This window comes from Rutidosis leptorrhynchoides, chromosome 1, assembly GCF_046630445.1.
Source record: "Rutidosis leptorrhynchoides isolate AG116_Rl617_1_P2 chromosome 1, CSIRO_AGI_Rlap_v1, whole genome shotgun sequence".
Classification (NCBI taxonomy): Eukaryota; Viridiplantae; Streptophyta; class Magnoliopsida; order Asterales; family Asteraceae; genus Rutidosis; species Rutidosis leptorrhynchoides.
Window position 1 is genome coordinate 57,162,737 of NC_092333.1, and position 72,089 is coordinate 57,234,825.

Genomic DNA, 72,089 nt, shown 5'->3' on the forward strand with positions numbered 1-72,089 from the left:
CTATCTCAAGTCGCTAAATCCCTTAGACCATGCTCTGATACCACTTGTAACAACCCGACTTCATAAACCCAAAACACGTACCAAAAAAAAAAAAATTATGGCAGTGCATCTGGAAGGCGTCCAGAATCCTGGACGGCGTCCAGCTCAGAATGGTGGGATGGCGTCCAAAGTTTGGGACGGCGTCCAGATTAAACAACTGGGACGGTGTGACGCCCCGTACTAAATCATCATGTACGGACCATCATCAACAGGATCATTACAAGGTTAAGTGCTATATGCGTTTTCAAAACAGAGTTTGCATTCATTAATAAAAGTGACGTCATAACATACGTCAATTGTTTTACAAATCAAAAGTATGCTTCGCTAAGTAGAAGCATTAAATAAGTGTACGTGACCATAATGGTCGTTACATAACATAAGTTCATAATTAAAAAGTTTGAATGCAAGATAAGTAGTCATGCGAATACAACTCTAGGCAGCGGGTTCTACAGCACAACAAGTATGATAGCGGAAGCGACTTCAAGCACCTGAGAAAATACATGCTTAAAAAGGTCAACACAAAGGTTGGTGAGCTATAGTTTAAGTATAACAGTAATGTAAGTAGGCCACGAGATTTCAGTGCTACAATTTCAAAAGTATGTAAAAGTATATGCTTAACCGTGGGCACCCGGTAACTAACTTAACATTTAATGTACCCCCTTAAAGTGCACTTGGCAAGTGCGTATAACCTCGAAGTATTAAACACTCGTTAAATGCTAGCGCTACTAGCCCGAGTGGGGATGTCAAACCCTATGGATCCATATCTAAGATTCGCGTTCATGGTTCAAAAACCAATGATTAAACGTTACCGAGCTAAAGGGAATGTTTCTGCCGTTATATAACCCACACATATATAAAGTTTAAGTACTCGTGCCTAGTATGTAAAACATAAAATCCGCATGCATTCTCAGTTCCCAAAATAAGTTAAAGTAAAAAGGGAATGCTATAACTCACAATGATAATGTAGTCGTAAAGTCGGTCCGGTAAAGGTGTGCAAGTAAATGGTCCGAAGTCCTCAACCTAAGTCAAATAGTACTAGGTCAGTAAATCGTCTTAATAGGTTTAAAAGTATGTAATTAAGGTCTTAAGGGTCATCATCATTCATCATCAATCAAAAGGCATAAAGTAAGTTTCGTTTATGAAAGTAGTTTAAAACAAGGTCTGACTTCAGTCAGTCACCACGGCCTCTATCCTTACTGAATTAAGGTGAGACCAGTGACCATGGCTCCGTCTATAAGTCCCTTAAGTGTGGTAAAATTTACAGAAGCAAACTCGTCTTGGTTTGACCGCGGCGACGATCTAAGTGCGAGTAGGTCAGAAATTTCTGCACAACGTTAAAGGACATAGTGACGATCGGAGGGCCATAAATCCCAAACCGTAACTCGGATTAAGACGAGTTCTATATGAAAAGTTATCTACTCGAAAAGTTCTATCTAAAAATCAAGGTTAGAACAGCCCAGGTCCACGGGTCTGTTCCAGAAATAGCTGGACAGAAACTTTTGGACAGAAACAGTGGGTTTTGGAGAGTTCCGGTTGTCTCGGTGCTTGATGTTCATCACGGTTCTCATCCTTGATGCGTATAGCTTCAAGTGTACAACTCGTTGATGTGTTAACATCATTTTGACCAAGGTTTGTCCATCATAACTCAAGTGCAAGTGTTGTAAGTGTTTTGATGAACCAAGGTTACATCAAGGCTTAGTTTCAACACTTACATGAACTTTAGAAGTAAAAACAAGTTATAAACTTAAATCAACAACTAGTAAAGTGTATGTAAGCTTTATAGCTTTTGTTTATGACAAATTTTGAAGACCATAAGCTAGATAACTTAGATCTTTCAAAGGTATTTGAAGTTGTAACTAGTAAGTTACACTTCCATGTTCTTGAAACTTATAAGTTAACTTTCAAGTTCAAGAGTATTATGAGATCAAGACTAACTAGTAGCACTTGACCAACAAACCAACAACCAAGTAATCTAAGTGCATAAAAGTAAAGAAACAAGTTAATTAAACAAGTAGCTAGTTCAAGTGTTGTTCATACTTTAAAGATTCAACCAAAGTTGATCTTTAAGTAAAGTAAACCTCAAGTTTATTTCCATGACTTGCAAGTATGATTTTAACAACAAAGAACTCATAATCTATGAAACAAATAAAGTAGAAAACTAATTAAACAAGAAAATGATTCATAGTTGCTCATACTTTTAAAGATTCAACCCAAGTTGATCTTTAAGTGAAGTAACTTCAAAGTTACTTCAAGAACTACAAGTAATGAGTTTATACAACTATGAACTTTAATCTTTTGAAACAAAATATGTAGAACATAACTAGATAGATTATGTTCTTGATGTTCTTGTTACAACAAGATAAAGATGAAGAATCAAAACTAGAAAGTTTGATCTTGTAACTTGGTAAAGAAAGACAAGTAAGTAAGTAAATAATAACATGTAAATAACTAAACAACAACAAGACAAGTAATCAAAGACAAGTAGCAAGTAACAAAAGAATGATGATGATGGATATAGAATTCGGTTTTACAAGGAAGAAAGGAAGAGCAAAATAAGTCCAAGTTACTTACAAAAGCTAGAGAGAAAAGAGAGAAAATGGAAGTAAGTTTGTGTGTGTGTTTTGAGAGAGTAATCTAGAGAATGAAGTAATGAAATTTGAAAAACAAAACACCCTTATGGGGCATCCAAAACCGACGGCTAGTGCAAGGGGAGGGAGGAGGAGAAAGTTTAATGGTCACTAGCTTGCAAAGTCTTACAAAAGTTGGGTAAAAGAGGTGTTTACATGGGGATCAAGTGTTAACAAGATTCTAAATGGATGTAACTAACTAGTTACACTTAAGTTTGATACATGCAAGTCTTAATGGGCTAATTAAGTCCAACAAATAAGTAGGGTGGGCTCTCATAAGTCCATGTACATGTATAAAGCCCAAGTTGTATGCAAGTAACAAGTAAGTCCACTAAATGCCCAAGTAATTAACTAATAGTCTTAGTTAATTAAAATGATTAATAAAATTAATCATGAATGTAAATAATACTTGAAAATATTATTCGTGCAAGTTCCGGGTGTCACAAAGACGTTTCGGGCATTTAAAGTTCAAGTACGGGCAATTAAGGCAACATGTAAATGTAATAACATACATTCGTTTAATCACACGTATTAATAATAATAATTATTAATAATTAACGTTGGAAAAACCAGGGTCGTTACATTACCCACCTGTTAAAGAAAATTTCGTCCCGAAATTTTAAGCTGAATCTGAAGGTGATGGAGGAGGTGGGAAAAGGTGAGGATACTTCTGTCTCATGCGGTCCTCTCGTTCCCAAGTAAACTCAGGTCCTCGTTTGGAATTCCATCGAACTCGGACGATCGGAATCCTATTGTGTTTCAACTCCTTGACTTCTTTTTCCATGATTTCAACGGGCTCTTCCACAAAGTGGAGTTTGTCATCGATAGTAAGTTCCTCCAATGGTATGATAAGTTCAGGTGGAGCAAGACACTTCTTCAAGTTTGATACATGGAAGGTAGGATGAACTGAGCTCAATTGTGCTGGAAGATCAAGACGATAAGCAACGGGTCCAACACGTTCCAAAATTTCAAATGGACCAATGTACCGCGGGTTTAACTTTCCGCGTTTCCCAAAACGAATCACACCCTTCCAAGGTGCAACCTTTAACATAACACGATCACCAACGTTGAATTCAAAGTCTTTACGTTTAAGATCAGCATAACTCTTTTGGCGATCACGGGCTACCTTGAGTCTGTTTTGAATCTGAGCAATCTTTTCCGAGGTTTCATGGACTATCTCGGGCCCGGTGAGTTGCACTTCACCTAGCTCGGCCCAATAAAGAGGAGAATGGCACTTGCGGCCATACAACGCTTCAAAAGGTGCAGCTTTAATGCTCGAGTGATAACTGTTGTTGTACGAGAATTCGGCGAGTGGCAAATGCCTTTCCCAAGCCTTTCCAAAATCAATAACACATGCACGTAGCATGTCCTCCAAGGTCTGAATTGTTCGTTCACTTTGCCCGTCAGTCTGAGGATGATATGCAGTGCTCATGTCGAGACGAGTTCCCATGGCTTCTTGTAGAGAACGCCAAAATCTAGAAGCAAAACGAGGGTCGCGATCGGAGATGATTGATATAGGTATACCGTGTCATGATACGACCTCTTTGATATAAAGTTGAGCAAGCCTCTCCATTGTATCGGTCTCTTTCATTGCTAAGAAGTGTGCAGATTTTGTAAGACAATCAACAATAACCCAAATGGTATCATATCCGCCCACCGTCTTTGGTAGCTTGGTGATAAAGTCCATAGTTATCATCTCCCACTTCCATTGTGGGATTTCCGGTTGTTGAAGTAACCCAGAAGGTTTTTGATGCTCGGCTTTAACTTTTGAGCAAGTCAAACACTTACTAACATAATATGCAACATCTTTCTTGAGATTGGGCCACCAATACTGTTCTTTAATATCATGATACATCTTGCCCGCTCCGGGATGAATCGAATATCTAGACTTATGAGCTTCATCAAGTATGAGACTCCGTAGATCTCCATAATGTGGTACCCAAATTCTTCCGGCATAACATCGGAGTCCGGATTCCCTAACTTCGAATTTGGAGACGAGGATGTTCAAATACTCATACCGCAAGTTCTTCTCTATGAGAGCCTGTTCTTGGGCTGCTCGGATTTGGTTCTGAAGATTGGAATGAATCGTGATGTTCAATGCTCGAACACGAAGAGGTGCCGATCTCTCCTTTCGGCTTAATGCGTCAGCAACAACGTTGGCTTTACCCGGATGGTAGCGAAGTTCACACTTGTAATCATTTAGTGTCTCAATCCATCTTCGTTGTCTCATATTCAAATGTTTCTGATCGAATATATGCTGGAGACTCTTGTGATCGGTGAAGATAGTGCATTTAGTCTCATACAGATAGTGCCTCCACAATTTGAGTGCGAAGACAACGGCTCCAAGTTCAAGATCGTGTGTGGTATAGTTTCGTTCGTGGATCTTAAGTTGACGAGAAGCATAGGCGATGACCTTCATGCGTTGCATCAGTACACAACCATAACCAGTTTTTGAGGCGTCGCAGTAAACAACAAAATCGTCATTACCCTCAGGAAGTGATAAGATAGGTGCGGTGGTTAACTTCTGTTTCAAGAATTGAAATGCCTTCTCTTGTTGGTCTCCCCAAACAAATTTCTTTCCTTTGTGAGTGAGTGCGGTTAACGGACGTGAAATCAGAGAGAAACCTTCGATAAACCTTTGGTAGTAACAGGCAAGACCCAAAAATTGGCGGATGTGAGTCGGAGTAGTGGGGGTCTCCCACTTGCTGATCGCTTCTATCTTGGCGGGATCAACTTTGATGCCCTGGTCACTCACAACATGACCCAAAAACTGAACTTCCTTCAACCAGAATTCACACTTAGAAAACTTCGCGTAGAGTTGCTCTCGTCTCAAGAGCTCAAGTACTAATCGGAGATGATGCTCGTGTTCTTCCTCGCTCTTAGAGTAGATGAGGATATCATCAATGAAGACTATAACAAACTTGTCCAAGTACGGCTTGCAAACACGGTTCATAAGGTCCATAAATACAGCAGGTGCATTGGTTAGACCGAATGGCATTACAAGAAACTCATAATGACCATAGCGGGTTCTAAATGCAGTTTTCATCACGTCGCTTTCTTTCACCCTCAACTGGTGATAGCTCGATCGCAAATCGATCTTTGAGTAAACACACGATCCTTGCAGTTGGTCAAAAAGATCATCAATCCGTGGAAGAGGATACCGATTCTTGATTGTTAATTTGTTAAGCTCACGGTAGTCGATACACATTCGGAAGGATCCATCCTTCTTCTTCACAAACAATACAGGTGCGCCCCACGGCGAAGAACTTGGTTGAATAAACCCTCGATCAAGTAACTCTTGTAGTTGGCTTTGCAATTCTTGCATCTCGGAAGGTGCAAGTCTATAGGGTGCGCGAGCTACAGGTGCAGCTCCTGGCACTAAGTCAATCTAAAACTCTACTGCCCTCGGTGGCGGTAATCCAGGCAGTTCTTCGGGAAAGACATCGGAAAACTCGTTCACAATACGCACATCTTCCACTTTCTTCTCCTCGGTTCCTACGGTTTTCACATGAGCTAGGACAGCAAGGCGTCCCTTCTTCATTATCTTTTACGCTTTCACACAACTAATGAGGTTCAGTTGTGAGGTACATCTCTCGCCATAAATGGTTAGTGGCTCGCCGTCTCCTTGGGGTATACGAAGAGCTTTGTCTCCACAAATAATCTCGGCTCTAATCTTAGTCAACCAATCCATACCAATAATAACATCAAAACTTCCCAACTTAATGGGAATCAAGTCTATCTCAAAGTCTACACCGGCTATGTTGATAATAGCCCCTCGGCCAATTTGGTCCACTTTTTCAAGTTTTCCGTTGGCTACCTCGACAAGCATACTTTCCTTTAAGGGAACTAACGACCAATCTAACTTATCACAAAAATGTCTACACACATAGCTCCTATCGGCACCAGTATCGAATAGGACAGAAGCTAAAAGATTGTTGATTTTGAATATACCTGTTACCAAGTCGGGGTTGTCGCGTGCATCTCTTGCATTAACATTGAAGGCTCTAGCACGTGGTGGTCCGCCATCCTTACGCTTGTTAGGACACTCGTTTCTGAGATGGCCCGTCTTTCCACATTCATAACACTTCTTAGGCCCATTGTTGTTGTGGTTTGGCTTCACATTCAAAGTGGTAACCTTGCAATCCTTGCCAACATGTCCAGATCGTTGGCACTTCTCACAGATAACATTGCAATACCCAGTGTGGTGTTTGTAACACCTATTGCATTGTGGTAAAGTTCCTTTGTAGTTCGGATTGGAGCGGTTGTTGTTGTTGGGGTTGGGGTTGTTATTTTGCCTAAACCCTTCATGTCGCTTCGCCGGGTTTTGATCATAGTTCCTACCCCTGTTGTTGTTGTTGTGGTTGTTGTCCCATTTCCTCTTTTCACCACTAACAGTTTCAAACTTAGCCTTCTCCGGCTCGTCAAGGATGATTTGATTCAAGAGTGTATGCGCCATGCGCATTGCTTCGGGAACACTTGGTGGCTTGGATGAGGTAACATTACCCTTGATGGACTTAGGAAGTCCCGAGAAGTATTTCTCCAAACGCTTAAATTCGGGGGTGACCATGGTTGGACACATAAGAGCCAATTCCAAAAACCTACGGTTGTAGCTGTTAAGGTCGTTCCCTACGGTTTTCAATTGCATAAATTCGATTTCCATCTTTTGAATCTCGGTTCTCGGACAGTATTCCTCGATCATAGCACATTTAAATTCTTCCCAAGGCGTAGCATACGCCTCATCAATTCCTTGCGCTTGGGCCATGGTATTCCACCATGTAAGCGCGCCATCAGAAAGTGTGCAAGATGCAAATTTCGTTTTGTTAGCCTCAGAACAATTGCTAACCCTGAATACCGATTCCAACTTTTCGAACCATCTGGTGAGACCGACGGGTCCCTCAGTGCCACTGAAGTAGTGTGGCTTGCAGCTTTGAAATTCCTTGTAAGTACACCCATCTCGGACGACAGGTGGATTGACAGGCGGTGGTGGTGGAGCTTGGGGTTGTCTTTCAGCTAGTGCAGCAGCGACTCGCTCGTTAATCATTTCCTCAATTTGTGCCGCGGTAGGGGTAGACCTCCCGTTGGCCATGATGTTCTATACAAACATTTTGACTTAAGTCAAAATCCATTATGCAAATAATAATAGTACATTATATAACAACCAACATGAAAACAGCACAACACATGTTGATTAAATAACGCAAGCAGATATAAGTACCACAAAACCATGAGATGATAACGTAAATAGAACACTTGCGCAAGAAGTAAGCAACACAAATTCCATTCATTAATGATAATAAGTTCATACATTACAATAAGTTCGTACATTACATAAGTGAAATATGAAATTACAAAAGAGATTACAATACAGAATCTAGTACAAAGTCCTACGGCGATGGTGGGTACAAGATGTCCAAAACATGAGCCAACTGATCCTCGAGCTCAGTAACTCGAGTCTGGAGAATCTCAATCTCCCGCCTCATTTCCTCATTAGAGGAAGATGGTGGGGCAGGTGGTGCTGGCGGTGCAGGTGGAGCCGGTGGTGCTGAAGTGGATGGTCCGGCTCTGGGTGGAGACGGTAATATCTGTGGGTCGGCGGGGTACGGCACCAGCCGTTTACGAGCAGTGATCCTACGACGCCGACCATAAGCGTCAGTGACAGTACGACCAGGAATTATGCCAGCGAAGCGATACCGCTTCTTCGGCGGGGTAGAAGGTGCCTAAATCGGTCGGTCAGCGGGATCCTCCTCATCACTGGAGTCGTCAGATGAGGTGTCGTCTGAAGAAGCATCGGTGGAAGAACCGTCGTCTGAATCATGCGGTGGTGGCCGGGTGGCTCAACATATCCGAAAGCGGCCAACATCTGTTGGTGTCGGCCTGGCGTAATCACGGCTAAGCGGCCGTCGGCAGTGCGTCGGCAAGGTGTGCGCCAGTGATTACGGAAGGGACCTTCCTCGAACTCCGCGGGGATCTCCATGCCACCAATGCGAGCCAGTTGCCTCGGGGGTCTGGAAGAAGACGCCGGGATAGGCACACTAGAGCTAGCTCCAGAACTAGAGGCGCCGGGGTCGCCAGTGGGTGTCGGGGCCGGAATGTCGGCAGCAGCAGCAGCAACAGGTGCAGCAGTGGGTGGAACAACGGGGCCTGAGCCACTCGGGGTGTCAGAAGGTGGAACGTCCGACATCTGAACAAGGAAAAATAAATTTTCCATGTCAGTATGTCATAAAGCAAGCAAATAATAGGCCAACAGTTTAAATCATGTATAACAACAAGTAGCATGGCAATATCAGTAATCGTACGAAACCAGCATGAAATCGAAAGCAAGTAATAGCATGCAGTAGTGAAATCACGTAGTAGCATACGGCATATAGCAGTAACAGTAAGCAGCAGCATGCAGTAAACACAGCGGAAACAAGTAAACTAGCAAGTTGTAGATTAGTCCTATTAGTGAATCCTACTCGGGTCGGTCTTAGACTCACTAATGCATCCTAATTCCCTACAACCAATGCTCTGATACCAAATGTGACGCCCCGTACTAAATCATCATGTACGGACCATCATCAACAGGATCATTACAAGGTTAAGTGCTATATGCGTTTTCAAAACAGAGTTTGCATTCATTAATAAAAGTGACGTCATAACATACGTCAATTGTTTTACAAATCAAATGTATGCTTCGCTAAGTAGAAGCATTAAATAAGTGTACGTGACCATAATGGTCGTTACATAACATAAGTTCATAAGTAAAAAGTTTGAATGCAAGATAAGTAGTCATGCGAATACAACTCTAGGCAGCGGGTTCTACAGCACAACAAGTATGATAGCGACTGAGAAAATACATGCTTAAAAAGGTCAACACAAAGGTTGGTGAGCTATAGTTTAAGTATAACAGTAATGTAAGTAGGCCACGAGATTTCAGTGCTACAACGAGCGTTTCAAAAGTATGTAAAAGTATATGCTTAACCGTGGGCACCCGGTAACTAACTTAACGTTTAATGTACCCCCTTAAAGTGCACTTGGCAAGTGCGTATAACCTCGAAGTATTAAACACTCGTTAAATGCTAGCGCTACTAGCCCGAGTGGGGATGTCAAACCCTATGGATCCATATCTAAGATTCGCGTTCATGGTTCAAAAACCAATGATTAAACGTTACCGAGCTAAAGGGAATGTTTCTGCCGTTATATAACCCACACATATATAAAGTTTAAGTACTCGTGCCTAGTATGTAAAACATAAAATCCGCATGCATTCTCAGTTCCCAAAATAAGTTAAAGTAAAAAGGGAATGCTATAACTCACAATGATAATGTAGTCGTAAAGTCGGTCCGGTAAAGGTGTGCAAGTAAATGGTCCGAAGTCCTCAACCTAAGTCAAATAGTACTAGGTCAGTAAATCGTCTTAATAGGTTTAAAAGTATGTAATTAAGGTCTTAAGGGTCATCATCATTCATCATCAATCAAAAGGCGTAAAGTAAGTTTCGTTTATGAAAGTAGTTTAAAACAAGGTCTGACTTCAGTCAGTCACCACGGCCTCTATCCTTACTGAATTAAGGTGAGACCAGTGACCATGGCTCCGTCTATAAGTCCCTTAAGTGTGGTAAAATTTACAGAAGCAAACTCGTCTTGGTTTGACCGCGGCGACGGTCTAAGTGCGAGTAGGTCAGAAATTTCTGCACAACGTTAAAGGACATAGTGACGATCGGAGGGCCATAAATCCCAAACCGTAACTCGGATTAAGACGAGTTCTATATGAAAAGTTATCTACTCGAAAAGTTCTATCTAAAAATCAAGGTTAGAACAGCCCAGGTCCACGGGTCTGTTCCAGAAATAGCTGGACAGAAACTTTTGGACAGAAACAGTGGGTTTTGGAGAGTTCCGGTTGTCTCGGTGCTTGATGTTCATCACGGTTCTCATCCTTGATGCGTATAGCTTCAAGTGTACAACTCGTTGATGTGTTAACATCATTTTGACCAAGGTTTGTCCATCATAACTCAAGTGCAAGTGTTGTAAGTGTTTTGATGAACCAAGGTTACATCAAGGCTTAGTTTCAACACTTACATGAACTTTAGAAGTAAAAACAAGTTATAAACTTAAATCAACAACTAGTAAAGTGTATGTAAGCTTTATAGCTTTTGTTTATGACAAATTTTGAAGACCATAAGCTAGATAACTTAGATCTTTCAAAGGTATTTGAAGTTGTAACTAGTAAGTTACACTTCCATGTTCTTGAAACTTATAAGTTAACTTTCAAGTTCAAGAGTATTATGAGATCAAGACTAACTAGTAGCACTTGACCAACAAACCAACAACCAAGTAATCTAAGTGCATAAAAGTAAAGAAACAAGTTAATTAAACAAGTAGCTAGTTCAAGTGTTGTTCATACTTTAAAGATTCAACCAAAGTTGATCTTTAAGTAAAGTAAACCTCAAGTTTATTTCCATGACTTGCAAGTATGATTTTAACAACAAAGAACTCATAATCTATGAAACAAATAAAGTAGAAAACTAATTAAACAAGAAAATGATTCATAGTTGCTCATACTTTTAAAGATTCAACCCAAGTTGATCTTTAAGTGAAGTAACTTCAAAGTTACTTCAAGAACTACAAGTAATGAGTTTATACAACTATGAACTTTAATCTTTTGAAACAAAATATGTAGAACATAACTAGATAGATTATGTTCTTGATGTTCTTGTTACAACAAGATAAAGATGAAGAATCAAAACTAGAAAGTTTGATCTTGTAACTTGGTAAAGAAAGACAAGTAAGTAAGTAAATAATAACATGTAAATAACTAAACAACAACAAGACAAGTAATCAAAGACAAGTAGCAAGTAACAAAAGAATGATGATGATGGATATAGAATTCGGTTTTACAAGGAAGAAAGGAAGAGCAAAATAAGTCCAAGTTACTTACAAAAGCTAGAGAGAAAAGAGAGAAAATGGAAGTAAGTTTGTGTGTGTGTTTTGAGAGAGTAATCTAGAGAATGAAGTAATGAAATTTGAAAAACAAAACACCCTTATGGGGCATCCAAAACCGACGGCTAGTGCAAGGGGAGGGAGGAGGAGAAAGTTTAATGGTCACTAGCTTGCAAAGTCTTACAAAAGTTGGGTAAAAGAGGTGTTTACATGGGGATCAAGTGTTAACAAGATTCTAAATGGATGTAACTAACTAGTTACACTTAAGTTTGATACATGCAAGTCTTAATGGGCTAATTAAGTCCAACAAATAAGTAGGGTGGGCTCTCATAAGTCCATGTACATGTATAAAGCCCAAGTTGTATGCAAGTAACAAGTAAGTCCACTAAATGCCCAAGTAATTAACTAATAGTCTTAGTTAATTAAAATGATTAATAAAATTAATCATGAATGTAAATAATACTTGAAAATATTATTCGTGCAAGTTCCGGGTGTCACAAAGACGTTTCGGGCATTTAAAGTTCAAGTACGGGCAATTAAGGCAACATGTAAATGTAATAACATACATTCGTTTAATCACACGTATTAATAATAATAATTATTAATAATTAACGTTGGAAAAACCAGGGTCGTTACAGACGGCGTCCAAGAAATTGGGACGGCGTCCCAATGGTCTTCCACTTACTAATCACGGGTCCAACTCACACGAGCGGAAAACCCGCTTCCCGACACTTTCAAACGAAAACCTTTTTACCACAAGTCAATATAAGTGAAACTAAGAGATTTTCATCATCAAGTCAAGTTTTACATCAACGGGTTCACATCGCCCATTTTACGAGTTTCGTTCTAAAATAAAAGTTTCGACCAAATATAAGTTTAAGTTCCAAACGACACTAGAGCATGGTGTTTGGGGTTAAACTACCCAATCTCGATCGAACTCCAAAAGCTAACACCCAAAAGCATCCCCTAACAAAACAAGCGGGAGATCACTAATCCAATTGAACGCTCTTACCCTTGTCAACGCCCGAGCTTATAAAAAAAAGTAAACAACGAGAGGGTAAGCAAAGCTTAGTGAATGCAATAAGTATACATACATATATATAACCCATCTATTTGCAATCACAATTACCGAATACTTTGTACGAACTTGAAACTCAAATTAGCATAACATCATACCCGAAATACTTAACAAGTCGCACATTATCACCAAACCGCATTAGCATATACTCAACACAATATATTTAAACAATATGCCAAACAATCAACAATCTCAATATGGTTAACCATAACGCTATGGTGCTACCGGCTCGTGGTTCACACTCGATGCTACCGGCTCGTGGTTCACATCTTAATTTATAGTGCTACCGGCTCGTGGTTCACACTCGATGCTACCGGCTCGTGGTTCACATCTTAGTTTATAGTGCTACCGGCTCGTGGTTCACACTCGATCACACACATGTTATGGCACTACCGGCTCGATGGTTCATACCATAACACCCACAAATAAATACGTCATATACACATACGTATAATTACTCCACTCACCTTAGAGTCTTCGTGAAAGATAACCGAACTTGCCACTTCAATGTAACGTACCTATTACATTTTAGTACATAATCAATTCACAACTCAAGTCGGTCAAGCAACTCACTCAAAAATCTAGAGTCTTTTGACCCAAAGTGCAATCCCGACCCATTTTGCACCCTTAACCCTAATAATGGGTTAACTTCACCAAAAAATCCTAATTCTAGCCATTAAGGTCTTAACACACATTTAATCACCAAGTTGACTCGTTTTCATACATGCAAGACAACCTAGGTCATCAAAGACCCATTTGACCCATTTCAAGATCAACACACCCATTTGGGTCACCCACAAACCAAATGATACCCACTAACATTAACTATTAGTGTACTAGTGATTTGCTAGGCCTTTAAGACCCATTTACCCTTTCAAAATTTCAAAACTCTAAGTTAGTTACCATTTGGGTCTTCATGACCCAAACTTACCCAAAACCCCCAAATCACTCATACATGGGTTTTATGTACAACATTAACCCAAACCCTAACCCTTAAACATATTTACTAGAGAAATCAATTTTAGGGCTTACCACCACAATCAAAACGAAGCTAACGAGGAGATGAACAACTTCAATGCTCGAGCTAGAACCCGAAACAAGCTTCTTCTTCTCCGATTTGAGCTTTCTCACACTTGAATCACACTCTCTCACTAGGATTTAAGTGGATGAAGTTTGGTGGTTAGGAATGGAGTAATGAGGCTCAACCAAACTGATCTAGGGCCTTTAATTCGTCCACCAAGTGAAATTACCAATTTACCCATCTAAAATATTTAAAAACCCAAATCTGGCTAGACAGCTCATCTGGACGGCGTCCAGATTTCTGGACGGCGTCCAGGCCTTCATAATGGGACGGCGTCCCAGATTTTTGGACGGCGTCCAGGCCTTCATAATGGGACGGCGTCCCAGATTTTTGGACGGCGTCCAAACCAAAAGAAAACAGGATCTTACAAAAAAATTGAAACTTTTGAGAGGGAAACAGATGAATAGGTTGGAAAAACAAATGGACGATTATGAAATGAAATGCACAATACATATAGGGCATATGACGTATAAAGTATCGTAACAATTAAAAAACTGAAATACCCTTATGTGATTAGCATGTGATACCAGCTAACGGCTCTATTTTAACAGACGTTTGGAAGAGAGACCAATGTAGTGACCCGAACTTTTCCATGATTATATATTATATGAGATTAATATTTACATGAATAAATGTTTTCAACATGTTAAGCAATCAAACTTGTTAAGACTTGAATAATTGAAACGGATTTTGTGTTAATGTTTGACCACCCAGTTTGTCCGATGATTCACGGACGTTATAACTTGTATATGACATGACACTATATATATGAACATATATGTATGTTTAACATGATGAAATGATAATTAAGTATCCCATTATGTATATTAACAATGAACTTTGTACATAAAACAAGACTACTAACTTTGAAATTCAAAACTATATCTATACGTAACGATTATCGTTGTAATAGCGTCTTAATATTTATATATCATATTAAGATATATTATTGCATCATGTTATCGTGATAACATAACAATTTAACATCTCATTAAGTATTATAACAATGGGATTAATTACATTTAACGAAATCGTTAACTTAAAGGTTTCGAAACAACACTTACATGTAACGACTAACGATGACTTAACGACTCAGTTAAAATGTTTATACATGTAGTGTATTAAGATGTATTGATACACTTTTGGAAGACTTCAAGACACATATCAAAACACTCATACTTATCAAAGATGGTTACAAATACATTCTCATTCATTTTCATCAATAATTCTACTCGTATGCACCCGTATTCGTACTCGTACAATACCCAGTTTTTAGATGTATATACTATTGGTATATACACTCAATAATTAGCTTCTTAGCAGCCCTCATTTAGTCAACAAACATGTGGAACCATTATTTGACAACTAGCATCAAATAATTAGCAAAATTACAAACTAAAACATCTTTATATCACCATCCCATTTCACGTTTTTGGAAACACACATAAACACCATTTCATTTCAATTTTCATACATCAAACTACTATCTCTAAAGTCTTCTCTCATTGTTCTAAGTGTTCTTCATCATCTTCATCAAAATCTAGCTCAATATATGTAGTGACCCGAAAAATTTCGACTAATTTTAAATCAAACTCTCGATACGATATTGTATTTTCAACACGATAAGCAAAGTCGGTTAGGTTGGATCTCAAAAATTTTGAACTATTTCATATATTCAATTGACCTTCGACCATTCCCGACGATTCACGAACAACTATTTGTAAATAGTTACATATATATTTATATATATATATATATATATATATATATATATATATATATATATATATAAATATTACTTGTAAATATATAATATTATATTTAGTTGTTTAAAAGAATATAATTAATATATTTATTTACTTAAACTTGTTAATTAAGATTTGATATATACATATAGAATGTGTATATTGAAAATGAATGATTTCGAGCCTAATTAGTAAACGTCAGTAACACTCGGTTGACGTTTCGTTAGTTTTAATATAGATATATTACATGTTTATGAATGACTAAAATAAAAGTTGAACTGTAAATCGATTACGAAGATGTTAGATTTGTTAAAAATATTTTTACCTTTTTAAGTTTAAATATTAGTACTCCGTACATATTATTTGGAACAACAAATAAATAATTAACGAACCTTTTTGATCAGGTTTCAAACAGGTAATGACCAGAATAAATAAATGTATCTAATTTAAAAATATGAGATTTTTTCGAATAATTTTATACATAACTGTTTAGCAATGGACACGATATGTGAATTAATAATAAGTTAAAACAATGGCGGCTATACTGTGTATCAATCATTTTACTGTGCATTTGTTTGATTTTTAGATTCATTATCTTATTATTATTATTTATTATTATTATTATTAATTAATATTATAATTATATGCTTATATTTATATGTATATGTATATGACATATACACACACACGAGTACATCTCCCTCCTCTGCAACTCACCTCTTCTCCGGCCACCTTGCTGCCACCAGGAAACACCACCGGCCACCATACACCACCTTTGGTTTCCCTTTCTTCTTCCTTTACCGCCACTATCTAACATCACCATCACCCCTTAATGTCGTTGAACCGAGAACCACTTCTCATTACACTCATCGACCACCATCACCATGGTCACGGTCACTACCACTGCAGATCAACCATCGAATCACCTTCTTCGATCCACAACCACCACCACTCCATCGTGAACCTACAGTTTCGGTTTCCTATCATGAACAAAACCCACCACTCAAACCACCATCATCGTGTTTCTGTTTTTCTTGATTAACTACCATCATCACCTCCGCCAATATCAAACCACCGGCCAAAATGAATAACCCTCGAGCTGCCACCATCATTGTATGTTACGGCTGCTACTGTTTTTCAACTCTTCAAACACTACCTGCGTTTTTTCCCTTCTTCTTGTTCCCTATTTCGTGAAACCCAATAACCCATAAACCTTTAAACTGCTACCCTTGACCGAAGGTTACCACCACCACCACACAGCCTCCAACACCGATCACCGGTTATCACCTCAACCACCACCGTGAACCATCTCTTTCTCTCTCTATCTCTCTATTATTCTTGCTCGAGAACAACAACAACCAAACCACCTACTACACTCATTGTTTTCTTGATTCTATTCGAACACCATGAGTACTACGACTGTTATGCTTGAAAACCAACATCGCCGCTGCTGTACATCTTGTTCCTGTTAAACAATGACAATGAAGATGATGATTTTGGTTATTGTGATACACGATGCATGATGGTGATGGGTATGAATACGAGAAACGGGGATAGACGATGATGACTGGTATGATAGCGATGGTCACGATATTTTTTGTTTCCTGCTACTGATCTATTTCTATTTAAAAATCAAACCCAAACCATAAACCAATCGAACTATTAATTACTTCTAGTGCCTGTTCGACGCTAACCCAGGTTGAAACCCAAATTCGTTGCCCTTGTTACTCACATAGCCATCGAAAATATTCTGCTAAGACCAAACTTGACTGCTACTGGTTAATTCTCATGATTGGGTTCGAGGCCACAAAGAATAATACCCACTTGAAAACCTACGACCCCATGGTCTGCTACGGTTAAAAAAATAATAAAAAAATAATAATATAAAAACCTGTCGTAGGGTATGGTGAGCAGGCAGGGTATCCAAGAACACACGTGGTTTTCTTTTCCAGTGCACCATAAATCTATTTTTTTACCGTTCGACTATTATATATAATCAAAGGATCGGATTCCTTATTTGTTTTGCAACTTGGGCCAATAAGCTCTAGTGGACTAGTAACATAATTGTCTAAATGGGCCAGACTTGGGCTTATAATCATGGATTGATAATGATGGTGATCTAGCCTGTTTAATGATGATACATGATACGTAATACATGATACGGTGATAACCGTATGATGACGGCGAGGATGCTATAATCGTAATGACGGGATGATTATGTTAGGATGATTAATGAGATGAGTAACATGATGATAGAGGTATACGTATGGAAGAAAACGATGATCGTGTTTTGATAATTAAGATTTGTGATTTTATGTGATAAGGATGATGATGTTGTTAATGATCGAAACGATGTAATTAACCGATGACGATAATGGACGAGGCATGATAACGATTATGATGGTATAACTATTTTCATTATAATAACTATTATTATTAGTTTTACTATTATTATTATCTAGTTATTATTATTATTATTATTATTATTATTATTATTATTATTATTATTATTATTATTATTATTATTATTATTATTATTATTATTATTGTAATTATTATTATTATTATTACTATTACTAATATAAGTATTAGTTATCATTTATTATTATTATCATTGCAATTATGATTATTATTATTATTATTATAGTTATTACTAATATTATTATCATTACTAGTAATATCAATAAGTAGTATTATTATTAATATTATCATTAGTAATAAGATTGTTATCATTATTATTATTAAGTATTATCATCAAAATTATTATTTTCATTATCACTATTATTAAACTTTTCATCTTTATTAAAAACTACTATTATTATCATTAATTTTATTATTATTATCATTATTATCATTTTATGAATACTAATATTCTTTCTATGAAAATTACTATTAGTATTAAATATTATAATTATTATTATTGTTATCATCATTATTATTTTTAACATTAAAATTATTATTTCTAACATTATTTATCTAAAGTATACATAAAATAAATATAGTTAATTAAATTATTAATGAAACATATAATTTACTAAAATAAAAATTAATAATAATATAAATAGAATGTTCGATTACGATTATATGTATTAATATATATATACCTCATATAGGTTCGTGAATCCGAGGCTAACCCTGCATTGTTCAGTTGTTCAATATCGTCATATGTATTTTTACTACAAAATACAGTATTGTGAGTTTCATTTGCTCCCTTTTTAAATGCTTTTGCAATATATATATTTTTGGGACTGAGAATACATGCGCTTTTATAAATGCTTTACGAAATAGACACAAGTAATCGAAACTACATTTTATGGTTGAATTGTTATACCCGATATCGTCCTTGTTGAACTTGGTAACCTAAGAATTGGTGTTTATTATAATTGCCACCAATTGACGTGAATCCTAAAGATAGATCTATGGGCCTTGACCCACCCCAGTCAGAGAATTTGAACTGCTTTAATACTTCGATTATATGTTTGGGGGTATTCTAGATACATTTTGTTAATGTCGGTTACCAGGTGTTCAATCCATATGAATGATTTTTAAACACTTGCGAGTGTATGATTATTGAATAAAGGAAATCTTGTGGTATATTAAAATTATGGAAATGATTGATTACGATAAACTAATGAACTCACCAACCTTTTGGTTGACACTTGAAAGCATGTTTATTCTCAGGTATGAAAGAAATCTTCCGCTGTGCATTTGCTCATTTTAGAGATATTACTTTGAGTTATTCATGACATATTTCAAAAGACGTTGCATTCGAGTCGTTGAGTTCATCATTATTAAGTCAATTATAGTTGGACATATTATGAAATGGTATGCATGCCGTCAAATTTCGATGAAATGAAAGTTTGTCTTTTAAAAACGAATGCAATGTTTGTAAAATGTATCATATAAAGGTCAAGTACCTCGTGATGTAACCAAATGTAATGTATTCGTCCAGATGGATTAGGACGGGTCCTTTCAGTTGGTATCAAAGCGGTGGTCTTAGCGAACCAGGTCTTGCATTAGTGTGTCTAACTGATAGTTGTTTAGATGCATTAGTGGGTCTGGACTTCGACCGTGTCTGCATGTCAAAAGTTTTGCTTATCATTTAGTGTCGAAAATTATTTGCTTATCATGCTTAAAGTCTAGACACGTCTTACTGCCTCTATTGCATAGACAGTGTATAGATAAATTTATATCTTAGCGTATCTGCTATTGTTACCTTTGCCTGACAGCTTCCGTAGATTCCTCCGTAACTTATGGGATTTTAGTATTATATATGCATATGTAAATTATGTATTGCAGGGTACTAATCTACATTCTATAATCTATTTCTTATCGAAAATCTTTCATCTGATCGTACGAGATGAATCCCTCAACCAGTTCGAGTCCCTCAGATTTTGACAGCTATTCCGATAGTTATTCTGACAGCTATTCCGACATGGATGTTCACCCAAGCTCCGAAAGCAGTGTCACCAGAATGAATCAACCAATCGTCCATCCCCAATTCATCTGATGGGTACGTAGTCGACTTAATCAATGGAGACGCGAAGAAGGCGATCCCTTTCATCAACTGAATTCACCTCTTGACAATGAACCTGAAGCGCTTACCGGCGAACCTGTTCGAGACATCATTTTCTCTCTCATTTCCAGAGTATCTCGTCACGATCATATACTATCTCAGATTCTAAACCTCATTCATCCGCTCGTCCGAACCGACAATTATTCCGGTATAATAGAAGAAGTCAACGAGCTTCGCGCCCGAGTTGTAGCCTTGATAAATATGGTGTTTGGACGCCGTCCAACCCTTTGGATGCTGTCCAGCCCTTCACATTTGGATGCCGTCCAACCAATCTGGACGCCATCCAAATGAACTACCAGATTTTACTTTGCTTGGTCATTTTTCGTTTAATTCCAACTATGCTACGCACCTCCGATTAACATGTAACTTGTTCTAACATGCTCATATATGATTATAAAACTCAGAAAAATTGTCCGAGACCCGACCCGAATGTGTTGACTTTTTTGTTGACTTTGACTTGACCAAAGTTGACTTTTGTTCAAACTTAACCCAATACTTATGCAATCGTTCTAACATGCTTTTATATTTGTATCATGCATAAAACTTGACAACGTGATTCACATGCTATATATAATCGAGTCGTAACGAGCCATAGGACTAATTGAACAACTTTGACCAATCGTGTTTACCGTTATTGATACGACCTACTTGTTTAGGTCAAGACTAGCATCCATTCTTGCACACGTTTACTTGTGAAGTACTTTTATACTCTTGTAATCAAGGTGAGATCATAGTCCCACTTTTACTCTTTTATACTTATACTTGGGATGAGAAAACATAAACGATTTATACTTTTATACATTGAACACAAGTACGAAAACAAACATTCCACGTACGAGTTAGAACAAAAATCCTCAATTCAATTATCATTAGTTACACTTGTAGGGTGTAAGCGAGTAATTATGTTGTGTGGCCATACGGGTTTGACGAACCCTCATTCGGACGGTTCGCTACCGTTAGCGAATGAAATGTAATTTTATCGGTATAATGTATGTTCTAACACTATGGATTCAGAGGTAACATTCAGTTAAGTCTTGATAATTGGGTGCTCGTGATACAAACAACATCTTTGGAATGCAAACGATTTGGATAATCAACTTATACTAAATCTTGTGGTTCAAATACATACGTTTACTAATACACCTATGATTTCACCAACGTTTTTCGTTGACAGTTTTCTATATGTTTTTCTCAGGTCCTTGAATGCTAAGTGATACATGCTTCCGCACTCTACTTTTTGATACTTGATTGGATGTCGAGTATACACGCATACATGGAACGTCTTTTGACTTACTTTAAATTGTGTCGCATAGGTTTCATTTGTACTTTAAACGTTGTAATATAACTAGTCATTGAACTAATTTTGTAAACTTTAAACATCCATACATTTGAAATGAATGCGACATATTTTGGTCAAACGTTGTTTTAAAGACTTATGACCACGTGACGGGACCTAAGTAGACGGTGCCGTCAATGACGATTTTGTCGGGTCGCTACATAACCTGTATTTCCGACTATAAACTTATACTTTTTCTGTTTAGTTTCATAAATTTTAGTTGATTATGAAACCATAGCAACTTAATTCACTCAAAACGGATTTATAACGAAGAAATTATGGGTTAAACAAAATTGGTTAAAATTACTAGTTTTAGCTACGAAAATTTTATAACAAATCTATACTAACCATAACTTAACTAACTTATAATGTATTATACATGTATTCTAACATATATTATGTAATCTTGATAGACCATAAACACGTATACAATGTTTTGACATATCATATCGACGTCATCTATATATATTATTTGGAATAACCATAGAAACTCTATATGCGGTAATGCTCGAGTTAGCTATACAGGGTTGAGGTTGATTCCAAAATAATATATATATCTTGAGTTGTGATCGAGTCTGAGACTTGTATACACTGAGTCGTGGATTGATTCGAGATAATATATATTGATTTATTTCTGTATTACTAACTATGGACAACTAATTGTGGACTACAATGTTGGACTGTTAACTTAACAAATTTAAATCGTTAAAACGTAATAAAATATGTTGTGAATATATTTCGATCATACTTTAATATGTATGTATATGTTTGTTATAGGTTCGTGAATCGACCCGTGGCCAAGTCTTATTTCCGACGAAGTAAAAATATGTGAAAGTGAGTTATAGTCCCACTTTTAAAATCTAATATTTTTGGGATGAGAATACATGCAATTTTATAAATGTTTTACAAAATAGACACAAGTACGTGAAACTACATTCTATGGTTGAATTATTAAACCGAATATGCCCCTTTTTAGTCTGGTAATCTAAAAATTAGGCAACAGACACCCTAATTGACGCGAATCCTAAAGATAGATCAATTGGGCCCAACAAGCCCCATCCAAAGTACCGGATGCTTTAGTACTTCGAATTTATCATGTCCGAAGGGAGTCCCAGAATGATGGGGATATTCTATATGCATCTTGTTAAGGTCAGTTACCAGGTGTTCACCATATGAATGATTTTTATCTCTATGCAGTTTGCGAAATGCCTGATATGAGATGGATGTTTATGAAAAGTGAAATCTTGTGGTCTATTATTACAAATTGATATACATATAGGTTAAACCTATAACTCACCAACATTTTTGTTGACGTTTTAAGCATGTTTATTCTCAGGTGATTATTAAGAGTTTCCGCTGTTGCATGTTAAATTAAGAACAAGATTTGAAGTCAGCATGCTTGTATGATAATGTTTAAAGAAAAACTGCATTCGAAAAATAAATTGTTGTAATATATTATCGCAACCCATTATGTAATGGTCGTATGTAAACGTTGTACTTTAGATTATCATTTTGGTAATCTACGCTATGTCTTTTAAACCTTTATCGATAAAGTAAAGGTTATGGTTTGTATTAAAAATCGAATGCAGTCTTTGAAAAACGTCTCATATATAGATCAAAACCTCGCAACGAAACCAATTAATATGAAATGTTTATAATCGATATGAACGGGACATTTCAACCAATCGGGTTGAAATCTCAAACATCAGGGACCAACGAGGTCGAAAAAAACGTTTAGGTCAAACAATGCAATTTTGAGCAAACCGTGGGGACCAACTGCGCAATTTTGTCTTTTATTAAAAAAAAAACTAGTCAGAGGCGCAAGCGAACCAACACCTTAAGACACAGGGTCTCGTGACACCACTAGTTTAAATTTCTTTTTACAATATATACTAATTGTTTAAGACATCACTAACTTGAAATATAAGACCTCATGCATTGAAAAAAAAATCGGGACACCTTTGAGCTTTGATTCCTATATTCGCCACTGGCTAGAGGCTAGACAAAAAAGAACTTCAAGACAATTACAAGGGATGCATAAGCCAGTGTTTCAGCTAGGAACAAACTTACTTATAGTTTTTAACCAGGAAAACGTAAATAAAAGAACCTAATCTAAACTAATACATCCCTTGATTGTATTGGAACCAACGAGAATGTCATTACGAACATCCATATCCACCAAAGAGTCATTGCAAAGACGCAATATTGTTGCATTTTACTCAATCTCGTTCCTTGTTGCGAATCAGGCCAACAAACAAACATGTCATTTACCGAATCTAAAGGTTGCCATTGAACATTCAACCAAATTGATAATGCCATGCCATATCGCCTTGGCCACACTGCAAAAAAAGAAACACATGATCTCGAGATTCACCACCAATTCTACAATTCGGGCAAATAAGAATTGTGTTAATCTGGAAGTCATGAATGGAAAGATTCAATCAATTAGGGAGCCAAACAAGAATAAGACGCCAAAAGAATATGTTGACTTTAGACATAATATGTTGTCCAAGAATAATCCAGTGCCTCGAACAGTAAACTCGCCTTCTGGTTCAATGTTCCAAAGCCATTTATTCGTACGATTATTTAGCTAGACGGAGTCAAGCTCAAAAATTAAATGATGCAAATGACAAGAAGCCGGGGGGGGGGGGGGGGGGGGGGGGGTTTACAAGCATATATTGTTATTTTTTTTTTTGGACAGCTGTTAGGATCACCCAGGGGACTTAACCATCTGCGCGTTCATTTTCCACACAGTTATACGGTATGCACATAACTTATACTTATACCCGCCCCCAACTGCGTGTCCAAGAGGAAACCCGCACCAATCCGATACATGGCATGGACGGTAAAACCCCCCTCCCCTTTTACCCGCAACGCGATGCGAAAAATGTGACATGGGTGGAACTTCATGGCAGAGATGAAATTGTGGGTTAATATGTATCCAATGGGGGTCGAACTCCTGACCTCCCCTAAAGGAGTCATGTCACCAACCGCTAGACCACATCACAACTTCATTACAAACATATATTGTAAGAGTTGAATCTATGTAAACTACTTATACCGAATACTTTTTATGAGACATGAACGAGACTAATTTCGATGTGATAAGAGGTGTAATTTTGTTGATAATGTATGCGCATACGGTATTATTTTGCTTTTAATTTCATCACTGATGTTGATGTTGATGTTAATATTGATTTAAAGATTTAAATTAGCATTTTGATCACGAAAGCATTATTATTAATTCTTATAAAGATTTTTATAAGTGATATTTAGTACTGAAAAAAAAGGTTATTTCTCAATTCATATTATTGATTGAATTATGGATTCATCATTAGCTCAATTAAAACTGACCAATGATAAAGGTAATGCAAAATTCTCCTTTTGTAATACTAGTTTAACAAGATTTGGTATAAGGCAATTGTCAAAGAGCAATAGTTTTAGATAAACCACCAATTTCTAGTAATGCACATCGTTAGGGATTTATTTGGTGTTTGCTACAACTAACTTTGCTGTTTAGGTCGGATTAGGAATTAGAGTAGTTGGAAAATGTAACAAGTCAAAACTTGGTATATCTTCACTGTCACATCTAAAAGTCTTAAAATATGTACTCCCTGTAACACAAGTAATCAACACTATATGCTCTTGATATATACCATGGTAAAAAGTTACTTCCGTTTTAATTTAACTGTGTAAAAGCGAGCCATATTATCCTTAGATTTAACAAGAATGCGTGAATCTTCTTAAAAGTAAATAGACGATTTGGGCTTCTTCATTAACTTTAAAAATGCGACTCTTCAAAAATCTATACGGTTTCAGTATTTTGTGTATCGATACCGGTTCGGTTTGAAGAAATGGAATTAGAAACCCAACTGTAGGATGGTATTTAAATAGGTGTCGGAACATTGTAGGACGGTAATTTTAGATTATGTTTCATTAATAATTCAAGATTTTCTTTGTTATGCAACATCCAACTTAATTCACATAAAATTGCTTTTGCATAATTATACCCATTCTTATTCTTATTTTATACATAGTTGCAGTTAATAACTTAACATATTTGCTTGTTTGGCTCTAAAGATACCTCAACTTTTTTTTTTTTTTTTTTTAACAGCGATTGGGATCACCCGAAGGGGACTAAATCACCCGTTGCGAGCATCTCCAGTTTCGACTATGCCGATGCAGCGATAACAACCCCGCTCCATCGTCGCCCAGGAGGAAACCTTGAAACCGATCCAAGGGCACGGTCAAGTAATACTCCCTCCCCTTTACCTCCCAAAACGATATGAGAAAGGTGTCATGGGTGAATACTTTATGGCAGAGATGAAATTGTGTTTTTAATATGTAGCCAACGGGGGTCGAACTCCTGACCTTCCCTAAAGGAGGCAGACCACCAACCCTTGGACCATATCAAACTACTCTAAAATACCTCACCTTAGTTTGACATGTGTGTTTGATGGTTTTGTAGACCAGAAGCAAAGCCACTGTATATAGTTGTATGGACTAATGTTAAAATTACGCACACAAGTCAGCAACGGCGAATCCAAATTATAAATTGTTGGTGTCACAAAACATATCATTGGGTCTTAATTTTTTTTTTATCGGTAATGAATTCTCCGTTTTAATTATTAAGGACAATGATATCAAATCGTTTGTCTAAAAACGATATGTCTAAAAAGCATATGAAAGGATATCACAGTGCACTTAATCATACATATACATATTTGTATTATGCTTCGTGAGTTATGGCAAACAATGTATTTATATGACACACTTGTATGTTTTATAATGACATTTTGTTATGCTCGAATTCAGTTCCACTCGGTACTTTATTAAAAACATTGGTATAGTTACACTGGTGGTACTGGTATCAAACCGGCCTTGGGTTTTTAGTTCGGTTTGATATTCGATTTTTAATTTTGATCAATTTCGAGTTTGATACTTTCGGTTTCGGGACGATTCGGCCGTACCAATCTCATCCCTACAAATAAATGTTTAAGCCCAATCATACAAAATAAGTTAACCCGATACCCAAAACTGTTGAGCCCACTTGAACTGAAACCATGTTACACCAATAAAATAAAAACCCTAATCGTATTCAGTTATACCCGCTTTTCTTATCTCTGAGACCTGCTCGGGCGTCGTTTCTTCGTTTCAAGCCATGGTACAACCCTAAATTCAATCTCATTAATCAATCTCTGTTTATAATTATGAAATTATAAATTTTTAAATCTGTATCTAATTATTATGTAATTGTGTCTGTAAATTGTAATAATAGGGTAAGGGAACAGGAAGTTTTGGAAAGAGAAGAAACAAAACACACACACTGTGTGTAAGGTGTGGTCGCCGGAGCTTTCACTTGCAGAAGAGCCGATGCTCCGCTTGTGCCTATCCTGCTGCTCGTGTCAGGAAATGTAAGCCACTTTTAGGGTTTTGTAATCAATTGTGATCTGCTGTATGTATATATGTATGTGTATAATTAATACACAATTTTTTTACTGGTTTGTGCACATTTTTGTACTACTTGAGTTTAATCAGTGATTGTTTGTGTTTTAGCATAAGTACAATTAGCTCGTCTGGATCATAGGGAACTTCATCCTATTTAGTTCTGGTTTTAGGAACTGTGTTATAAGTTATAACAACTGATTGTTTTCCTGCAAGTTGGGTATGAGGAACAAAGTGATCCTGGTCGAATGCATTGTGGGTTATATGGCATTTGACTGAATTAAACAGTTAAATTTGTTCCCTGATAAGGGTTTAAAATCCGAAGATGTAAATGTATGCATTATCTACTGGTGATGCAAATATGCAATTGATCCTTTCTTTCTTTAGTTGTATCTTACATATGTATGTATATGTATATTTGGTTTAGACAATTGGAGTGAGAAGGCAATCAGAAGGAAGACTACGGGAACCGGTCGAATGAGGTACCTTCGTAATGTTCCCCGTAGGTTCAAGAGTGGATTCAGAGAAGGTAAGCCTGTTGTGCCAATATTACAAAAAATATTATATGGAAAATTCCCTTTGAGTTTGAGTTGATTTTGTTATATTTTTTGTTGTGGACAGGAACTCAAGCAACCCCAAGGAGCAAAGGAGCTGCTACAAATGCTTAGATTTGATGTACTCTAGAATCAGCTTTTTAAGAAAATTCAAACTTTTTCTGGATTTATGTTTGTGCACTTCTTATATAATAAGTGCAGTGATACTTTATTTTTGATATGATAATTTATTTTTGACATGAGTCAGAAAACACTCAAACAGATACCTTCTATTGAATTCAGGCCATATTATGAAGGTATGACCAATACAAATTACAAGCATCCATACATCAACTACAAATCAAGATAACTATGACCCAAACATACATAATAAAAATATATTACATCAATGGCATCTTAAATGCACTTCACCAGCCCTAAAGTACAATTCACAACCAAATGGGCATTATTCTCTGGATCAGTATCTTGTTGATTATTACTCCATTAACTAATAAGGTACCCAAACAACATGATCTTCAGGTAAAACATGACAAATTGGAGCACTCCCTGGTTTCACTTTCAGAACTTTAAACACCATATCTTTAGGGTACATATCCGCGACATATTTATGACATATTGCAAGTCCTCTAACTTTAGTACCATCTTCACCCACCAAAGATATTGAATACAATCTAGTGCTTGCGTCTTTATGACAATAGTAAACCGCATGGGGATATTTTAGTTTGTGACAAGCCACAAAGTTACTCGTGGCCAACTTTGTCGCGCCTATAATGGCGTACTTTTGTAACGGGGTAACTTTATTAGTATACACTTCTGTTGTAATTGCCTTAACTTTTTTACCCAACTCAGATGTAGTGAAATCTACCATGTCCTCTAATGAAGTAGCGCAATATTCCGTCTCGCCTTCCCTGCCTTTGTACTCGCATTGGGTGATCGTTTTCTTCATTGTTTCGGATTCTATTGAATCTGGTTTGATGGAAAAATGAGTATATATTTCTGGAAGGTTCTTTGATGAAAAAGGTATCGTCTCAGCAACTTTACGAGCCAAGAAAGGAGTTTTTGTTTTGGGAAATTGTAAGTCTAAATTGTGTCCTTGATACATGTCTTTTTCAAGAAAGAAGTTAATTAGCAATCTGTATACGGCTTCTTTGCGTAAACCATGATAATGGTTAGCTTCTTTCTTGGCATCCTGTTCACTGACACTAGCAATGAATGGTTTACTTGCACCATGTGGCGTATCTTCGCGAACAAGAGAATGAAAATACCGTAAGTATGCATTATGATGAGGAATACAAATTGATCCTTAATTCATGTTGAGGGGCAAAATTTTATGTTAATATATAATTTACTTTTGGAATTTGTTAACGACGGTCCTAAAGATTGTTATTAACACGTTTTAATTTATCGTACATTTTGATAACCGTAATTAAAAAAAAGTGACTAGTAACCGCCCCGTACAACATCTTAAAACGTGTTAGCGATACCCTTGAGCTATAGTTAATAAAATCCTTTACTTTTTTGTGAAGGTAAAAGGTATAAAATGTCAATAATACCTACCTATAAAGAATAAACGTAAAGATTTGCATAATCTGGAAACTCTTTGAAAGTATAATTTGCCTCTTTTTGATTCGCCTATATCTAATACACGTACTGTGAATAAAAGTATTTATGTGTTATTTGTTTTAATTTTTAAATATTTAGTGTTAGAAAATCCATAAATTATTTATGAAAAGTCTAAAGTAAAGGGAAGTTCATTTTGTAACTAACCAATTTCCAGAAGGTCACTAACGGCTTTGGGGATGGGAGTATTTGGCAACACAGACTTCCAATATATGTCAGGAGCTACATCTGTTGCATGACTCACAATCACTGACAACTGAAAAAAAAAAAAAAAAAAAAAAATTACAAATACAATAAGTAATGCACAAATACAAGTAATTATTTAGTCATTATTCATTCATACATTTGCTTGTACAAGTTGATATAATGAATGAGATAGTCACATATACATATCTTCTATTAAACAGGTAAAAACCTTTAATATTAGTTGTAGTTAATAGAAAGGTACACAACATATAGACAACTGAAAAACCAAAAGGAGCAGTATACTCACAGAAAAAAAGGTGATGATATGTAGGAACTTCATTAGAATGCACTAGAAGAAATACTTAAAGCAATGCAACTTAATTGGGATGAAGTATGGCAGTGGGTGTTGATGCTTTTATAGAAAATGAGAATGAGATGTACTATAACTCGTGGCAATGTATGGAAAAAAAAATTAAACAAAAAATAGAGACAACAGCTATTCATATATTCATAAAAAATGCTAGGAGCAGGTTCAAACGTGAACCACATAAAAGAGTGAAAATTGCAAGAACTTTTTAATTGTATAGTTTTTATGCATTTAAATGCAACAAATTAAATGCAAATGTTAATTAATGCTCATATCATTAGCAAACATATGTTCATTACCACAAATTACATGTTACATTGTTAATTATATGAAACGTTCACATGTTCAAAATCAAATATGCACATGTGAACGAGAAACTATATATTTGATTATATAAGTAAAATATAAGTTTATTCAAACTATGTTATGTTCATTTTTACTCTACATCAATATTTATGGTTAATTCAATCTATTCACATATAAAAATCATTGTAAATTAAAAGTTCTCGCAATTCTCGTATTTTTTGTCGTTCTCGTTTGAACTTTTGACATTTTTGCTATTCATATATAACATTTGAATTATAAGCTCCTTTATGAGATAATCTCTCCTAAAGAACCTTAATCATTACGAAGTGCTTTCATTCATACTTACGCGACGAATTAAGTTATCTTGTGAGTATTTATGGCCATTTCTTTTATATGGGACGCCAACCACTCTAAAGGAACTTATTTATTAATTCGTTTTTAATTGATATTCTCTAATTCGTTTATCGCTTGTTATTATAACGGATAAGTAAGTCTTCTAAAGACTACTTATTTGTATATTTGACAAAAGGTTGTTCATTTTTTTGTTTTACAAAATTATGGTTAAAGTTTGTATAAATGGATAAGAATTTAAAGGAGTGTTTGTATTTGTTTTTCTAAAATTTATTTGGTGTTTTCGATAATTAGAATATGATAATTAGTATTGTTAAAACGTACTATGTATTACTCTTTCTGTCTTATTAATAGTCTAGTATTTCACTTTGGGATGTCATAAATTAATAGTTCACTTCCATAAATAAAAAAGACATAGATCCAGATCGGCCCGCGCGATGCGGCGGGGCCTTCCGGGATGAATATTCATATTTAACGTAGCGTTTTGTATCTATGGGATTAAAAACGCGTTGTGACGGGTGTGTTTGGATGCATGTGGTTAGTACCTGTTGATACCTATTTCCTTATGAGGTAAGGCTTAGTGTATCAGCACAATACTAGAAGTATCTAGCTAAGAATGGGGGAATGTTGCCGATTGATGTTTACCCTCAGGAAGTAATCCCTGCAGACCCGGCTCACAAGTATAGAAACTTGTGGGGTGGCTTAATCAATCTTTTGTCCGCTCAGCGTTAAGCTGTTTCGTCGGATGACTTCTAGTGAGAGAAAGTAGTATGTGAGAGAGAAAGGTGAAATCTCTGCTCACAAGTTATCAGAATGTCTGCATGTGGAAAATGAGGACCCACGGGGTCTATTTATAGTGATAGATCCACCAGATTGTTTGGGGACACGTGTCAGATGATGATACGTTCTGTTATTCGTGATCCGAAATATGCGCTGGATGTGACGTTCTCCGGTCAGGGCTTAAGCGCTAGGCAGCCTTCAGGGCTTATGCATGACAAAAGCAGCCTGCACAGCGGAGAACGCTGGACGGATAATTTCACAAAACTGTTATTCCCAGTGTTCCTGATGCTAATTTCATGCAATCATTATGCCTTTATGCGCGTATACGATAGGATACACCATTAAGTCCCCCAGTTTAATGACTTAAGCATTTGAAAAAGGATTAAGTTATTAAACTTGAAATTTGAATTTCGAAATAGGTCGACTCTTGGGTTTCCCGGGTGCAATAGGCACATTTATCGAATGAATGCTGACCATACACGTGTGTGGTTGAAAATAAAATCCCCAAAATTACCATCGGTCACAGCTGTCACATCTTCCTTCCTTTTTAACTACCAAGCAACCCTAATCGATATTTCACTTTTACAGCTTTTTTCTTACCAATCTTCATCTTTTACCATCAATACCTTCTTCCTTTCCTGTTTTATTAAAACCTTAAATGGCGATAACAAAGGATGTCACAAAGATTCACAGCAGAGTAAATGACAAGTACTTAGCAGTACTGTTGTGACATTTTCCAAGATTAGCTGGTGCTGAGCCAATAATTCCTGCAACTAATGCTAGAGCCTGCTCACCCCCTCCTGGCAAGGTTGCTGTCTATGGCCATTCGTTCTTCAATTTTTGTTTGCGATTGCCGTTTACGCCATTCTTCTTAGAAGTTTGCCAGTTTTACGGAGTCGCCGTTGGTCAATTCGAACCAGCAGCTATGCGAAAAATTCTCATATTTGAGATGTATTGTCATGCGAGCAAAATAGTGCCATCTGTGCGGATATTTTGTTCGCTGGTGCGTATAGCATCCTATGAAAAAGGTTGGTTCACATTTAGCAAAGTTGATGGATTTTTAAGACCTGCACTTGATCATCCCTGTCATGATTGGCACGATTCTTTTATTTTCATAAACGAGGATGTGATTGCTGATAAATACTCATCTGTTCGAGTTTGGCGTCAATACATTCATCCCGTATCAGTTACATTTCCAAGGTTAAATAGCAAAGAGAACACTTTATTTAAAAAAGTTAAAGCTGAACAAATCAACGATGTCAAATATGGGGAACATATGCTTTCATTGACATCTGTAAGCCAAGATTGGGATATCACGCAAGGCTATGCTTGTGTTCTTCTTGGGAGAAAAAGTAATTTCTTATTCTTGCCATGTACGCTAATAAAATGCTTCTTTTTGTTTGTCCAACTAACCATTGTGATTTTTTGAACTTTGCAGAAATTAGTCCGCTTATCGCCATGCGGTCATCGTCTTATTCACAACTTAATTTCACCACACAGAAAATTATTGACGACACTCCCCTTCCTAAAAAGGATACTGCAAGGGAGGAGGAGGAGGAAGAAGAAGAAGAAGAAGAAGAATAAGAAGAAGAAATGGACATAGGTATGAACCGAATTGCTTCTAGAGAACGTCGTGCCTCGGGTAATGAGAATGATAACACTGAATTATGTAGAATACTAGACCAAAACCTGAATTTGTTTTCTTTTAGGCCCAGTATGAAATGTCCCGTTCTTATTGATTAAAAACGTTCCATATTAATTGATTTCGTTGCGAGGTTTTTTGACATCTATATGAGACATTTTTTTTTTCAAAGACTGCAATCATTTTTAAAACAAACCATAACCTTTATTTTATAAATAAAGGTTTAAAAAGCTTTACGTAGATTATCAAATAATGATAATCTAAAATATCCTGTTTACACACGACCATTACATAATGGTTTACAATACAAATATGTTACATCGAAATCAGTTTCTTGAATGCAGTTTTTACACAATATCATACAAACATGGACTCCAAATCTTGTCCTTATTTTAGTATGCAACAGCGGAAGCTCTTAGTATTCACTTGAGAATAAACATGCTTTAAACGTCAACAAAAATGTTGGTGAGTTATAGGTTTAACCTATATATATCAAATCGTAACAATAGACCACAAGATTTCATATTTCAATACACATCCCATACATAGAGATAAAAATCATTCATATGGTGAACACCTGGTAACCGACATTAACAAGATGCATATATAAGTATATCCCCATCATTCCGGGACACCCTTCGGATATGATATAAATTTCGAAGTACTAAAGCATCCGGTACTTTGGATGGGGTTTGTTAGGCCCAATAGATCTATCTTTAGGATTCGCGTCAATTAGGGTGTCTGTTCCCTAATTCTTAGATTACCAGACTTAATAAAAAGGGGCATATTCGATTTCGATAATTCAACCATAGAATGTAGTTTCACGTACTTGTGTCTATTTTGTAAATCATTTATAAAACCTGCATGTATTCTCATCCTAAAAATATTAGATTTTAAAAGTGGGACTATAACTCACTTTCACAGATTTTTACTTCGTCGGGAAGTAAGACTTGGCCACTGGTTGATTCACGAACCTATAACAATATATACATATATATCAAAGTATGTTCAAAATATATTTACAATACTTTTAATACATTTTGATGTTTTAAGTTTATTAAGTCAGCTGTCCTCGTTAGTAACCTACAACTAGTTGTCCACAGTTAGATGTACAGAAATAAATTGATAAATATTATCTCGAATCAATTCACGACCCAGTGTATACGTATCTCAGTATTGATCACAACTCAAACTATATATATATTTTGGAATCAACCTCAACCCTGTATAGCTAACTCCAACATTCACATATAGAGTGTCTATGGTTGTTCCGCAATATATATATATATATATATATATATAGATGGGTCGACATGATAGGTCGAAACATTGTATACGTGTCTATGGTATCTCAAGATTACATAATATACAATATAAGTTGATTAGGTTATGGTTGGAATAGATTTATTACTAACTTTCACGTAGGTAAAATGAGTAGTTTTTATCAATCTTGTTTTACTCGCCATTTCTTCGTTTCTAATCCGTTTTGAGTGATTCCAGTGGCCACGGTTTCGTATTGAACTTAACTTTATGAATCTAAATAGGAAAAGTATAAGTTTATAGTTGGAAATACAAGTTACAAGTCGTTTTTGAAAGAGGTAGTCATTTCCGTCGAAAGAACGACATCTTGATGACCATTTTGAAAAACATACTTTCACTTTGAGTTTAACCATGATTTTTGGATATAGTTTCATGTTCATAAGAAAAATAATTTTTCCATAAGTATAGCTTTTAAATCAAAGTTCTTCTTAGCTTTTAATTATCCCAACCAAAACAGCCCCCGGTTTTACTACGACGGCGTATATCCAGTTTTATGGTGTTTGTCGTGTTTTCGGGTTTTAAATCATTAAGTTAGCATATAATATAGATATAGAACATGTGTTTAGTTGATTTTAAAAGTCTAGTTAGAAGGATTAACTTTATTTGCGAACAAGTTTAGAATTAACTAAACTATGTTCTAGTGATTACAAGTTTATAACGTTGAATAAGACAGCTTTTTATGTATGAATCGAATGATGTTATGAACATCATTACTACCTCAAGTTCCTTGGATAAACCTACCGGAAATTAGAAAAATGGATCTAGCTTCAAAGGATCCTTGGATGGCTTGAAAGTTCTTGAAACAGAATCATGACACGAAAACAATTTCAAGTAAGATTTCCACTCGAAATAAGATTGTTATAGTTATAGAAATGGAATTAAAGTTTGAATATGATTATTACCTTGTATTAGAAAGATAAACTACTGTAAGTAACAAATGTTTCTTGATCTTGGATGATTACTTGGAATGGATTTAGAAAACTTGGAAGTAAACTTGCAATCTTGGAAGTATTCTTAATTTTATGAAACTAGAACTTTTGGGATTTATGAAGAATACTTAGAACTTGAAGATAGAACTTGAGAGAGATCAATTAGATGAAGAAAATTGAAGAATGAAAGTGTTTGTAGGTATTTTTGGTCGTTGGTGTATGGATGGATTAGATATAAAGGATATGTAATTTTGTTTTCATGTAAATAAGTCATGAATGATTACTCATATTTTTGTAATTTTATGAGATATTTTATGCTAGTTGCCAAATGATGGTTCCCACATGTGTTAGGTGACTCACATGGGCTGCTAAGAGCTGATCATTGAAGTGTATATACCAATAGTACATACATCTAAAAGCTGTGTATTGTACGAGTATGAATACGGGTGCATACGAGTAGATTTGTTGATGAAACTGAACGAGGATGTAATTGTAAGCATTTTTGTTAAGTAGAAGTATTTTGATAATTGTATTGAAGTCTTTCAAAAGTGTATGAATACATATTAAAACACTACATGTATATACATTTTAACTGAGTCGTTAAGTCATCGTTAGTCGTTACATGTAAATGTTGTTTTGAAACCTTTAGGTTAACGATCTTGTTAAATGTTGTTAACCCAATGTTTATAATAGCAAATGAGATTTTAAATTATTATATTATCATGATATTATGATGTACGAATATCTCTTAATATGATCTATATACATTAAATGTCGTTACAACGATAATCGTTACATATATGTCTCATTTCAAAATCATTAAGTTAGTAGTCTTATTTTTACATATGTAGTTCATTGTTAATACACTTAATGATATATTTACTTATCATTTAACATAATTAACCAAGTGTATCAATATCTTAATATGATTCATATGTACCTAGTAAGATGTTATAACAATAATCGTTATATATATCGTTTTCGAGTTTCTTAATTTAATAGTCTCATTTTTATGTATATAACTCATTGTTAAAATACCTAATGAGATACATACTTATAATAAAATCATGTTAACTATATATATAACCATATATATGTCATCGTATAGTTTTTACAAGTTTTAACGTTCGTGAATCACCGGTCAACTTGGGTGGTCATTTGTCTATATGAAACCTATTTCAATTAATCAAGTCTTAATAAGTTTGATTGCTTAACATGTTGGAAACACTTAATCATGTAAATATCAATTTCATTTAATATATATAAACATGGAAAAGTTCGGGTCACTACAGTACCTACCCGTTAAATAAATTTTGTCCCGAAATTTTAAGCTGTTGAAAGTGTTGACGAATCTTCTAGAAATAGATGCGGGTATTTCTTCTTCATCTGATCTTCATGCTCCCAGGTGAACTCGGGTCCTCTACGAGCATTCCATCGAACCTTAACAATCGGTATCTTGTTTTGTTTAAGTCTCTTAACCTCACGATCCATTATTTCGACGGGTTCTTCAATGAATTGAAGTTTTTCATTGATTTGGATTTCGTCCAACGGAATAGTGAGATCTTATTTAGCAAAACATTTCTTCAAATTTGAGACGTGGAAAGTGTTATGTACAGCCGCGAGTTGTTGAGGTAGCTCCAGTTGGTAAGCTACTGGTCCGACACGATCTATAATCTTGAATGGTCCAATGTACCTTGGATTTAGTTTCCCCCGTTTACCAAATCAAACAACGCCTTTCTAAGGTGAAACCTTAAGCATGACCATTTCTCCAATTTCAAACTCTATATCTTTTCTTTTACTGTCCGCGTAGCTCTTTTGTCGACTCTGGGCGGTTTTCAATCTTTGTTGAATTTGGATGATTTTCTCGGTAGTTTCTTGTATTATCTCCGGACCCGTAATCTGTCTATCCCCCACTTCATTCCAACAAATCGGAGACCTGCACTTTCTACTATAAAGTGCCTCAAACCATCTCAATACTAGAATGATAACTGTTGTTGTAGGAAAATTCTGCTAACGGTAGGTGTCGATCCCAACTGTTTCCGAAATCAATAACACATGCTCGTAGCATGTCTTCAAGCGTTTGTATCGTCCTTTCGCTCTGCCCATTAGTTTGTGGATGATAGGCAGTACTCATGTCTAGACGAGTTCCTAATGCTTGCTGTAATGTCTGCCAGAATCTTGAAATAAATCTGCCATCCCTATCAGAGATAATATAGATTGGTATTCCATGTCTAGAGATGACTTCCTTCAAATACAGTCGTGCTAACTTATCCATCTTATCAACTTCTCTTATTGGCAGGAAGTGTGCTGATTTGGTGAGACGATCAACTATTACCCAAATAGTATCAAAACCACTTGCAGTCCTTGGCAATTTAGTGATGAAATCCATGGTAATGTTTTTCCATTTCCATTCCGGGATTTCGGGTTGTTGAAGTAGACCTGATGGTTTCTGATGCTCAGCTTTGACCTTAGAACACATCAAACATTCTCCTACGTATTTAGCAACATCGGCTTTCATACCCGGCCACCAAAAATGTTTCTTGAGATCCTTGTACATCTTCCCAGTTCCAGGATGTATTGATTATCTGGTTTTATGAGCTTCTCTAAGTACCATTTCTCTCATGTCTCCAAATTTTGGTACCCAAATCTTTTCAGCCCTATACCGGGTTCCGTCTTCCCGAATACTAAGATGCTTCTCCGATCCTTTGGGTATTTCATCCTTTAAATTTCCCTCTTTTAAAACTCCTTGTTGCACCTCCTTTATTTGAGTAGTAAGGTTATTGTGAATCATTATATTCATAGATTTTACTCGAATGGGTTCTCTGTCCTTCCTGCTCAAGGCGTCGGCTACCACATTTGCCTTCCCCGGGTGGTAACGAATCTCAAAGTCGTAATCATTCAACAATTCAATCCACCTACGCTGCCTCATATTCAGTTGTTTCTGATTAAATATGTGTTGAAGACTTTTGTGGTCGGTATATATAATACTTTTGACCCCATATAAGTAGTGCCTCTAAGTCTTTAATGCAAAAACAACCGCGCCTAATTCCAAATCATGTGTCGTATAATTTTGTTCGTGAATCTTCAATTGTCTAGACGCATAAGCAATCACCTTCGTTCGTTACATTAATACACAACCGAGACCTTTCTTTGATGCGTCACAATAAATTACAAAATCATCATTCCCTTCAGGCAATGACAATATAGGTGCCGTAGTTAGCTTTTTCTTCAATAACTAAAACGCTTTCTCTTGTTCATCATTCCATTCAAATTTCTTCCCTTTATGCGTTAATGCAGTCAAGGGTTTTGCTATTCTGGAAAAGTCTTGGATGAACCTTCTGTAGTAACCAGCTAGTCCTAAAAACTGGCGTATGTGTTTCGGAGTTTTCGGGGTTTCCCACTTTTCAACAGTTTCTATCTTTGTCGGATCCACCTTAATACCTTCTTTGTTCACTATGTGACCGAGGAATTGAACTTCTTCCAATCAAAATGCACACTTTGAAAATTTAGCGTACAATTCTTCCTTCCTCAATACTTATAACACCTTTCTCAAATGTTCACCGTGTTCTTGGTCATTCTTTGAGTAAATAAGTATGTCATTAATGAAAATAATGACAAACTTGTCAAGGTATGGTCCACACACTCAGTTCATAAGGTCCATGAACACAGCTGGTGCATTAGTTAAACCAAACGGCATGACCATAAACTCGTAATGACCGTAACGTGTTCTGAAAGCAGTCTTTGGAATATCATCTTCTTTCACCAGCATTTGATGTATATAATATTGACATAAATGTATATAATATTGACATTTTACTTTGCAGACATCATGCCTTGAAATATTGAAATAACGTTTTCCGTTATACGCTTTCCGTCATGAAATTTATGAGGAAAAATTGTGTATTATCTTTGCCTTCGACTAGTTTGCAGGACGCCATGGTCCGTTATTTGTTTTGCTATTCATTTCGTGTATTGGTTTTGTGTCATGACATTTGTAGATTCGCTTTAACGCTTCGATGCTTTAGTGAGTTCTACATGTCTCACTATCGATAAATCATTTTGAGTATGATTGTACTTCTACCACCAAAATGTTATCTTTCTTTCTGCAGGTAGGGATGACACACAGCGATGTGACACCTGGGCTAATAAATCCTTGGCCGGATAAAATTTATGAACAATATTGCCATAAGAATAATTGCTGTTATTCATATTTAAAAAAGAAATTTTTACATTTATGACTATATCTCACTCATTTGACAGGTTATCAAGCTGTCCATGCATATAGTACTACGCATAAAATTTCTTTAAATTCATTGCATTCCAAGCTCTTTCGTATTGCTCGCCGGAAGGCGCAGCAAGCATGTATGATCCGTTCTGATTTACTTTTGTGACCTTATAAGGTCCTTCCCATTTTGGTGCTAACTTTCCAAATTTAATTTGCCTGCTTGCCACATTATCTCGTAGCACCAGATCACCAACTTCAAATTGTGTATGCTTCATTTTCTTGTTGTAATATTTTGCCATCTTATGCTTGTGATCTGCTTGCCGGATGGCGGCCATAAATCTTCTTTCCTCCAACAAGTTGAGATTTTCCCTTAATGCATCAGAATTAGCTTCAATATCAAATGCCATTATGCATTGGAACACATATTTCGGCTGGTATCACTGCTTCTGTACTATACACTAGACTGAAGGGTGTTTCCCCTGTGCTCCGCTTTGGAGTTGTCCGGTGTTCCCATAGCACATTTGGCAGTTCGTCCACCCAACCAGTTTGACTTAATCCTAACCGTGCCTTAATGCCAGCAACAATTTCTTTGTTGGTAACCTCCACTTGCCCATTTGCTTGCGGATGAGCAACAAATGTAAAGTTTTGCTTTATTCCCAGCTCTTCACACCAACTTCGAAATGGATTTTCTGCAAATTGCTTGCCATTATCACTGACTATTTCATTTGGGACCCCATACCGGCACACAATATCATGCCAAACAAACTTTTTGACATTTTCTCCTGTAATCTTTGCTAAAGCCTTCGCCTCAACCCACTTTGTGAAAAAATCAATTGCTACCACCAAGAACTTAGCATTACCAGTGCTTCTGTTGAATGGTCCCACAATATCAATCGCCCATTTGTAGAACGACCAAGCAGATGACACTGGTGTCAAGTCATACTTTGGGAGACGCTGAACTGTCCCATGTCTCTGATAGTTCTCACATATTTTTATGATTTCTGCAACATCTCGATAAAGGGTAGGCCTAAAATACCCTTGCCTCATAATCCGTGATGCCACAGTACGGAATCCGGAATGTTGAGAACAAACTCCTTCATGCATCTCCTTGACTACATTTAATGATTCATCATTGGTTAAACACCTTAACAGAGGACCATTGTAAGACTTTCGATGAAGAGCGCCATTAATCACTTCATACATTGGTGCCGTTACTCTTATCCTTCTGGCTTCCGCCTTGTCAATGGGTAACCCTCCGTCGTGCAAATACCTTAAATATGGAGTCATCCAAGTTTCCTTGACACCTTCAACTATTGTCATAATTGGTTTTTCATGTATTGATTTTTCTTTAAGTTCTTCAACCAATACTCGTTTGTGCAAATGATCAAAGGTTAAAGTAGCTAACTTGCTTAATACGTCAGCCTTCTTATTCTTATTTCGAGGGATTTGCACGACCTCAAGGTTATCAAATTTCTTTGAGATTGCTTCTACCAATTTTACATATTGCCTCATTGATGTATCTCTTGCATCAAACGTTCCATTAACTTGCTGGGCCACAATTTGAGAATCAACATATGCCCTTAGGTTTGTGATGCCCATTTCCAATGCTATGCGCAAGCCGAAGAGTAATGCCTCGTATTCTGCTTCATTGTTGGACGCATAGAAACAAAATTTCAATGCATAAGTATACTCTTCTCCATATGAACTTGTCAGAACCAGTCCTTTACCTGTTCCTTCTTCACTGGAGGCCCCATCAGTGTGCAATTCCCAAACATGCTGTTGTGGTACCATTTTATTGTCATGCTCCACTTTTTCATTTGTTTCCAGAAGAAAATCTGCCAATATTTGTCCTTTAACTGCATTTCGGGGAGCGAAATTGATTTCATATTCCCCCAACTCGATGTCCCATTTCGCTAGACGGCCAGATGATTCTGGACGACGGAGTATTTGCTTCAACGGTTGATCTGTTAACACCAAGATTGGATGACCTTGAAAATACCTTCGTAAACGTCGTGCAGTATGCACAAGGACATAAACCATGCGATGAAGTGGTGGATAATTCGTTTCACTGAGCTGCAATACTTTACTAACAAAATATATGGGCATTTGCACGCCGTTCCGTTCTGCGATTAAGACAGAACTAATTGCTTCTTTGGAGATAGCTAAATACAAAATCAAAGTCTCCCCTTCCTTTGGTGATGTCAACGTAGGCAACGTTTTCAACAATTGCTTGACCTCTTGGAATGCATTCTCGGCCTCCACCGTCCATACAAAATCTTTTTTATTTCGACAACTTTTTAACACCTTCATGAATGGAAGCGACTTTTCAGCTGCTTTGGACAAAAATCTTGTTAACGCTGCTAAACATCCATGTAATCTTTGAACGTCTTTCTTGTTGGCCGGTGACTTCATGTCTTCAATTGCTTGAATTTTCTTAGAATTAGCTTTGATACCTCATTCTGTAAAAATATGGCCTAAAAATTTTCCTTCTTCTACGCCAAACGTACACTTTTTAGGATTTAACTTCATATTGATTTTTCGCAAAGATGCAAAAGTTTCTTGTATATCCCGTAACATTTTTTCTTCAGTATGACTTTTTATGACTATATCGTCAACATAAGCCTCCTAATTTCGCCCAATTTGATCCTTAAATTCCATATCAATACGTCGTTGATATGTTGCTCCTGCATTCTTCAGGCCAAAAGGCATTTTCATGTAACAGAATATGCCCTCCGTCGTGTGAAAAGCCATTTTGTCTTCATCTTTCAAGGCCATAGGTATTTGGTGATACCCCTTAGCTGCATCTAAAAAACATTTAAATCGATATCCTGCCAATGATTCAACCTTCCAATCAATTTCAGGTAAAGGATAATTATCATTTGGGCATGCTTTATTGACATCTGTGAAATCGACACACATCCGCCATGAGTTATCTGACTTCCTCACCATGACCGAATTTCCTACCCACGTCTGATATTTAACTTCTCATCGGATTCTGGCATCCACTAAACTTCGTACCTCATCACAGAGAAATTTACTTCTTTCCAGCGCCATGCCTCGCTTCTTTTGACAAACAGGATGTATATTAGGGTTCACATTTAACCTATGTTCTGCAACTTCCCTTGGGACAGAGGTCATATCAGACGGTTGCCATGCAAAGACGTCTAAATTTGTTGCCAAAATGTTGTACAACTTTTCTTTACATGCCGTAGATATCGTATGCCCAATTATGATTTTTTGATCTGGAAATTGTAGATTTGATGAGATTGACCCATCATCATGTATTATTGGCTTAATTATTGCTTTTGTCACTTGAGAACACTCAATTGACTTCTGCCGTTCTGCGTACAACGTTGCTATTCCGCCAGGCATTAGAAACTTCATCATGCCGTGCACAGTTGACGTCACAGCCCCAAACGTCATTAAGGCAGTTCTTCCCAAAATTATATTGTATTGTGAATTTGCTTTAACTACCAGGAACTCAATGTTAGCCGTGCTTTTTAGGGGTGGCTTGCCCAAGACTACTTCAAGAATAATACTTCCTTCAGACCAAGACGGTTTACTTGTAAAACTTGCCAACGACACATATGTTTCCTTCATTATTTCTTGCACATCTTTGGGAAGCTGTACGAAGCAATGTTCATACATAATGTCTGCTCCAGCTCCTGTGTCAGTATAAATGTTGCGTATTATGCAATTAGCAACTCGTGCTTCTATAACCACTGGACCATCGGATGGATTTGTGTTAAACATAGAAGGAAACGATATTAATTGTTCCTTCCAATCTTCCAACACCTCTGCTTTCCTCCGTTGTCCAGCTTTCCATGGATGTATCATGCCTACACCTATGGGTACCAATTCTTTACCCTTGCCTTCTTCGTCAGTATCGGTGAGATGATTCGTTTTGATAGTAGATGACGCCATTGTTAATACCTATTTCCTTATGAGGTAAGGCTTAGTGTATCATCACAATACTAGAAGTATCTAGCTAAGAATGGGGGAATGTTGCCGATTGATGTTTACCCTCGGGAAGTAATCCCTGCAGACCCGGCTCACAAGTATAGAAACTTGTGGGGTGGCTTAATCAATCTTTTGTCCACTCAGTGTTATGCTGTTTAGCCGGATGACTTCTAGTAAGAGAAAGTAGTATGTGAGAGAGAACGGTGAAATCTCTGCTCACAAGTTATCAGAATGTCTGAATGTGGAAAATGACGACCCAAGGGGTCTATTTATAGTGATAGATCCACCAGATTGTTTGGGGACACGTGTCAGATGATGATACGTTTTATTATTCGTCATCCGAAATATGCGCTGGATGTGACGTTCTCCGGTCAGGGCTTAAGCGCTAGGCGGCCTTCAGGGCTTATGCATGACGGAAGCAGCCTGCACATCGGAGAACGCTGGATGGATAATTTCACAAAACTGTTATTCCTTGTGTTCCTGATGCTAATTTCATGCAATCGTTATGCCTTTATGCGCGTATACGATATGATACACCATTAGTACCTAGTATACCTAATGGCACGCGCGTTTTTAACGCCAGAAAAATCGTTTAATTTTGGTTGTTTACTATACGTGTATCTATCTATATATTTATATAAAAGATAGATTTGATTAGGTTATATGTCATTATCTCCTTAAACATTGCATATTAAGCCAAGTGTAATTTCCACATGTCACAATTATTTATATATACCCTTATTAATCTTTAAAATCACATATTTACCCAAGTAAATCATATAATATCATATATACCCAATTTGAATACTAAAACTACCATATGTACCCATTTAATTTAAAAAATTCACTAAATCCAGTTTTGCACAATTTAATTCATATTTCATCCATACTCTTATATACTTCTACGAATCTACGATCATCAGAAAAACTACAGACATTTGTTCATACACGCTTGTCCTATTATTAGAATATTCATACACACATTTGTTCATATAAAAGCATAAGAAAAACCACCGAACAATTTTTTATATGAACTTTGAGGGAATGGTAACGTATGTATTAGTAAAATTATACCATTACATAATTAGATTCAACCGATTTCTTAAATCTGATAGAGCTCGAGCAATTTTTTATTGTTGTAACTACACGCAGTATGAAATACATATGTATTTTATAGTCCCGTTTTGTCAACGAAACATACTATCACACTAGAAATGCGTCATTTTTTTAAGAGCTTTCGTCGATCGTCTGAGCACATTGAAAACGATGACACATGGACGGTTTTGTTTCTAAGAACAACCATTAATTGATTTTTAGTTTGTTTATTGTGATTAAAATGAAAAGAATTGGGACGCAAGGAGTACATAATTTATTTGTGGAGATATAACGTCAAAGAAGAAAATTGATACAAAATTTGTTTGTTAGAGAGATGGTTGAAAAAGAGTGGTTTATAAATCCGTATCATAAAATATATGTATGTTCCTTCTCTAACCTCTAAAGTATGAACTTGACCGACTGTACTTATCTAATCTCTAAATTATGAACTTGGTTCCAATACTTCTTTGTCCATTCCATTTTAGTCTTATTGATTCTTCTGTGTTATTTGTGGTAGTCAAAATATGATGTAACATATAATTTGAAAGACACACATTTAAAATATTTCAATGAATCAATAACAAAATGGGTAAATTTTGACCCTTTTGATCTGGTCAACTAATCAAACAAATTACCATATTATCTAAACTTTCAAATAGTAACCGCTATGAATTATTGAAAATAGAGTACGGGCTCAAATTAACCACACTTAAGCTATTGGGTCGACATGTCCCCCTTAAACGCAACCACAAATATTGTTTGAAAATGTAGATCATGTGTCATAAAATTAAAATAAGTAACTTATTTAAAATGAATTTTGAGTAACCGTGCAACGCACGGGCTCAAAACCTAGTTTATATGTATGAAAGATAGCTTGAAATATTTAACGGTTTTAAAAAGTGTCTGTTTCGCGTATAGTTAGTTGCATTGTGAAATGTCCCGTTCTTATTGATTAAAAACGTTCCATATTAATTGATTTCGTTGCGAGGTTTTGACCTCTATATGAGACGTTTTTCAAAGACTGCATTCATTTTAAAACAAACCATAACCTTTATTTCATCAATAAAGGTTTAAAAAGCTTTACGTAGATTATCAAATAATGATAATCTAAAATATCCTATTTACACACGACCATTACATAATGGTTTACAATACAAATATGTTACAACAAAATAAGTTTCTTGAATGCAGTTTTTACACAATATCATACAAGCATGGACTCCAAATCTCGTCCTTATTTAAGTATGCAACAGCGGAAGCTCTTAAGAATCACCTGAGAATAAACATGCTTAAAACGTCAACAAAAATGTTGGTGAGTTATAGGTTTAACCTATATATATCAAATCATAATAATAGACCACAAGATTTCATATTTCAATACACATCCCATACATAGAGATAAAAATCATTCATATGGTGAACACCTGGTAACCGACATTAACAAGATGCATATATAAGAATATCCCCATCATTCCGGGACACCCTTCGGATATGATATAAATTTCGAAGTACTAAAGCATCCGGTACTTTGGATGGGGCTTGTTGGGCCCGATAGATCTATCTTTAGGATTCGCGTCAATTAGGGTGTCTGTTCCCTAATTCTTAGATTACCAGACTTAATAAAAAAGGGCATATTCGATTTCGATAATTCAACCATAGAATGTAGTTTCACGTACTTGTGTCTATTTTGTAAATCATTTATAAAACCTGCATGTATTCTCATCCCAAAAATATTAGATTTTAAAAGTGGGACTATAACTCACTTTCACAGATTTTTACTTCGTCGGGAAGTAAGACTTGGCCACTGGTTGATTCACGAACCTATAACAATATATACATATATATCAAAGTATGTTCAAAATATATTTACAACACTTTTAATATATTTTGATGTTTTAAGTTTATTAAGTCAGCTGTCCTCGTTAGTAACCTACAACTAGTTGTCCACAGTTAGATGTACAGAAATAAATCGATAAATATTATCTTGAATCAATCCACGACCCAGTGTATACGTATCTCAGTATTGATCACAACTCAAACTATATATATTTTGGAATCAACCTCAATCCTGTATAGCTAACTCCAACATTCACATATAGAGTGTCTATGGTTGTTCCGAAATATATATAGATGTGTAGACATGATAGGTCGAAACATTGTATACGTGTCTATGGTATCTCAAGATTACATAATATACAATACAAGTTGATTAAGTTATGGTTGGAATAGATTTGTTACCAATTTTCACGTAGCTAAAATGAGAAAAATTATCCAATCTTGTTTTACCCATAACTTCTTCATTTTAAATCCGTTTTGAGTGATTCAAATTTCTATGGTTTCATATTGAACTTTATTTTATGAATCTAAACAGAAAAAGTATAGGTTTATAGTCGGAAAAATAAGTTACAAGTCGTTTTTGTAAAGGTAGTCATTTCAGTCGAAAGAACGACGTCTAGATGACCATTTTAGAAAACATACTTCCACTTTGAGTTTAACCATAATTTTTGGATATAGTTTCATGTTCATAATAAAAATCATTTTCCCAGAATAAAAACTTTTAAATCAAAGTTTATCATAGTTTTTAATTAACTAACCCAAAACAGCCCGCGGTGTTACTACGACGGCGTAAATCCGATTTTACGGTGTTTTTCGTGTTTCCAGGTTTTAAATCATTAAGTTAGCATATCATATAGATATAGAACATGTGTTTAGTTGATTTTAAAAGTCAAGTTAGAAGTATTAACTTTTATTTGCGAACAAGTTTAGAATTAACTAAACTATGTTCTAGTGATTACAAGTTTAAACCTTCGAATAAGATAGCTTTATATGTATGAATAGAATGATGTTATGAACATTATTACTACCTCAAGTTCCTTGGATAAACCTACTGGAAATGAGAAAAATAGATCTAGCTTCAAAGGATCCTTGGATGGCTTGAAAGTTCTTGAAGCAGAATCATGACATGAAAACAATTTCAAGTAAGATTTCCACTCGAAATAAGATTGTTATAGTTATAGAAATTGAATTAAAGATTGAATATGATTATTACCTTGTATTAGAAAGATAACCTACTGTAAGTAACAAAGGTTTCTTGATCTTGGATGATTACTTGGAATGGATTTAGAAAACTTGGAAGTAAACTTGCAATCTTGGAAGTATTCTTGATTTTATGAAACTAGAACTTTTGGAATTTATGAAGAACACTTAGAACTTGAAGATAGAACTTGAGAGAGATCAATTAGATGAAGAAAATTGAAGAATGAAAGTGTTTTTAGGTGTTTTTGGTCGTTGGTGTATGGATTAGATATAAAGGATATGTAATTTTGTTTTCATGTAAATAAGTCATGAATGATTGATTACTCATATTTTTGTAATTTTATGAGATATTTCATGCTAGTTGCCAAATGATGGTTAACACATGTGTTAGGTAACTCACATGGGCTGCTAAGAGCTGATCATTGGAGTGTATATACCAATAGTACATACATCTAAAAGCTGTGTATTGTACGAGTACGAATACGGGTGCATACGAGTAGAATTGTTGATGAAACTGAACGAGGATGTAATTGTAAGCATTTTTGTTAAGTAGAAGTATTTTGATAAGTGTCTTGAAGTCTTTCAAAAGTGTATGAATACATATTAAAACACTACATGTATATACATTTTAACTGAGTCGTTAAGTCATCGTTAGTCGTTACATGTAAATGTTGTTTTGAAACCTTTAGGTTAACGATCTTGTTGAATGTTGTTAACCCATTGTTTATTATAACTAATGAGATGTTAAATTGTTATATTATCATGATATTATGATATATAATATATCTTAGTATGATATATATACAGTTAAATGTCGTTACAACGATAATCGTTACATATATGTCTCGTTTCGAAATCATTAAGTTAGTAGTCTTATTTTTACATATGTATTTCATTGTTAATACACTTAATAATATATTTACTTATCATTTAACATAATTAACCAAGTGTATCAATATCTTAATATGATTCATATGTACCTAGTAAGACGTTGTTATAATGATAATCGTTATATATATCGTTTTCGAGTTTCTTAAATTAATAGTCTCATTTTTATGTATATAACTCATTGTTAAAATACCTAATGAGATACATACTTATAATAAAATCATGTTAACTATATATATAACCATATATATGTCATCGTATAGTTTTTACAAGTTTTAACGTTCGTGAATCACCGGTCAACTTGGGTGGTCAATTGTCTATATGAAACCTATTTCAATTAATCAAGTCTTAAAAAGTTTGATTGCTTAACATGTTGGAAACACTTAATCATGTAAATAACAATTTCATTTAATATATATATAAACATGGAAAAGTTCGGGTCACTACAGTACCTACCCGTTAAATAAATTTCGTCCCGAAATTTTAAGCAGTTGGAGGTGTTGACGTATCTTCTGGAAATAAATGCGGGTATTTATTCTTCATCTGATCTTCACGCTCCCAGGTGAACTCGTTTCCTCTACGAGCATTCCATCGAACCTTAACAATCGGTATCTTGTTTTGTTTAAGTCTCTTAACCTCACGATCCATTATTTCGACGGGTTCTTCAATGAATTGAAGTTTTTCATTGATTTGGATTTCGTCCAACGGAATAGTGAGATCTTCTTTAGCAAAACATTTCTTCAAATTTGAGACGTGGAAAGTGTTATGTACAGCCGCGAGTTGTTGAGGTAGCTCCAGTTGGTAAGCTACTGGTCCGACACGATCTATAATCTTGAATGGTCCAATGTACCTTGGATTTAGTTTCCCCCGTTTACCAAATCGAACAACGCCTTTCCAAGGTGAAACCTTAAGCATGACCATTTCTCCAATTTCAAACTCTATATCTTTTCTTTTACTGTCCGCGTAGCTCTTTTGTCGACTCTGGGCGGTTTTCAATCTTTATTGAATTTGGATGATTTTCTCGGTAGTTTCTTGTATTATCTCCGGACTCGTAATCTGTCTATCCTCCAATTCAGTCCAACAAATCGGAGACCTACACTTTCTACCATAAAGTGCTTCAAACGGTGCCATCTCAATGCTTGAATGGTAGTTGTTGTTGTAGGAAAATTCTGCTAACGGTAGATTTCGATCCCAACTGTTTCCGAAATCAATAACATAAGCTTGTAGCATGTCTTCAAGCGTTTGTATCGTCCTTTCACTCTGCCCATAAGTTTGTGGATGATAGGCAATACTCATGTCTAGACGAGTTCCCAATGCTTGCTGTAATGTCTGCCAGAATCTTGAAATAAATCTGCCATCCCTATCAGAGATAATAGAGATTGGTATTCCATGTCTGGAGACGACTTCCTTCAAATACAGTCGTGCTAACTTCTCCATCTTGTCATCTTCTCTTATTGGCAGTAAGTGTGCTGACTTGGTGAGACGATCAACTATTACCCAAATAGTATCATAACCACTTGCAGTCCTTGGCAATTTAGTAATGAAATCCATGGTAATGTTTTCCCATTTCCATTCCGGGATTTCAGGTTGTTGTAGTAGACCTGATGGTTTCTGATGTTCAGCTTTGACCTTAGAACACGTCAAACATTCTCCTACATATTTAGAAATATCGGCTTTCATACCTGGCCACCATAAATGTTTCTGAAGATCCTTGTACATCTTCCCCGTTCCAGGATGTATTGAGTATCTGGTTTTATGAGCTTCTCTAAGTACCATTTCTCTCATATCTCCAAATTTTGGTACCCAAATTCTTTCAGCCCTATACCGGGTTCTGTCTTTCCGAATATTAAGATGCTTCTCTGATCCTTTGGGTATTTCATCCTTTAAATTTCTCTCTTTTAAAACTCCTTGTTGCGCCTCCTTTATTTGAGTTGTAAGGTTAGTGTGAATCATTATATTCATAGATTTTACTCGAATGGGTTCTCTGTCCTTTCTGCTCAAGGCGTCGGCTACCACATTTGCCTTCCCCGGGTGGTAACGAATCTCAAAGTCGTAATCATTCAACAATTCAATCCACCTACGCTGCCTCATATTCAGTTGTTTCTGATTAAATATGTGTTGAAGACTTTTGTGGTCGGTATATATAATACTTTTGACCCCATATAAGTAGTGCCTCCAAGTCTTTAATGCAAAAACAACCGCGCCTAATTCCAAATCATGCGTCGTATAATTTTGTTCGTGAATCTTCAATTGTCTAGACGCATAAGCAATCACCTTCGTTCGTTGCATTAATACACAACCGAGACCTTGCTTTGATGCGTCACAATAAATCACAAAATCATCATTCCCTTCAGGCAATGATAATATAGGTGCCGTAGTTAGCTTTTTCTTCAATAACTGAAACGCTTTCTCTTGTTCATCATTCCATTCAAATTTCTTCCCTTTATGCGTTAATGCAGTCAAGGGTTTTGCTATTCTGGAAAAGTCTTGGATGAACCTTCTGTAGTAACCAGCTAGTCCTAAAAACTGGCGTATGTGTTTCGGAGTTTTCGGGGTTTCCCACTTTTCAACAGTTTCTATCTTTGCCGGATCCACCTTAATACCTTCTTTGTTCACTATGTGACCGAGGAATTGAACTTCTTCCAACCAAAATGCACACTTTGAAAACTTAGCGTACAATTCTTCCTTCCTCAATACTTCTAACACCTTTCTCAAATGTTCACCGTGTTCTTGGTCATTCTTTGAGTAAATAAGTATGTCATCAATGAAAACAATGACAAACTTGTCAAGGTATGGTCCACACACTTGGTTCATAAGGTCCATGAACACAGCTGGTGCATTAGTTAAACCAAACGGCATGACCATAAACTCATAATGACCGTAACGTGTTCTGAAAGAAGTCTTTAGAATATCATCTTCTTTCACCCGCATTTGATGATACCCGGAACGTAAGTCAATCTTTGAATAAACAGACGAGCCTTTTAGTTGATCAAATAAGTCGTCGATTCTCGGTAGTGGGTAGCGGTTCTTGATGGTAAGTTTGTTCAACTCTCGGTAGTCGATACACAACCTGAATGTACCATCTTTCTTCTTGAGAAACAAAACAGGAGCTCCCCACGGTGATGTGCTTGGTCGAATGAAACCACGCTCTAAAAGTTCTTGTAATTGGCTTTGCAGTTCTTTCATCTCGCTGGGTGCGAGTCTGTAAGGAGCACGAGCTATTGGTGCAGCTCCTGGTACAAGATCTATTTGAAATTCAACGGATCGATGTGGGGGTAATCCCGGTAATTCTTTCGGAAATACATCGGGAAATTCTTTTGCGACAGGAACATCATTGATGCTCTTTTCTTCAGTTTGTACTTTCTCGACGTGTGCTAGAACAGCATAGCAACCTTTTCTTATTAGTTTTTGTGCCTTCAAATTACTAATAAGATGTAGCTTCGTGTTGCCCTTTTCTCCGTACACCATTAAGGGTTTTCCTTTTTCTCGTATAATGCGAATTGCATTTTTGTAACAAACGATCTCTGCTTTCACTTCTTTCAACCAGTCCATACCGATTATCACATCAAAACTCCCTAACTCTACTGGTATCAAGTCAATCTTAAATGTTTCGCTAACCAGTTTAATTTCTCGATTCCGACATATATTATCTGCTGAAATTAATTTACCATTTGCTAATTCGAGTAAAAATTTACTATCCAAAGGAGTCAATGGACAACTTAATTTAGCACAAAAATCTCTACTCATATAGCTTCTATCTGCACCCGAATCAAATAAAACGTAAGCAGATTTATTGTCAATAAGAAACGTACCCGTAACAAGCTCCGGGTCTTCCTGTGCCTCTGCCGCATTAATATTGAAAACTCTTCCGCGGCCTTGTCCATTCGTGTTCTCCTGGTTCGGGCAATTTCTAATAATGTGGCCCGGTTTTCCATATTTATAACAAACTACATTGGCATAACTTGCTCCGACACTACTTGCTCTGCCATTACTCGTTCCGACACCATTTGTTCCTTTCGTTCTATTAACCCCTGGTCCGTAGACCTCGCACTTCGCCGCGCTATGACCATTTCTTTTACACTTGTTGCAAAATTTGGTGCAGAACCCCGAGTGATACTTTTCACACCTTAGGCATAGCTGCTTCTGATTGTTGTTGTTGTTGCGGTTATTATTGTTGTTGGGATGATTGTTGTAGTTGCTGTTGTTGTTGTTGTTGTTGTTGTTGTTGTTGGGCCGTTTGTTGTAGTTGCGATTGATGTTGCGATTGTTGGGATAATTGTTGCGATTATTGTTGTAATTGCTGTTGTTTTTGTATTGGTGATTCTTATCACCGTTTTCCTCCCACTTTCTTTTGACTTGCTTCACATTGGCCTCTTCAGCAGTCTGTTCTTTAATTCTTTCTTCAATCTGGTTCACTAGTTTGTGAGCCATTCTACATGCCTGTTGTATGGAGGCGGGATCGTGTGAACTTATATCTTCTTGGATTCTTTCCGGTAATCCTTTCACAAACGCGTCGATCTTCTCTTCCTCATCTTCGAATGCTCCCGGACACAATAGGCACAATTCTGTGAATCGTCTTTCGTACGTGGTAATATCAAATCCTTGGGTTCGTAACCCTCTAAGTTCTGTCTTGAGCTTATTGACCTCGGTTCTGGGACGGTACTTCTCGTTCATCAAGTGCTTGAATGCTGACCACGGTAGTGCGTACGCATCGTCTTGTCCCACTTGCTCTAGATAGGTATTAAACCATGTTAACGCAGAACCTATGAAGGTATGCGTAGCGTACTTTACTTTGTCCTCTTCAGTACACTTACTTATGGCAAACACCGATTCGACCTTCTCGGTCCACCGTTTCAATCCGATCGGTCCTTCGGTTCCATCAAATTCCAAAGGTTTGCAGGCAGTGAATTTTTTGTAGGTGCATCCTACACGATTTCCTGTACTGCTAGATCCAAGGTTATTGTTGGTATGTAGCGCAGCCTGTACTGCGGCTATGTTTGAAGCTAGAAAAGTACGGAATTCCTCTTCATTCATATTCACGGTGTGTCGAGTAGTCGGTGCCATTTCCTTCAAAATAGTCAAATGGAACAAGTTAATCATACAGAATATTAAGAGTAGTTAATAGTATTTCGTAGCATAATATGAACTCATTTATAAAAGCTTTTTCTTCATATTAGCATTTTATAAGTTTAAATTCGGGTAGTACCTACCCGTTAAGTTCATACTTAGTAGCTAATATACAATTCAACTACTACAATTCTATATGAAAAACTGATTATAATATTATTTCGCGTTCAAACTTTTATACAATATTTTACAAACTTACAATACCGCTTATTTTACATAAAGCATGAAATATAGCACACAATAACTTTGATACAAGATAGTTGTGAAGATAATTCTAGCTAGTACACAAGTCGTTCAGCAAAGGCAACAAAGACACGTAATTCATACGCCCAGAAACAAGTCATGCATTCTGGTTTTACTAGGACTACTTCCCATCCTTGGTCTTGTGGAACATAACCGTTATGGCCGTTGATAAGACATCGTGTTGTAACGTTGTCAAAGGGACGAGGGTTACGTAATGTCCAACAGTCCCGTAACAATCTAAAAACCTCATTTCTTACCCCAATTACCGACTCCGTCACTTGTGGGAACGTTTTGTTTAATAGTTGTAGGCCGATGTTCTTGTTCTCACTTTGGTGAGAAGCGAACATTACTAATCCGTAAGCATAACATGCTTCTTTATGTTGCATGTTAGCCGCTTTTTCTAAATCACAAAGTCCAATATTCGGATATATTGAGTCAAAATAATTTCTTAACCCATTGTGTAAAATAGCATTTGGGTTCCCCGCAATATATGCGTCAAAGTAAACACATCGTAACTTATGGATTTCCCAATGTGATATCCTCCATCTTTTGAACGAAAGCCTTTTATAAACCAAGGCATTCTTGGAACGTTCTTCGAATGTCTTACAAACTGATCTCGCCTTAAATAGTTGTGCCGAAGAATTCTGACCGACTCTAGACAAGATTTCATCAATCATGTCTCCGGGTAGGTCTCTTAAAATATTGGGTTGTCTATCCATTTTGTGTTTTTATACTGTAAAATAGACAAGAGTTAGATTCATAAAAAAAATACTTATTAATACAAGCAATTTTTACATATATCATAAAGCATAAGCACACTATATTACATATATTACACCACACGAATACAACTATCTTATTCCGACTCGCTTGTTTCTTCTTCTTCGATTTTGGTTCGTTTTGCCAAGTTTCTAGGGATATATGATGTTCCCCTAATACGAGCTGTCGTTTTCCACATTGGTTTAGAAAAACCTGGTGGTTTAGAGGTTCCCGGGTCATTGTTACAACTTAAGGACTTCGGGGGTTGACGATACATATAAAGTTCATCGGGGTTGGAATTAGATTTCTCTATTTTTATGCCCTTTCCCTTATTATTTTCTTTTGCCTTTTTAAATTCAGTTGGGGTAATTTCTATAACATCATCGGAATTCTCGTCGAAATCCGTTTCATCGGAGAATTGGTAATCCTCCCAATATTTTGCTTCCTTGGCGGAAACACCATTGACCATAATTAACCTTGGTCAGTTGGTTGAGGATTTTCTTTTACTTAACCGTTTTATTATTTCCCCCACCGGTTCTATTTCTTCATCCGGTTCCGATTCTTCTTTCGGTTCCGATTCTTTTTCCGGTTCCGACTCTTCTTCCGGTTCCTCTTCGGGAACTTGTGAATCAGTCCACGAATCATTCCAATTTACATTTGACTCTTCATTATTATTAGGTGAGTCAATGGGACTTGTTCTAGAGGTAGACATCTATCACATAATATCAAACGCATTAAGAGATTAATATATCACATAATATTCACATGTTAAAAATATATAGTTTCCAACAAAATTTGTTAAGCAATCATTTTTCAAGTAAACACGGTCGAAGTCCAGACTCACTAATGCATCCTAACAAACTCGATAAGACACACTAATGCAAAATTCTGGTTCTCTAAGACCAACGCTCTGATACCAACTGAAATGTCCCGTTCTTATTGATTAAAAACGTTCCATATTAATTGATTTCGTTGCGAGGTTTTGACCTCTATATGAGACGTTTTTCAAAGACTGCATTCATTTTAAAACAAACCATAACCTTTATTTCATCAATAAAGGTTTAAAAAGCTTTACGTAGATTATCAAATAATGATAATCTAAAATATCCTATTTACACACGACCATTACATAATGGTTTACAATACAAATATGTTACAACAAAATAAGTTTCTTGAATGCAGTTTTTACACAATATCAAACAAGCATGTGAAATGTCCCGTTCTTATTGATTAAAAACGTTCCATATTAATTGATTTCGTTGCGAGGTTTTGACCTCTATATGAGACGTTTTTTTTTAAAGACTGCATTCATTTTTTTAAAACAAACCATAACCTTTATTTCATAGATAAAGGTTTTAAAAAGCTTTACGTAGATTATCAAATAATGATAATCTAAAATATCCTGTTTACACACGACCATTACATAATGGTTTACAATACAAATATGTTACAACAAAATAAGTTTCTTGAATGCAGTTTTTTTACACAATATCATACAAGCATGGACTCCAAATCTCGTCCTTATTTAAGTATGCGACAGCGGAAGCTCTTAATAATCACCTGAGAATAAACATGCTTAAAACATCAACAAAAATGTTGGTGAGTTATAGGTTTAACCTATATATATCAAATCATAATAATAGACCACAAGATTTCATATTTCAATACACATCCCATACATAGAGATAAAAATCATTCATATGGTGAACACCTGGTAACCGACATTAACAAGATGCATATATAAGAATATCCCCATCATTCCGGGACACCCTTCGGATATGATATAAATTTTGAAGTACTAAAGCATCCGGTACTTTGGATGGGGCTTGTTGAGCCCAATAGATCTATCTTTAGGATTCGCGTCAATTAGGGTGTCTGTTCCCTAATTCTTAGATTACCAGACTTAATAAAAAGGGGCATATTCGATTTCGATAATTCAACCATAGAATGTAGTTTCACGTACTTGTGTCTATTTTGTAAATCATTTATAAAACCTGCATGTATTCTCATCCCAAAAATATTAGATTTTAAAAGTGGGACTATAACTCACTTTCACAGATTTTTACTTCGTCGGGAAGTAAGACTTGGCCACTGGTTGATTCACGAACCTATAACAATATATACATATATATATCAAAGTATGTTCAAAATATATTTACAACACTTTTAATATATTTTGATGTTTTAAGTTTATTAAGTCAGCTGTCCTCGTTAGTAACCTACAACTAGTTGTCCACAGTTAGATGTACAGAAATAAATCGATAAATATTATCTTGAATCAATCCACGACCCAGTGTATACGTATCTCAGTATTGATCACAACTCAAACTATATATATTTTGGAATCAACCTCAACCCTGTATAGCTAACTCCAACATTCACATATAGAGTGTCTATGGTTGTTCCGAAATATATATAGATGTGTCGACATGATAGATCGAAACATTGTATACGTGTCTATGGTATCTCAAGATTACATAATATATAATACAAGTTGATTAAGTTATGGTTGGAATAGATTTGTTACAAATTTTCACGTAGCTAAAATGAGAAAAATTATCCAATCTTGTTTTACCCATAACTTCTTCATTTTAAATCCGTTTTGAGTGAATCAAATTGCTATGGTTTCATATTGAACTCTATTTTATGAATCTAAATAGAAAAAGTATAGGTTTATAGTCGGAAAAATAAGTTACAAGTCATTTTTGTAAAGGTAGTCATTTCAGTCGAAAGAACGACGTCTAGATGACCATTTTAGAAAACATACTTCCACTTTGTGTTTAACCATAATTTTTGGATATAGTTTCATGTTCATAATAAAAATTATTTTCTCAGAATAACAACTTTTAAATCAAAGTTTATCATAGTTTTTAATTAACTAACCCAAAACAGCCCGCGGTGTTACTACGACGGCGTAAATCCGGTTTTACGGTGTTTTTCGTGTTTCCAGGTTTTAAATCATTAAGTTAGCATATCATATAGATATAGAACATGTGTTTAGTTGATTTTAAAAGTCAAGTTAGAAGGATTAACTTTTGTTTGCGAACAAGTTTAGAATTAACTAAACTATGTTCTAGTGATTACAAGTTTAAACCTTCGAATAAGATAGCTTTATATGTATGAATTGAATGATGTTATGAACATCATTACTAACTTAAGTTCCTTGGATAAACCTACTGGAAAAGTGAAAAATGGATCTAGCTTCAACGGATCCTTGGATGGCTCAAAGTTCTTGAAGCAGAATCATGACACGAAAACAAGTTCAAGTAAGATCATCACTTGAAATAAGATTGTTATAGTTATAGAAATTGAACCAAAGTTTGAATATGATTATTACCTTGTATTAGAATGATAACCTACTGTAAGAAACAAAGATTTCTTGAGGTTGGATGATCACCTTACAAGATTGGAAGTGAGCTAGCAAACTTGAAAGTATTCTTGATTTTATGTAACTAGAACTTGTAGAATATATGAAGAACACTTAGAACTTGAAGATAGAACTTGAGAGAGATCAATTAGATGAAGAAAATTGAAGAATGAAAGTGTTTGTAGGTGTTTTTGGTCGTTGGTGTATGGATTAGATATAAAGGATATGTAATTTTGTTTTCATGTAAATAAGTCATGAATGATTACTCATATTTTTGTAATTTTATGAGATATTTCATGCTAGTTGCCAAATGATGGTTCCCACATGTGTTAGGTGACTCACATGGGCTGCTAAGAGCTGATCATTGGAGTGTATATACCAATAGTACATACATCTAAAAGATGTGTATTGTACGAGTACGAATACGGGTGCATACGAGTAGAATTGTTGATGAAACTGAACGAGGATGTAATTGTAAGCATTTTTGTTAAGTAGAAGTATTTTGATAAGTGTATTGAAGTCTTTCAAAAGTGTATAAATACATATTAAAACACTACATGTATATACATTTTAACTGAGTCGTTAAGTCATCGTTAGTCGTTACATGTAGGTGTTGTTTTGAAACCTTTAGGTTAACGATCTTGTTAAATATTGTTAACCCAATGTTTATAATATCAAATGAGATTTTAAATTATTATATTATCATGATATTATCATGTATGAATATCTCTTAATATGATATATATACATTAAATGTCTTTACAACGATAATCGTTACATATATGTCTCGTTTAAAAATCATTAAGTTAGTAGTCTTGTTTTTACATATGTAGTTCATTGTTAATATACTTAATGATATGTTTACTTATCATAGTATCATGTTAACTATATATATATCCATATATATGTCATCATATAGTTTTTACAAGTTTTAACGTTCGTGAATCACCGGTCAACTTGGGTGGTCAATTGTCTATATGAACATATTTCAATTAATCAAGTCTTAACAAGTTTGATTGCTTAACATGTTGGAAACATTTAATCATGTAAATATCAATCTCAATTAATATATATAAACATGGAAAAGTTCGGGTCACTACAGTACCTACCCGTTAAATAAATTTCGTCCCGAAATTTTAAACAGTTGAAGGTGTTGACGAATCTTCTAGAAATAGATGCGGGTATTTCTTCTTCATCTGATCTTCACGCTCCCAGGTGAACTCGGGTCCTCTACGAGCATTCCATCGAACCTTAACAATTGGTATCTTGTTTTGCTTAAGTCTTTTAACCTCACGATCCATTATTTCGACGGGTTCTTCGATGAATTGAAGTTTTTCGTTGATTTGGATTTCATCTAACGGAATAGTGAGATCTTCTTTAGCAAAACATTTCTTCAAATTCGAGACGTGGAAAGTGTTATGTACAGCCGCGAGTTGTTGAGGTAACTCAAGTCGGTAAGCTACTGGTCCGACACGATCAATAATCTTGAATGGTCCAATATACCTTGGATTTAATTTCCCTCGTTTACCAAATCGAACAACGCCTTTCCAAGGTGCAACTTTAAGCATGACCATCTCTCCAATTTCAAATTCTATATCTTTTCTTTTAATGTCAGCGTAGCTCTTTTGTCGACTTTGGGCGGTTTTCAACCGTTGTTGAATTTGGATGATCTTCTCGGTAGTTTCTTGTATAATCTCCGGACCCGTAATCTGTCTATCCCCCACTTCACTCCAACAAATCGGAGACCTGCACTTTCTACCATAAAGTGCTTCAAACGGCGCCATCTCAATGCTTGAATGGTAGCTTTTGTTGTAGGAAAATTCTGCTAACGGTAGATGTCGATCCCAACTGTTTCCGAAATCAATAACACATGCTCGTAGCATGTCTTCAAGCGTTTGTATCGTCCTTTCGCTCTGCCCATCAGTTTGTGGATGATAGGCAGTACTCATGTCTAGACGAGTTCCTAATGCTTGCTGTAATGTCTGCCAGAATCTTGAAATAAATCTACCATCCCTATCAGAGATAATAGAGATTGGTATTCCATGTCTGGAGACGACTTCCTTCAAATACAGTCGTGCTAACTTCTCCATCTTGTCATCTTCTCTTATTGGCAGGAAGTGTGCTGATTTGGTGAGACGATCAACTATTACCCAAATAGTATCAAAACCACTTGCAGTCCTTGGCAATTTAGTGATGAAATCCATGGTAATGTTTTCCCATTTCCATTCCGGGATTTCGGGTTGTTGAAGTAGACCTGATGGTTTTTGATGCACAGCTTTGACCTTAGAACACGTCAAACATTCTCCTACATATTTAGCAACATCGGCTTTCATACCCGGCCACCAAAAATGTTTCTTGAGATCCTTGTACATCTTCCCCGTTCCAGGATGTATTGAGTATCTGGTTTTATGAGCTTCTCTAAGTACCATTTCTCTCATATCTCCAAATTTTGGTACCCAAATCCTTTCAGCCCTATAGCGGGTTCCGTCTTCCCGAATATTAAGATGCTTCTCCGATCCTTTGGGTATTTCATCCTTTAAATTTCCCTCTTTTAAAACTCCTTGTTGCGCCTCCTTTATTTGAGTAGTAAGGTTATTATGAATCATTATATTCATAGATTTTACTCGAATGGGTTCTCTGTCCTTCCTGCTCAAGGCATCGGCTACCACATTTGCCTTCCCCGGGTGGTAACGAATCTCAAAGTCGTAATCATTCAACAATTCAATCCACCTACGCTGCCTCATATTCAGTTGTTTCTGATTAAATATGTGTTGAAGACTTTTATGGTCGGTATATATAATACTTTTGACCCCATATAAGTAGTGCCTCCAAGTCTTTAATGCAAAAACAACCGCGCCTAATTCCAAATCATGCGTCGTATAATTTTGTTCGTGAATCTTCAATTGTCTAGACGCATAAGCAATCACCTTCATTCGTTGCATTAATACACAACCGAGACCTTGCTTTGATGCGTCACAATAAATCACAAAATCATCATTCCCTTCAGGCAATGACAATATAGGTGCCGTAGTTAGCTTTTTCTTCAATAACTGAAACGCTTTCTCTTGTTCATCATTCCATTCAAATTTCTTCCCTTTATGCGTTAATGCAGTCAAGGGTTTTGCTATTCTGGAAAAGTCTTGGATGAACCTTCTGTAGTAACCAGCTAGTCCTAAAAACTGGCGTATGTGTTTCAGAGTTTTCGGGGTTTCCCACTTTTCAACAGTTTCTATCTTTGCCGAATCCACCTTAATACCTTCTTTGTTCACTATGTGACCGAGGAATTGAACTTCTTCCAACCAAAATGCACACTTTGAAAACTTAGCGTACAATTCTTCCTTCCTCAATACTTCTAACACCTTTCTCAAATGTTCACCGTGTTCTTGGTCATTCTTTGAGTAAATAAGTATGTCATCAATGAAAACAATGACAAACTTGTCAAGGTATGGTCCACACACTCGGTTCATAAGGTCCATGAACACAGCTGGTGCATTAGTTAAACCAAACGGCATGACCATAAACTCGTAATGACCGTAACGTGTTCTGAAAGCAGTCTTTGGAATATCATCTTCTTTCACCCGCATTTGATGATACCCGGAACGTAAGTCAATCTTTGAATAAACAGACGAGCCTTGTAGTTGATCAAATAAGTCGTCGATTCTCGGTAGTGGGTAGCGGTTCTTGATGGTAAGTTTGTTCAACTCTCGGTAGTCGATACACAACCTGAATGTACCATCTTTCTTCTTGACAAACAAAACAGGAGCTCCCCACGGTGATGTGCTTGGTCGAATGAAACCACGCTCTAAAAGTTCTTGTAATTGGCTTTGTAGTTCTTTCATCTCGCTGGGTGCGAGTCTGTAAGGAGCACGAGCTATTGGTGCAGCTCCTGGTACAAGATCTATTTGAAATTCAACGGATCGATGTGGGGGTAATCCCGGTAATTCTTTCGAAAATACATCGGGAAATTCTTTTGCAATGAGAACATCATTGATGCTCTTTTCTTCAGTTTGTACTTTCTTGACGTGTGCTAGAATAGCATAGCAACCTTTTCTTATTAGTTTTTGTGCCTTCAAATTACTAATAAGATGTAGCTTCGTGTTGCCCTTTTCTCCGTACACCATTAAGGGTTTTCCTTTTTCTCGTATAATGCGAATTGCATTTTTGTAACAAACGATCTCTGCTTTCACTTCTTTCAACCAGTCCATACCGATTATCACATCAAAACTCCCTAACTCTACTGGTATCAAGTCAATCTTAAATGTTTCGCTAACCAGTTTAATTTCTCGATTCCGACATATATTATCTGCTGAAATTAATTTACCATTTGCTAATTCGAGTAAAAATTTACTATCCAAAGGCGTCAATGGACAACTTAATTTAGCACAAAAATCTCTACTCATATAGCTTCTATCCGCACCCGAATCAAATAAAACGTAAGCAGATTTATTGTCAATAAGAAACGTACCCGTAACAAGCTCCGGGTCTTCCTGTGCCTCTGCCGCATTAATATTGAAAACTCTTCCGCGGCCTTGTCCATTCGTGTTCTCCTGGTTCGGGCAATTTCTAATAATGTGGCCCGGTTTTCCACATTTATAACAAACTACATTGGCATAACTTGCTCCGACACTACTTGCTCCACCATTACTCGTTCCGACACCATTTGTTCCTTTCGTTCTATTAACCCCTGGTCCGTAGACCTCACACTTCGCCGCGCTATGACCATTTCTTTTACACTTATTGCAAAATTTGGTGCAGAACCCCGAGTGATACTTTTCACACCTTTGGCATAGCTGCTTCTGATTGTTGTTGTTGTTGCGGTTATTATTGTTGTTGGGATGATTGTTGTAGTTGCTGTTGTTGTTGTTGTTGTTGTTGGGCCGTTTGTTGTAGTTGCGATTGATGTTGCGATTGTTGGGATAATTGTTGCGATTATTATTGTAATTGCTGTTGTTGTTATATTGGTAATTCTTATCACCGTTTTCCTCCCACTTTCTTTTGACTTGCTTCACATTGGCCTCTTCAGCAGTCTGTTCTTTAATTCTTTCTTCAATATGGTTCACTAGTTTGTGAGCCATTCTACATGCCTGTTGTATGGAGGCGGGCTCGTGTGAACTTATATCTTCTTGGATTCTTTCCGGTAATCCTTTCACAAACGCGTCGATCTTCTCTTCCTCATCTTCGAACGCTCCCGGACACAATAGGCACAATTCTGTGAATCGTCTTTCATACGTGGTAATATCAAATCCTTGGGTTCGTAACCCTCTAAGTTCTGTCTTGAGCTTATTGACCTCGGTTCTGGGACGGTACTTCTCGTTCATCAAGTGCTTGAATGCTGACCACGGTAGTGCGTACGCATCGTCTTGTCCCACTTGCTCTAGATAGGTATTCCACCATGTTAACGCAGAACCTGTGAAGGTATGCGTAGCGTACTTCACTTTGTCCTCTTCAGTACACTTACTTATGGCAAACACCGATTCGACCTTCTCGGTCCACCGTTTCAATCCGATCGGTCCTTCGGTTCCATCAAATTCCAAAGGTTTGCAGGCAGTGAATTCTTTGTAGGTGCATCCTACACGATTTCCTGTACTGCTAGATCCAAGGTTATTGTTGGTATGTAGCGCAGCCTGTACTGCGGCTATGTTTGAAGCTAGAAAAGTACGGAATTCCTCTTCATTCATATTCACGGTGTGTCGAGTAGTCGGTGCCATTTCCTTCAAAATAGTCAAATGGAACAAGTTAATCATACATAATATTAAGAGTAGTTAATAGTATTTCGTAGCATAATATGAACTCATTTATAAAAGCTTTTTCTTCATATTAGCGTTTTATAAGTTTAAATTCGGGTAGTACCTACCCGTTAAGTTCATACTTAGTAGCTAATATACAATTCAACTACTACAATTCTATATGAAAAACTGATTATAATAATATTTCGCGTTCAAACTTTTACACAATATTTTACAAACTTACAATACCGCTTATTTTACATATAGCATGAAATATAGCACACAATAAATTTGATACAAGATGGTTGTGAAGATAATTCTAGCTAGTACACAAGTCGTTCAGCAAAGGCAATAAAGACACGTAATTCATACGTCCAAAAACAAGTCATGCATTCTGGTTTTACTAGGACTACTTCCCATCCTTGGTCTTGTGGAACATAACCGTTATGGCCGTTGATAAGACAGCGTGTTGTAACGTCGTCAAAGGGACGAGGGTTACGTAATGTCCAACAGTCCCGTAACAATCTAAAAACCTCATTTCTTACCCCAATTACCGACTCCGTCACTTGTGGGAACGTTTTGTTTAATAGTTGTAGGCCGATGTTCTTGTTCTCACTTTGGTGAGAAGCGAACATTACTAATCCGTAAGCATAACATGCTTCTTTATGTTGCATGTTAGCCGCTTTTTCTAAATCACGAAGTCCAATATTCGGATATATTGAGTCAAAATAATTTCTTAACCCATTGCGTAAAATAGCATTTGGGTTCCCCGCAATATATGCGTCAAAGTAAACACATCGTAACTTATAGATTTCCCAATGTGATATCCCCCATCTTTCGAACGAAAGCCTTTTATAAACCAAGGCATTCTTGGAACGTTCTTCGAATGTCTTACAAACTGATCTCGCCTTAAATAGTTGTGTCGAAGAATTCTGACCGACTCTAGACAAGATTTCATCAATCATGTCTCCGGGTAGGTCTCTTAAAATATTGGATTGTCTATCCATTTTGTGTTTTTATACTGTAAAATAGACAAGAGTTAGATTCATAACAAAAATACTTATTAATACAAGCAATTTTTACATATATCATAAAGCATAAGCACACTATATTACATATATTACACCTCACGAATACAACTATCTTATTCCGACTCGCTTGTTTCTTCTTCTTCGGTTTTGGTTCGTTTTGCCAAGTTTCTAGGGATATATGATGTTCCCCTAATACGAGCCGTTATTTTCCACATTGGTTTAGAAAAACCTGGTGGTTTAGAGGTTCCCGGGTCATTGTTACAACTTAAGGACTTCGGGGGTTGACGATACATATAAAGTTCATCGGGGTTGGAATTAGATTTCTCTATTTTTATACCCTTTCCCTTATTATTTTCTTTTGCCTTTTTAAATTCAGTTGGGGTAATTTCTATAACATCATCGGAATTCTCGTCGGAATCTGATTCATCGGAGAATTTGTAATCCTCCCAATATTTTGCTTCCTTGTCGGAAAAACCATTGACCATAATTAACCTTGGTCGGTTGGTTGAGGATTCTCTTTTACTTAACCGTTTTATTATTTCCCCCACCGGTTCTATTTCTTCTTCCGGTTCCGATTCTTCTTCCGGTTCCGATTCTTCTTCCGGTTCCGACTCTTCTTCCGGTTCCTCTTCGGGAACTTGTGAATCAGTCCACGAATCATTCCAATTTACATTTGACTCTTCATTATTATTAGGTGAGTCAATGGGACTTGTTCTAGAGGTAGACATCTATCACATAATATCAAACGCGTTAAGAGATTAATATATCACATAATATTCACATGTTAAAAATATATAGTTTCCAACAAAATTTGTTAAGCAATCATTTTTCAAGTAAACACGGTCGAAGTCCAGACTCACTAATGCATCCTAACAAACTCGATAAGACACACTAATGCAAAATTCTGGTTCTCTAAGACCAACGCTCGGATACCAACTGAAATGTCCCGTTCTTATTGATTAAAAACGTTCCATATTAATTGATTTCGTTGCGAGGTTTTGACCTCTATATGAGACGTTTTTTTTAAAGACTGCATTCATTTTTTTAAAACAAACCATAACCTTTATTTCATAGATAAAGGTTTTAAAAAGCTTTACGTAGATTATCAAATAATGATAATCTAAAATATCCTGTTTACACACGACCATTACATAATGGTTTACAATACAAATATGTTACAACAAAATAAGTTTCTTGAATGCAGTTTTTTTACACAATATCATACAAGCATGGACTCCAAATCTCGTCCTTATTTAAGTATGCGACAGCGGAAGCTCTTAATAATCACCTGAGAATAAACATGCTTAAAACGTCAACAAAAATGTTGGTGAGTTATAGGTTTAACCTATATATATCAAATCATAATAATAGACCACAAGATTTCATATTTCAATACACATCCCATACATAGAGATAAAAATCATTCATATGGTGAACACCTGGTAACCGACATTAACAAGATGCATATATAAGAATATCCCCATCATTCCGGGACACCCTTCGGATATGATATAAATTTCGAAGTACTAAAGCATCCGGTACTTTGGATGGGGCTTGTTGAGCCCAATAGATCTATCTTTAGGATTCACGTCAATTAGGGTGTCTGTTCCCTAATTCTTAGATTACCAGACTTAATAAAAAGGGGCATATTCGATTTCGATAATTCAACCATAGAATGTAGTTTCACGTACTTGTGTCTATTTTGTAAATCATTTATAAAACCTGCATGTATTCTCATCCCAAAAATATTAGATTTTAAAAGTGGGACTATAACTCACTTTCACAGATTTTTACTTCGTCGGGAAGTAAGACTTGGCCACTGGTTGATTCACGAACCTATAACAATATATACATATATATCAAAGTATGTTCAAAATATATTTACAACACTTTTAATATATTTTGATGTTTTAAGTTTATTAAGTAAGCTGTCCTCGTTAGTAACCTACAACTAGTTGTCCACAGTTAGATGTACAGAAATAAATCGATAAATATTATCTTGAATCAATCCACGACCCAGTGTATACGTATCTCAGTATTGATCACAACTCAAACTATATATATTTTGGAATCAACCTCAACCCTGTATAGCTAACTCCAACATTCACATATAGAGTGTCTATGGTTGTTCCGAAATATATATAGATGTGTCGACATGATAGATCGAAACATTGTATACGTGTCTATGGTATCTCAAGATTACATAATATACAATACAAGTTGATTAAGTTATGGTTGGAATAGATTTGTTACAAATTTTCACGTAGCTAAAATGAGAAAAATTATCCAATCTTGTTTTACCCATAACTTCTTCATTTTAAATCCGTTTTGAGTGAATCAAATTGCTATGGTTTCATATTGAACTCTATTTTATGAATCTAAACAGAAAAAGTATAGGTTTATAGTCGGAAAAATAAGTTACAAGTCGTTTTTGTAAAGGTAGTCATTTCAGTCGAAAGAACGACGTCTAGATGACCATTTTAGAAAACATACTTTCACTTTGTGTTTAACCATAATTTTTGGATATAGTTTCATGTTCATAATAAAAATCATTTTCTCAGAATAACAACTTTTAAATCAAAGTTTATCATAGTTTTTAATTAACTAACCCAAAACAGCCCGCGGTGTTACTACGACGGCGTAAATCCGGTTTTACGGTGTTTTTCGTGTTTCCAGGTTTTAAATCATTAAGTTAGCATATCATATAGATATAGAACATGTGTTTTGTTGATTTTAAAAGTCAAGTTAGAAGGATTAACTTTTGTTTGCGAACAAGTTTAGAATTAACTAAACTATGTTCTAGTGATTACAAGTTTAAACCTTCGAATAAGATAGCTTTATATGTATGAATTGAATGATGTTATGAACATCATTACTAACTTAAGTTCCTTGGATAAACCTACTGGAAAAGTGAAAAATGGATCTAGCTTCAACGGATCCTTGGATGGCTCGAAGTTCTTGAAGCAGAATCATGACACGAAAACAAGTTCAAGTAAGATCATCGCTTGAAATAAGATTGTTATAGTTATAGAAATTGAACCAAAGTTTGAATATGATTATTACCTTGTATTAGAATGATAACCTACTGTAAGAAACAAAGATTTCTTGAGGTTGGATGATCACCTTACAAGATTGGAAGTGAGCTAGCAAACTTGAAAGTATTCTTGATTTTATGTAACTAGAACTTGTAGAATATATGAAGAACACTTAGAACTTGAAGATAGAACTTGAGAGAGATCAATTAGATGAAGAAAATTGAAGAATGAAAGTGTTTGTAGGTGTTTTTGGTCGTTGGTGTATGGATTAGATATAAAGGATATGTAATTTTGTTTTCATGTAAATAAGTCATGAATGATTACTCATATTTTTGTAATTTTATTAGATATTTCATGCTAGTTGCCAAATGATGGTTCTCACATGTGTTAGGTGACTCACATGGGCTGCTAAGAGCTGATCATTGGAGTGTATATACCAATAGTACATACATCTAAAAGCTGTGTATTGTACGAGTACGAATACGGGTGCATACGAGTAGAATTGTTGATGAAACTGAACGAGGATGTAATTGTAAGCATTTTTGTTAAGTAGAAGTATTTTGATAAGTGTATTGAAGTCTTTCAAAAGTGTATAAATACATATTAAAACACTACATGTATATACATTTTAACTGAGTCGTTAAGTCATCGTTAGTCGTTACATGTAAGTGTTGTTTTGAAACCTTTAGGTTAACGATCTTGTTAAATGTTGTTAACCCAATGTTTATAATATCAAATGAGATTTTAAATTATTATATTATCATGATATTATCATGTATGAATATCTCTTAATATGATATATATACATTAAATGTCTTTACAACGATAATCGTTACATATATGTCTCGTTTAAAAATCATTAAGTTAGTAGTCTTGTTTTTACATATGTAGTTCATTGTTAATATACTTAATGATATGTTTACTTATCATAGTATCATGTTAACTATATATATATCCATATGTATGTCATCATATAGTTTTTACAAGTTTTAACGTTCGTGAATCACCGGTCAACTTGGGTGGTCAATTGTCTATATGAACATATTTCAATTAATCAAGTCTTAACAAGTTTGATTTCTTAACATGTTGGAAACATTTAATCATGTAAATATCAATCTCAATTAATATATATAAACATGGAAAAGTTCGGGTCACTACAGCATGGACTCCAAATCTCGTCCTTATTTAAGTATGCAACAGCGGAAGCTCTTAATAATCACCTGAGAATAAACATGCTTAAAACGTCAACAAAAATGTTGGTGAGTTATAGGTTTAACCTATATATATCAAATCATAATAATAGACCACAAGATTTCATATTTCAATACACATCCCATACATAGAGATAAAAATCATTCATATGGTGAACACCTGGTAACCGACATTAACAAGATGCATATATAAGAATATCCCCATCATTCCGGGACACCCTTCGGATATGATATAAATTTTGAAGTACTAAAGCATCCGGTACTTTGGATGGGGCTTGTTGGGACCGATAGATCTATCTTTAGGATTCGCGTCAATTAGGGTGTCTGTTCCCTAATTCTTAGATTACCAGACTTAATAAAAAAGGGCATATTCGATTTCGATAATTCAACCATAGAATGTAGTTTCACGTACTTGTGTCTATTTTGTAAATCATTTATAAAACCTGCATGTATTCTCATCCCAAAAATATTAGATTTTAAAAGTGGGACTATAACTCACTTTCACAGATTTTTACTTCGTCGGGAAGTAAGACTTGGCTACTGGTTGATTCACGAACCTATAACAATATATACATATATATCAAAGTATGTTCAAAATATATTTACAACACTTTTAATATATTTTGATGTTTTAAGTTTATTAAGTCAGCTGTCCTCGTTAGTAACCTACAACTAGTTGTCCACAGTTAGATGTACAGAAATAAATCGATAAATATTATCTTGAATCAATCCACGACCCAGTGTATACGTATCTCAGTATTGATCACAACTCAAACTATATATATTTTGGAATCAACCTCAACCCTGTATAGCTAACTCCAACATTCACATATAGAGTGTCTATGGTTGTTCCGAAATATATATAGATGTGTCGACATGATAGGTTGAAACATTGTATACGTGTCTATGGTATCTCAAGATTACATAATATACAATACAAGTTGATTAAGTTATGGTTGGAATAGATTTGTTACCAATTTTCACGTAGCTAAAATGAGAAAAATTATCCAATCTTGTTTTACCCATAACTTCTTCATTTTAAATCCGTTTTGAGTGATTCAAATTTCTATGGTTTCATATTGAACTTTATTTTATGAATCTAAACAGAAAAAGTATAGGTTTATAGTCGGAAAAATAAGTTACAAGTCGTTTTTGTAAAGGTAGTCATTTCAGTCGAAAGAACGACGTCTAGATGACCATTTTAGAAAACATACTTCCACTTTGAGTTTAACCATAATTTTTGGATATAGTTTCATGTTCATAATAAAAATCATTTTCCCAGAATAACAACTTTTAAATCAAAGTTTATCATAGTTTTTAATTAACTAACCCAAAACAGCCCGCGGTGTTACTACGACGGCGTAAATCCGATTTTACGGTGTTTTTCGTGTTTCCAGGTTTTAAATCATTAAGTTAGCATATCATATAGATATAGAACATGTGTTTAGTTGATTTTAAAAGTCAAGTTAGAAGGATTAACTTTTATTTGCGAACAAGTTTAGAATTAACTAAACTATGTTCTAGTGATTACAAGTTTAAACCTTCGAATAAGATAGCTTTATATGTATGAATCGAATGATGTTATGAACATTATTACTACCTCAAGTTCCTTGGATAAACCTACTGGAAATGAGAAAAATAGATCTAGCTTCAAAGGATCCTTGGATGGCTTGAAAGTTCTTGAAGCAGAATCATGACATGAAAACAATTTCAAGTAAGATTTCCACTCGAAATAAGATTGTTATAGTTATAGAAATTGAATTAAAGATTGAATATGATTATTACCTTGTATTAGAAAGATAACCTACTGTAAGTAACAAAGGTTTCTTGATCTTGGATGATTACTTGGAATGGATTTAGAAAACTTGGAAGTAAACTTGCAATCTTGGAAGTATTCTTGATTTTATGAAACTAGAACTTTTGGAATTTATGAAGAACACTTAGAACTTGAAGATAGAACTTGAGAGAGATCAATTAGATGAAGAAAATTGAAGAATGAAAGTGTTTGTAGGTGTTTTTGGTCGTTGGTGTATGGATTAGATATAAAGGATATGTAATTTTGTTTTCATGTAAATAAGTCATGAATGATTGATTACTCATATTTTTGTAATTTTATGAGATATTTCATGCTAGTTGCCAAATGATGGTTCCCACATGTGTTAGGTAACTCACATGGGCTGCTAAGAGCTGATCATTGGAGTGTATATACCAATAGTACATACATCTAAAAGCTGTGTATTGTACGAGTACGAATACGGGTGCATACGAGTAGAATTGTTGATGAAACTGAACGAGGATGTAATTGTAAGCATTTTTGTTAAGTAGAAGTATTTTAATAAGTGTCTTGAAGTCTTTCAAAAGTGTATGAATACATATTAAAACACTACATGTATATACATTTTAACTGAGTCGTTAAGTCATCGTTAGTCGTTACATGTAAATGTTGTTTTGAAACCTTTAGGTTAACGATCTTGTTGAATGTTGTTAACCCATTGTTTATTATAACAAATGAGATATTAAATTGTTATATTATCATGATATTATGATATATAATATATCTTAGTATGATATATATACAGTTAAATGTCGTTACAACGATAATCGTTACATATATGTCTCGTTTCGAAATCATTAAGTTAGTAGTCTTATTTTTACATATGTATTTCATTGTTAATACACTTAATAATATATTTACTTATCATTTAACATAATTAACCAAGTGTATCAATATCTTAATATGATTCATATGTACCTAGTAAGACGTTGTTATAATGATAATCGTTATATATATCGTTTTCGAGTTTCTTAAATTCATAGTCTCATTTTTATGTATATAACTCATTGTTAAAATACCTAATGAGATACATACTTATAATAAAATCATGTTAACTATATATATAACCATATATATGTCATCGTATAGTTTTTACAAGTTTTAACGTTCGTGAATCACCGGTCAACTTGGGTGGTCAATTGTCTATATGAAACCTATTTCAATTAATCAAGTCTTAAAAAGTTTGATTGCTTAACATGTTGGAAACACTTAATCATGTAAATAACAATTTCATTTAATATATATATAAACATGGAAAAGTTCGGGTCACTACACATTGTGTTCGTAAAATTATTTCAAGTTGAACGGTGGTGTCGGAAAAATTTAATATGTGGCGAGTTGTAAGATATGGGCCGTTAATAATTTCGGTGAAGTTTGTTTAAAGTTTTTTAATATAATAATAATTTTATATTATTTACCCCCGAAAAATTGACAAAGTTGACATTGTTTGAGGGCCAGTTTTAAAGCTTTGTTATTGTGGTTTGGAAAATGTGGGTTGGCTCAAATGACACAAAAGCCCACCACATTTAGTATATATAGGATTAATAAGACCACACCCAATCATGACATGCTTATTCAAAAAGACTGAATGCCACATCAACACTTTTTAAGAAAGGCTGAAAAAGACATACCACTACCAACCATTATATACTTCT

General features: G+C 35.6%; 3 protein-coding genes across 3 annotated transcripts; 1 reads left to right on the forward strand and 2 right to left on the reverse strand.

The window, feature by feature from the left end:
• The first annotated feature begins 26,454 nt into the window (after positions 1-26,454).
• LOC139860057 (large ribosomal subunit protein eL37x-like) lies at positions 26,455-27,635 on the forward strand. Its single transcript, XM_071848833.1, has 4 exons — positions 26,455-26,561; positions 26,676-26,811; positions 27,270-27,371; positions 27,464-27,635. Exons 1-4 carry the CDS (start codon positions 26,559-26,561, stop codon positions 27,508-27,510), a joined length of 288 nt encoding a protein of 95 aa, XP_071704934.1. The 5' UTR covers positions 26,455-26,558; the 3' UTR covers positions 27,511-27,635.
• A 7-nt stretch (positions 27,636-27,642) lies between these two features.
• On the reverse strand, positions 27,643-29,608 carry LOC139860050 (BURP domain protein RD22-like). The gene is made up of 3 exons (XM_071848826.1): positions 29,510-29,608; positions 29,164-29,272; positions 27,643-28,635 (listed from the first exon to the last, which is right to left on the reverse strand). The coding sequence occupies exons 1-3, from the start codon at positions 29,540-29,542 to the stop codon at positions 27,884-27,886; spliced, it is 894 nt and encodes a 297-aa protein (XP_071704927.1). The 5' UTR covers positions 29,543-29,608; the 3' UTR covers positions 27,643-27,883.
• A 9,910-nt stretch (positions 29,609-39,518) lies between these two features.
• Positions 39,519-41,534, reverse strand: LOC139871379 (uncharacterized). The gene is made up of 4 exons (XM_071859118.1): positions 41,132-41,534; positions 40,623-41,053; positions 39,840-40,553; positions 39,519-39,689 (listed from the first exon to the last, which is right to left on the reverse strand). The coding sequence occupies exons 1-4, from the start codon at positions 41,532-41,534 to the stop codon at positions 39,519-39,521; spliced, it is 1,719 nt and encodes a 572-aa protein (XP_071715219.1).
• Positions 41,535-72,089: the final 30,555 nt, after the last annotated feature.

Coding starts and splice junctions, on each gene's coding strand:
- LOC139860050 (XM_071848826.1), bottom strand. CDS start 29,542: ATGAAGTTCCTACATATCATCACCTTTTTTTCT. Junction 29,273..29,509: donor ATATCATCACCTTTTTTTCT/GTGAGTATACTG, acceptor TTTTTTTTTCAG/TTGTCAGTGATTGTGAGTCA. Junction 28,636..29,163: donor TAGTGACCTTCTGGAAATTG/GTTAGTTACAAA, acceptor TTGTTCGCGAAG/ATACGCCACATGGTGCAAGT.
- LOC139860057 (XM_071848833.1), top strand. Junction 26,812..27,269: donor TGCTGCTCGTGTCAGGAAAT/GTAAGCCACTTT, acceptor TATTTGGTTTAG/ACAATTGGAGTGAGAAGGCA. Junction 27,372..27,463: donor CAAGAGTGGATTCAGAGAAG/GTAAGCCTGTTG, acceptor TGTTGTGGACAG/GAACTCAAGCAACCCCAAGG.
- LOC139871379 (XM_071859118.1), bottom strand. CDS start 41,534: ATGAAGTCACCGGCCAACAAGAAAGACGTTCAAAGATTACATGGATGT. Junction 40,554..40,622: donor ATACATCAATGAGGCAATAT/GTAAAATTGGTA, acceptor CCTCGAAATAAG/AATAAGAAGGCTGACGTATT. Junction 39,690..39,839: donor ATGGGGTCCCAAATGAAATA/GTCAGTGATAAT, acceptor GCTGGCATTAAG/GCACGGTTAGGATTAAGTCA.